This window comes from Argopecten irradians, chromosome 8, assembly GCF_041381155.1.
Source record: "Argopecten irradians isolate NY chromosome 8, Ai_NY, whole genome shotgun sequence".
Taxonomy (NCBI): domain Eukaryota; kingdom Metazoa; phylum Mollusca; class Bivalvia; order Pectinida; family Pectinidae; genus Argopecten; species Argopecten irradians.
The window spans coordinates 967,918-1,040,006 of NC_091141.1; the positions used below are offsets into that span (position 1 = coordinate 967,918).

At 36.6% G+C, this 72,089-nt stretch overlaps 2 protein-coding genes across 6 annotated transcripts; one reads left to right on the forward strand and one right to left on the reverse strand.

The window, feature by feature from the left end:
• Positions 1-4,042: 4,042 nt before the first annotated feature.
• On the reverse strand, positions 4,043-25,692 carry LOC138329049 (battenin-like). 5 transcript variants are annotated; one of them, XM_069275761.1, is made up of 15 exons: positions 25,578-25,692; positions 24,692-24,789; positions 24,321-24,400; positions 22,593-22,660; positions 19,496-19,570; positions 19,268-19,320; positions 18,877-18,911; positions 17,776-17,882; positions 13,463-13,517; positions 12,799-13,007; positions 12,496-12,584; positions 12,111-12,230; positions 7,491-7,601; positions 6,899-7,064; positions 4,043-6,089 (listed from the first exon to the last, which is right to left on the reverse strand). In XM_069275761.1, the coding sequence occupies exons 2-15, from the start codon at positions 24,713-24,715 to the stop codon at positions 6,028-6,030; spliced, it is 1,254 nt and encodes a 417-aa protein (XP_069131862.1). In that variant the 5' UTR covers positions 24,716-24,789; positions 25,578-25,692; the 3' UTR covers positions 4,043-6,027. The 5 variants fall into 5 exon arrangements, with proteins under 5 accessions (XP_069131862.1, XP_069131866.1, XP_069131863.1 ...); XM_069275765.1 differs by lacking the exon at positions 25,578-25,692 and adding an exon at positions 25,396-25,493; XM_069275762.1 differs by lacking the exon at positions 25,578-25,692 and adding an exon at positions 25,278-25,412.
• Positions 25,693-26,569: 877 nt separating this feature from the next.
• Positions 26,570-46,700, forward strand: LOC138329050 (uncharacterized). Its single transcript, XM_069275767.1, has 12 exons — positions 26,570-26,758; positions 26,840-26,946; positions 30,038-30,170; positions 31,600-31,726; positions 32,288-32,497; positions 36,323-36,441; positions 36,902-37,040; positions 37,315-37,460; positions 37,959-38,191; positions 42,797-42,985; positions 44,025-44,195; positions 46,118-46,700. Exons 1-12 carry the CDS (start codon positions 26,697-26,699, stop codon positions 46,276-46,278), a joined length of 1,797 nt encoding a protein of 598 aa, XP_069131868.1. The 5' UTR covers positions 26,570-26,696; the 3' UTR covers positions 46,279-46,700.
• The last annotated feature ends 25,389 nt before the right edge of the window (positions 46,701-72,089 follow it).

Below are 72,089 nucleotides of genomic sequence, written 5' to 3' on the forward strand. Positions count from 1 at the left end.
TGTCGTGTCAACATGGTGTCATTTATGGCTGCACGTGCCTGTCTTCAGACTCTAATGGACGCGCAGACTAATGCATGTCTGTGACAGCACGTGTAAACAATTCTTATCGAAACTAGGCGAGTTTCTGAGCTGTTCGTTCATTGCTCCTGATGACATTTTCCCTGCTACAATTTGTCGTTGGGTAGCTTTCCGGAGATCGTTATCCGTCCCCGTACGTCGTTTAGAATGTAGGTTGCAAAATTATTCATGAAGAAATGCAATCGTGTATCCCTACCAGATCACGGGGAATAGTCCCAGGAGAGATCCAGTTTTTTCTTTAGTTGATATCATATGAATATTTCAGCGTTAAAATATCACTGCTGGAAACAAGCAGATTTAGACCGGAATACATTTGATCAACCCCGTCAAGGTTATCACAAAACTACCGGCGCTAAATCTTAGGGATAAAATGCAAAACCTCTTTGTTCACATTCTACTTAATTTGTTACAGAGAAATCGGGAAATGATTAAGACATCTTATCTAAAATGGGAATTTTCTGGAGAAACCCGTCAGGCTGACATATCGCTGTAGACATTTCAGCGATCCCGTGTCCATTACAGGCAGTGGTATGACCGGTACGTCCCACGGGACACACGAGGCTATCAAAACATTAGGATTACGGAGGGAAATCCAAACTTCTTCAAACAAAATCTAAACTACGTATTTAGAAGGAATTCCGTATTACTAATGGGTGGTCGACGGGCGAATTAGAACACCGTGAAGGTTCGGTGGATCACATGGAATTCAGAAAATCGTGGCATCAATTCCAGCTCTATGTATACATGCACAATACACGCAAGGGAACATGTTGTTCGGGTATATTTCAAGCAATAGTAACGCTCAATTTAGATGATTTGATTTAAAAAAAAATAGATTTAAACGAACATAACAATAACTTCAAACGCCTATCCTCCACAGGTACATGTATGAGAGAATGAACCATTTGAAAACAACTTTAAAACGAATATCTATAACGTATTTTATATATATATATATATATATATTATCTTTTACACTGAAACCTTAACAGATTGCCTACAGCCTTGTAAATGCATATCTGTCAATTTTACAGAATGGGGATATCTAAATTGTTTTTATTTCGAAAAATGATAACACAAATGCATGCGTTTTTAGTAAAATAATTGATGGGTCGTTATAATTTAAGCTTGGAAAACAGATTCAAAAATTCAAATTGATGGACGTTTTCTCCGCCAGTAGTTAACTGATTGGCTAGCTATAGAGCCAATCAAACAATGTTTCGGGCCGAGTGTCGCGGAAGTGTGTAGGACATCGAAGGAATCAATATATATATATGGAAATGAGCCGTACCTATCTCAAACAACAAATTTTTGATATAATAAGAATCACACGGCAGATATGGATGGTGGGATATCAGGTAGAGAAACACGTCAGTCAAGTCAAACTTGTTTCTGAAAATACAGCCCGTGTTCAAAAGTACCGGTACCATACTTTCTACATTGACAGAATTTTAAGGTAGGAAATTATACCACAGCCTCCCAAAACATACTGACATCCATAATACAACAATGCATATGCCATTTTTCAAACGACTCCTGATTTTTTAACAGTAATGAAATACACAAAAATACTATTGTGATGAAAAACCTTCAACTGCTTACATACGCAGCTAAGATGGTTAGAATTCAGCGCTGATTAATTGTTCAATACAAACCTCATGAACATGCAGTCTTAAATAATGTAAGACTTAAATCAGTGAAGGGACCCATGTTGTATTATGAGTGTCAGTATGTTTTGGGAGGCTGTGGTATAATCGTGTTGTGGTGTTTCAATGTCTGTATGTTTTGGAAGGCTGTGGTATAATCGTGTTGTGGTGTGTCAATGTCTGTATGTTTTGGGAGGCTGTGGTATGTTTGTGTTGTGGTGTGTCAATGTCTGTATGTTTTGGGAGGCTGTGGTATAATCGTGTTGTGGTGTGTCAATGTCTGTATGTTTTGGGAGGCTGTGGTATAATCGTGTTGTGGTGTGTCAATGTCTGTATGTTTTGGGAGGCTGTGGTTTGTTTGTGTTGTGGTGTGTCAATGTCTGTAAGTTTTGGGAGACTGTGGTATGTTTGTGTTGTGGTGTGTCAATGTGTGTATGTTTTGGGAGGCTGTGGTATGTTTGTGTTGTGGTGTGTCAATGTGTGTATGTTTTGGGAGGCTGTGGTATATTTGTGTTGTGGTGTGTCAATGTCGGTATCTTTTGCTAGGCTGTGGTATGTTTGTGTTGTGGTGTGCCAGTGTCTGTATGTTTTGGGAGGCTGTGGTATGTTGTGTGTGTGTGGTGTGTCAATGTGTGTATGTTTTGGGAGGCTGTGGTATATTGGTCCTGGTATATTTGTGTTGTGTGTGTGTCAATGTGTGTATTTTTGGGAGGCTGTGGTATATTTGTGTTGTGGTGTGTCAATGTCTGTATCTTTTGCTAGGCTGTGGTATGTTTGTGTTGTGGTGTGCCAATGTCTGTATGTTTTGGGAGGCTGTGGTATGTTTGTGTTGTGGTGTGTCAATGTCTGTATGTTTTGGGAGGCTGTGGTATGTTTGTGTTGTGGTGTGCCAATGTCTGTATGTTTTGGGAGTTCGTGGTATAATCGTGTTGTGGTGTGTCAATATCTGTATGTTTTGGGAGGCTGTGGTATAATCGTGTATGTTTTGGGAGGCTGTGGTATGTTTGTGTTGTGGTGTGTCAATGTCTGTATGTTTTGGGAGGCTGTGGTATATTTGTGTTGTGGTGTGTCAATGTCTGTATGTTTTGGGAGGCTGTGGTATGTTTGTGTTGTGGTGTGTCAATGTCTGTATGTTTTGGAGGCTGTATGTTTGTATGTTGTATGGGAGGCTGTGGTATAATCGTGTTGTGGTGTGTCAATGTCTGTATGTTTTGGAGGCTGTGGTATGTTTGTGTTGTGGTGTGTCAATGTGTGCATGATTTGGGAGGCCGCGGTATGTTTGTGTTGTGGTGTGTCAATGTTTAAATGATTTGGGAGGCTGCGGTATGTTTGTGTTGTGTTGTGTTAATGTCTGTATGTTTTTGGAGGTTGCGGTATGTTTGTGTTGTGGTGTGTGTATGATTTGGGAGGCTGCAGTATGTTTGTGTTGTAGTGTGTCAATGTGTGTGTGATTTTGGAGGCTGCGGTATGTTTGTGGTGTGGTATGTCAATGTCTGTATGATTTGGGAGGCTGCGGTATGTTTGTGTTGTGGTGTGGCAATGTCTGTATGTTTGGGAGGCTGTGGTATAATCGTGTTGTGGTGTGGCAATGTCTGTGTGGTTTGGGAGGCTGTGGTGTCACAATCGTGTTGTGGTGTGTCAATGTCTGTATGTTTTGAGAGGCTGTGGTATAATCGTATTGTGGTGTGTCAATGTCTGTATGTTTTGGGAGGCTGTGGTGTAATCGTGTCGTGTCTCCTTGTAATAGTGGAACTCTTGCACTTTTATATTTCAATCTAACTGAAGCATACAGGGACACGTTTCATGAACATTCCCCAACTTTAAGGATTTTTCTAAATTAAAATTCTCCATAGGAAAACATTACAGATTTTAAGGAAGGTTCATTAAGGGGTTTTCCTTAATTTCCGTAATGCTTTCTTATGCAGAAAGGAATGTTCATGAAAATGAGCCCAGTATACTACCAAAGACACTGATCAGCACACCCCACTCCATCACATTATATTGACAACCGGAAAACTAGTAATTACATTGCAAGTCATATACAAACACTACTGTAACAATTTCTATTTATAAACCGATTAGAAATGACAGTTTGACAAACTCATACGGTTTCGCATATAGTGTAAATTAAGCGTAGAGTATTATGAACTATTGTGTGTCAGTTCTAATTATTAGTAATTAATGCAGATAATGTGAAGCTGAATAACAAATGTTTTATGAGTTTCCACTCGTACATGTCTATTATGTGATATTGGTTCTATAACTTCACAACTTCGCAGCACTCCAGGGAAAATGACAATAAGACAAACGAGACAAAACTTGATGTATCATTTTATACTTTCACAGTATTACATAACCAATATTAATTTGCAAATTGATGTTCGCGATTATATAACTAACAAGAACTGATATGTAACGTGGGGAGTTTTGATTCCGTTTCTCACGTCATAGAGGTGTCGCTATGCAGATGTTATATCGTCGACACCAGTACACACCATCAACACATACTCTAGGTGTCGCTTTACACGTCGATATCACAATGGAATATTGCATGAATCATTGGTTTCTTTTTAATAAAACAATAGAAAAAAATGTCTAAAAGCAATTGCTTCACAACTGATTCAATTGTGATATTTTACACTCTTCATTTCCAAGTTTATATAACGTGTGTAGCCGTCTGCAGACAACTCTCATCAATATATAAGAAAAATAAAACATTTCTTCCCGGTGAATGGCCTTGAAATAGAGGAGACTTAATAATATTGCACGGTCCCAGTAGAGAACGTCTGAACGTCAATCATTGACTCCAGCACAGACATGTAGAATACATCCTTTAACAGCGAGATGGAGGGGAGACAACGTCTACAATACCGTCAACCATTGACTCCAGCACAGACATGTAGAATACATCCTTTAACAGAGAGATGGAGGGGAGACAACGTCTACAATACCGTCAACCATTGACTCCAGCACAGACATGTAGAATACATCCTTTAACAGAGAGATGGAGGGGAGACAATGTCTACAATACCGTCAACCATTGACTCCAGCACAGACATGTAGAATACATCCTTTAACAGAGAGATGGAGGGGAGACAATGTCTACAATACCGTCAACCATTGACTCTAGCACAGACATGTAGAATACATCCTTTAACAGAGAGATGGAGGGGAGACAATGTCTACAATACCGTCAACCATTGACTCCAGCACAGACATGTAGAATACATCCTTTAACAGAGAGATGGAGGGGAGACAAAGTCTACAATACCGTCAACCATTGACTCTAGCACAGACATGTAGAATACATCCTTTAACAGAGAGATGGAGGGGAGACAACGTCTACAATACCGTCAACCAACTGATTTTCGTTTGTGATTTAAATTCTATAATTTTGCAGGCCGTAAGTATGCCATGAAAATGTATCATATAGTCAACTAAAGTACAAGTACATTTTACTTGTACAATGTAATCCGCGGAATTAAATTCCACAGTGAAAATGACATTGGACGTATGAACCTGAAATAAGGTCGCCGTGAGGAAGGGGGATCAACAGCACAATGACATATCACAGTTATATATATTTTACTCGCTCTGATTGGTAAATGACACACATACATAGCACAGACTACTAGTGGTGCCAGTTTCACGAACAATTCTTTAACCAATGAAAATTTCTTGACTTATAATTGCCCATAGGAAACCATTACAGACGTTCTTTTACTTTACTTTATTCTTATATTATATATGTTTGTAAGTTTATATATCAGTTTTCTTCATAATCCAGCTCCATGAACATTCCTTCAATATAAGAAGTTAATAGAAAAATTTCCATAGCAAAACATGTTTTACATACACGTATTTTAAGGAAGGTTTCTTAACTAAGGGGTTTTCCTTAACTTCTGCAATGCTATGAATTATTTAAGGAATATTCGTGAAACTTTGGACCCAGTTAGAGACTATTCATGAATGAAACTTTGGCCTCAAGTAATCACAAGTACTTGATTAAACCTTAAGTAATTAACATAAACTTAAGTACTAGATCTAACCTTAAAAACACGATATAAACTAATTGCATTCTATAATAAGCACATACCTATGTTAAGGTAAAAATATGTTCAGGTAAAATGTTATTGCACTTGTCCATCTCTACAGCTTAATTGTGTTAAAAATGTTCATGATTCCTGAAACATAGCTAAAAGTTCCAGTAAACTCATGGATATTCCATCACTGGACTATTAAGGAAGGTGGGTTCTATATATCACAGATACATTAAAGGTTTATAATTAAATAATCCTTCATTTTAGTCAGATTTGAGGACGGTGTTGAAAAGAATTGTTTCCGAAACAGTTCCTAATACGATACCTGTAAAATAAAAAAAAAACAGATTTTAATTTATGTATTCCGTTTTTGCATATTTCAGAGGTATCTCTATTGCGGGAAGGTATCAATTGTGACGTCATTTTTTGAGAGAGTAATAAACACGGTTTATGACATTATGCTCTCAAACCCATGACGTAACAATATATAGCTAAATACAAGGGCAGATAACTCTTTTCTATGCAAAGATGGAATAAACATAGAAACATGCTACTGAATAAAATGTTTTTTTTCCGATAAGACTCCCTCCTCCCTAGGTGGTAATAATACACAAAATGGATATTAATAGCACTTTTTCATTGTTGGTTTACGATCTTAAATATAATGATCCATTTATTATTCAAAGTCTAATGTGATCAGGATTATAACCATAGAGCATCTAGATTATTAGGGAAATTAACCACCTACCATAATGCTAGAATTTATACATTTCCCCCAACAATATTAGGATATTAAAACCAGAATACATATATGTAAACTCTATTGTTTCAATAAACTGGATCTTTTAAACAAGAATGATACATGTACGGAAGGACTGACGGATGACGGACCACGGACGAAAAGCGATTTGAATAGTCCACCATCTAATGGTGGTTGGCTAATAAACAGGATCTTTTAAACAAGAACGATACACGTTTCTAAAATAAATTAATAACTATAAAATTACTTATAATGATAAAAGAGATAAAAAGCAAAGACAAGTGTGAAATGTTGGGTGCTATTGAGGTAACACTATCAAGAACATAAATATCATCGTTACCACTATTTCGGCCAAATGTTATGTAGATACGTACCTAGCGTGATGAAGATAGCCACTATGTTTATACAGAGTTCTCTGTCCTTGTCTGGGTAGATGTCGTCGTGAAGTAATCGGTAAAATATATTTACATAGGAGGCGCCACCAAGCAGACCAACATATATCATTACAGCAGGCAAAATGGAGGTTGGCATGAACTTGTACTGAAAGAACAAAGAATACAACCAAATGAGAAAAAATGTCTGAGCTGATTTCACATACCTGTTAGGTAACCTAATAAGAATTAAGGTAGTTTAATAAGCCTTCCCTATATAAACGTGTTACATTTAATAAGTGTGAGTATGCTAATTATGCCCTTTGGTAAAAACTGGAACTCATGTTCCTTTTACAGTGTCAACTCAATGAAGCATGCTGTCAAAGGCACAAGCAAATATTACAAGGGAACTTACACATACATAAAAAACCATGACACCAAGCAAATATTGCAAAGGGAACTTACATGCACATCAAGAAACCGTAACACCAAGCAAATCTTACAGTGTACATGTATATCAAACAAATGTGACATTAAGCAAATATCGCCGGAGGGACAGCCGTGACACCAGGCAGGTATTGTAGGGAGTACTTACATGTACATCAAACAACCATATAAACATGTTAATTCCTTGTAGAATGGTCAGTACTTCTACTCTCTGTATGCGTAACAACTGGACAGATGATCTGGACACAAACACTCCAGCCTATAACAAATAAAATAAATTTGTATGTCGATAGTCTTGATAAGATGTACTGACACCTGTACATGTATATGGTCTATATAACATGTGAAATATACAAGAATTACAAAATACAATTTATGGCACAGACTGCACATCTAATTCAGCAAATAAAAAAGAAACCCAGATCATAATGTGAAAAAATAAAGAAAAAAGAATGTATAATCACCGACAATGTCAAAGGTCAAACAAAAGAATTATGGATTTTTTGTAGGTAAACGAGGTCACCATACCTACCTGCGTGAGTCAAACATTAGGCAATTCCTCCGGTTTACCAACCCTATTCGTTGGCTTACCGACGAGTATCGTGTGCTCTAGCCAGCTGTATGTGCCTCCCTTCTGTGGACTCGTAACAAAATCTCACAACTGAAACGATCCAACGAGTCCTTTGATGCATCCTTGTGGTTACCACATTGGTCTGTAAGGAAAAGACGTATCTTATCGCCTCTAATAGACTTTTACCTATTGAAAAAGTCTCAATGCCCGATATGGACACAACTTCAGATCTGCCTCCTCTGTCGCATAAGCTGTAAACTTTCGAAGTAAAAATACCTCCCATGGTTTCCAAGACTTCGATTCTTAGCCAAAATTTGTCTGTTAGACAACAAACGCACCTCCTTATGGATATGATTTCTCTCCGCTGATAACGTATTAACTCGCTAGCTCTAGGCGCAGAAGAAGCAACCGTAAACAGAAAAAACTGTTTTCAAAGTAAGCCATTTCAACGGGGCTTTTTCTAGAGGTTCAAATGGTGATTCTGTAAGTTTCAGCAAAACAAGTGGCAAACAAGAAAAAAATTGAAACAAGAATCGAGCCTCTGGTATGCTATAAAAAGATCCCTAAATCTCTATTTGTACCAATAGCTTCTATGTGAATAACTCCAACCGCTGATCTATAACCAGCTAATATAGAAACCTAATAAGCGTTCTTATGATGAAGGTGTAACAGAAATTCTGCTATATCACTTACAGTTGTGTTACGTGCATCAATCTGCCTTTCCTCAATTCAGCTGTTGTTGCATCTGATTCTGGCATTAAAGATTGCCTGTGTAGAAGTTCGTAGATGCAGAGATTGCTTGAAAAACCTCCTGCGAAAATATCTTTGTAGCATAAGCCTGCTTGACTCTTTCCATACGGTCAGTCGAAACATCCCCGGATCTGGATGTATTAGTCTAGCTGTTTGCTGTGTCAGCAGCAACTCGTGAAGAGGTAATCCCCTTGGATAATCCACTAGAAGTTCGAGAAGCTGTGGATACCGCGATTGATGTGGCCATCCCGGAGCTACTAGAAGGACCACATAATCCTCTTATGTTACCTTCCGCAGAACCTGGGGAATCAACCCTATTAGAGGGAATGCGTAAGCAAACATTCCTCCCCATGGAACTGACAGTGCATCCACCGTCCATGCTGCCTCATCTGGAAACGGGCAACAGAAAACTGGTCGCAACTTGTTCTCCTTTGTCGCAAAGAGATCGATATGAGGTTGTCCCAAAACATGAAACATGAGATTGCACACTTCCTGACATGGGGACCATTACGTGGCCTGAACCGTTCGTCCCTTGAAAAGCGAATCCGCCAAAACATTCTTTCTCCCCGGAATATGAGCTGCTTTTAATTGAAACTGATTCTCCTCGCACCATAAAAAAGAATATCCAATGTCAAGTAACAAAGATCTGGAGAATGAGTCCCCACTCCTGTTTGTTGATATAACTGACTACTGTTGAGTTGTCGCATCTCAGTCTGACAGACTGTCAAATCACATAGGAATGAAACCCTTTTAACGTTAGTAGGACGGCTTTCATTTCTAACCAATTAATGTGATGTCTGGCTTCCATCCGTATGGTCTCAATCAGTGGGGTCCGTAGGCTCATGCTCTTCAAAAGAATTGCCCGAGACTTCCGCCATCTTAAAGCTTCCTGCAATGGCTTCGTCACTGGAGGCATCCCATAGGAACCAGAAATATACATGCTGCCATCTGGCCCAGCAAGCGCAGCACTTCCTGTGCTGATACCAACTTTGCCTGCTCTATCTATCTGACCAGAGTATGGATAGTCTCAACTTTTTAAAGTTGGCCTGGTAATACCTTCTTAGCAAACGTCTACGCCAAGATGAGTTATAGTCTGGGTGGGATATAAAAGTAAGATGAGTTATAGTCTGGGTTGGATATAAAACTGACTTCTTCTGATTGATCAGAAGTCCTAACCTTTTTGACCAACATCACAGTAGCTCGCAGTGATCTTTTTACTATTTCTGGATTCCATCCCTTCACCAACTAGTCGCCTAGATATTGAAACTGAAACAAATGATACTGATCCTGGCGAAGTCATGCCGCAAAAACTCCCTTCAACTTGGTGAATACCTGTGGAGCTGAGCTGAGGCCGAACGGCATTGCAGCAAACTGTAGGTGTCTGCCGTCCACACAAAACTGAAGAAATCGGCGGAAGGCTGGGTGCACTGGAACAGAACATGCAGATATGCGTCTTGAAGATCGAGATAGGCGACCCCATCCCCTCTCTGCAACGCGCCAATCCCCTCTCTGCAACGCGTTGATTACTATCTGTAATATTTCCATCTTGAAAAGAACTTTCTCCAAAAACTGATTTAGGATGTTTATAATTGGCCGAAACGTGCCGTTTCGCTTTTGAACCACAAAAAACGTACTGTAAAACCAGGAACCGACCTCGTCCTCGGGAACATATCTATAGCACCTTTTTCTAAACGGCTTTCTACTTCCTGTAAAATCACTTGTTGTAAGGCTCCCTTGCCTTGAACGCTTGTCTGCTTGATGCCTGTATCTGCAGGAATCTTGATGAATTGGAGTTTCAATCCTACCTGGTTAGTGCTCCTCATTCACTTGTCGTCCGTAATCTGCCTCCATTTTCGACAAAACTGCTGGATTCTGGCGCCTACTTGCTGTGACAGAATCTTGGAAGCTATGGTCGAGACCGAAAGGAGTTTGGACCCTGGCCCTTTCCCGGCCTCAGAAAGGATCATCTGCCCTTTCCCTGGAAAGGTTCTTGCTGAGTGTCTCTCCTCCTGTTGCCTATTGAGTCCCTGTTGATGCTGTGGTACTCTAACTCGACTGACGCTGTCTAGGCACAGACTGTTTACTAACTTTCGTAGGTGGTGCTCCACTCCTAGACTTCTGATCCTCTCTTTGACGCTTGCCATGCTTCATAGCATTCTGTGTCTCCTTAGCGTCGAGTACATATATGTTCTCTGTGGCCGAGTGCAACACATCAAAATACTTCCCAGAAAATAACTCTGGATTTGTGGTAGGAAGAAACAAAAGACGGCTTTGTGTCGCCTTGTTGACAAAATTTACCTCATTCAGATAAAGTTTACGGCGACCCAGAGTCGAGTTTACCATTATGCGAGATGTAACATCAGCCATAGTCATAAAGACACTGGCTAGTGCCAGACAGCTGGCTTGTTGTACAGCACATTACCTCAAGACTTGTCCATGTACGATACAATCATGATGGAGTATGAAATGGCCTGCAGCAATGCCCTGGCTCCAGAATCATTACGTGTTAAGTCTTTATTAACTTCCCTCAAGAGCTTGGATTTGAGGCATATCTGACCTGACGGTAATTCCCACTCCGTAAGACTTGTACTGGGGTGCCCCACACCCTCCAAAGTCTCATTTGTAGGCTCTAGACCCTTGTTTGGGGGCTCATTCAACCCTGGGTCCTCGTAATTACTTTGGGAGGCCGGCTGCTACTCGATGATTTTTTTATCATCTTGTCATTTAGGAGAAAATGATGTCGACTGAGCTAAAAATAATGACATCATAATGGATACCTACCGGCGTGGGATCTAGCTCAGACAATAACTTAAAAGTTTGTAAGGTAATTTATTACAAGGTCAAATAGTGTAAGTTTGCAGATAACAAGGCCAATACAAAACATAAAAGGTAGCAATATAGCTACTTACAAGGTCAAAGGCTGCAGATAACAAAATTGACACTGCTAAGGTTTTTATTAGTTTAAAGTCCTATTAACAGCCAGGGTCATGTAAAGACGTGCCAGGTTTGATGGTGGAGGAAAGCCGCAGAACCTGGAGAAAAACCATCGACCAGCGGTCAGTACCAAGAAACTGCCCCACAAGGTATTCAAACCTGCATCCCAGAGGCGGAGGGCTTGTGGTAATATGTTGGGACATCTTAACCACTTGGCCCCATAAAAGTGTTAAAGTGTTCCTAGACATTCCAACTACAATGTATATGGTTGTAATAGTTGGACAGTGAAATACAGGAACAATGAATACCCCTAAGCCTGACCTGTCCTGAAATGACTGGTGCTGTTATTCAGCAATTAGTTAAATACAGTGTAATATGTCTAAACTGGATGTCACCAGTGTACTAATGGAGGAACAGTAAGGTCAAAGGGGTCACAGACAGATAAATCAAAAGATTATAAGGCCAAGGGTTGTAAAGATCAAAAAGATCTTATAGAAACAGAGGATAGCTTACCTGGTAACATAGAGATAGGGCTGCATACAGCTCAGGACAACCAATATTGTACTCCGATTTAGGTCTGACTTTTGCAGCACATCCCTGTACGATGTACTCAAACAGGTACACAGCACACAACTAGAAATAAATATCAATTTGTATGTAGTATCCTTTGTTTCTCAGTGGCTGAAAGCAACAAAAAGGAGTTAACTTTAGTTATCAGTTACTATCTGTCTGTTGGGAGTAAGAAAAGGAATATTTCATGTCATTAACGTCAGGACATAAGCAGACGGCTACCACATAAAGGAGGTGAGTGAAGGATAACATTGCTGTAAATGACCCATATACAGAAAATAACATATTATAAAACAAAATTAAAGAATAAAGTTAAGATGATACTAACATTAAAAGATAGCCAGGATGTTATCTTGAAGCACCTGAAGATTTTTCGACACATCGGCTCCTCATAGGTCTTCAGACGTTCTGCTGGAGCTGTCAGATTATACAAAGCCTCATTTATTTACTTAAAATAGTTTACAATATGAATCATGCCGATTTCCTAGGTAAGAAATAGATCTAGTTTAACAAGTAATCAACTTTTTGATAACACAAACCATAGAATTAACAGTAATTTAATCTAACACCAATTCTATGTAACTAAGCTTTGTTTAGGTTAAATAAGTGTTTCGTGGATATATTTACTGACCTTCAAACACCTGTTCATCTCCACTGACTGCGTCATGCATCAGTGGTCTTCGATCCTCTCCCGTTTCCCCTTCCTCCCCACTGTCCTGTACATTCCCTGACTGTGGTGGTACATCCTCGACTTCATCCTCTGAACGAGGAGGTTTAATGATGAAGAAATAACTGATCATGTATAGAACTACAAATGGGGTCGTCAACAGGAATGCATATCTGTGTGGAAAATAATGTATTGTATTGTTACCTGTTTATCTGTATATTTTTAGCTTTAAATCAAGCTAATTTTATATAAAAACAGTACATTTGATTTCATATTGTACATCCTCGATACTCCAGAGGTTCCGATCGCATACAATCTTTACACCCCTAGACTATCTAATAGGCAGCTCAGGGAAACAAATCTGAACCAATCACAGGCCTGAAAAATTTTCCTTTGAAGATTACAGAGAGAGCGACACCCAACTTCAAAGCTACACAGTCAACTATAGTGTACCATTATACGGCTGTGTTGATGTGCATCAAAAGACTAAATTACCTGTCCTGTTCTTTTAGCCTCAAGTTTTAAGTTTTACTATATATAGCTATGAGATAGTCCATGGGTGTAGAGATCGTAAGTGATTGGAACCCCTGGAGTATCGAGGATGCATATTGTATAGCCTCATACTTACTTTGTTAGACTTTTCAGTTTTTCTGTGTTTTCACCACCAGCTCCTACCACACAACCTGAAATGTTCGAATTCGGAAAAAAATAAACATTGTAGAAGCTTGTAGTAAAATTTTCTGTCTTCTTCCATTCTTCCAGAAGAAAATGGGCATTAGTGCAATTATCTCCCCTTCTTTAAAACAAGAGGCCCAGAGGGCCTGTATCGCTCACCTGGTTTGTAATGCCAAGTCATGTTCTGAATACAGGTTCATTGTTTCTTTTCTGAAGGAATTTGAATATTTACCTCCGATTTCCCATATTGGGCCACACCTCTACTGCCCCTGGGGGGTAAGAGCCAAAATTTATACAAGTTCTGTTTCCCTTCCAAAAAGGATGTTTGTGGCCAAATTTGGTTACAATCCATGCAGAACTCTAGGACAAGTGGCGATTTATAGGATTTAACCTCTATTTCCCCTATTGGGCCCTGCCCCTCCTGCCCCCAGGGGGTCAGAGCCAAAATTTATACAAGTTCTGTTCCCCTTTCCCCAAGGATGTTTGTGGCCAAATTTGGTTACAATCCATGCAAAACTCTAGGACAAGTAGCGATTTATAGGATTTACCTCTATTTCCCCTATTGGGCCCCGCCCCTCCTGCCCCCGGGGGGTCAGAGACAAAATTTATACAAGCTCTGTTCCCCTTCCCCCAAGGATGTTTGTGGCCAATTTTGGTTACAATCCATGCAGAACTCTAGGACAAGTAGCGATTTATAGGATTTACCTCTATTTCCCCTATTGGGCCCCGCCCCTCCTGCCCCCGGGGGGTCAGAGCCAAAATTTATACAAGTTCTGTTCCCCCTCCCCCAAGGATGTTTGTGGCCAAATTTGGTTACAATCCATGCAGAACTCTATGACTAGTAGCGATTTAAAGGATTTACCTCTATTTCCCCTATTGGGCCCCGCCCCTCCTGCCCCCGGGGGGTCAGAGCCAAAATTTATACAAGTTCTGTTCCCCCTTCCCCAAGGATGTTTGTGGCCAAATTTGGTTACAATCCATGCAGAACTCTATGACTAGTAGCGATTTAAAGGATTTACCTCTATTTCCCCTATTGGGCCCCGCCCCTCCTGCCCAGGGGGTCAGAGCCAAAATTTATACAAGTTCTGTTCCCCCTCCCCCAAGGATGTTTGTGGCCAAATTTGGTTACAATCCATGCAGAACTCTATGACTAGTAGCCATTTAAAGGAATTGTTGACGGACAGACGGACGACGGACGGACGGACGGACGGACGGACGACGGACGACGGACGACGGACGCCGCGCCATGACATAAGCTTAGTGCAATTATCTCCCCTTCTTTAAAAAAAAAACTAACTGTTAAGTGCAGAATCCTTCATTCTTTCAAAGAACAAGAGGCCCATGGGCATTAAAGGTCACCTGACATCCAATAGTAATTTGTCATTTAAGGGCCAACATAATAGCTATGAGGGACTTTAACACATGGTGTGTTAATGTTTTCCCTCCTGTATTCAACACAGAAGCTGAAGTAAATATGAACTGATGTTGATGAAACTCTGTATGCAATGAGATCTTGGATGAATTTGCATACTGAAACAATTTATCATAACTGACATATGGTTGTTATTTTTCTTTCTAATTTTATCATCCTATTGTCAGGTGACCTAAACATTTAAGCCATTTGGACCCCACTGGGCTGCACCCCTCAGCCTTTGGGGATGAGACAGGGTCAAAATGACATAATAGCAAAATGTCCTCTTGTGGTTATAATGTGAATCAAAAGTTTGAACAATTTCCAGTAGAAAATAAACAAAATATACCTAAGAAGTATTCAATGTAAACTATAGCAAACTTAGCCTCTTCCCCAGGGGCAAAACAAAGAGGCCAACGGTTATAAAGTTCACAATTCTGATAAAGCACCACAATATCTTTAGAACACAAGTTCCAATAATAGCATTATTACAAAGGACATGAACTCTTTAATATAGTTACCGTCAAAAAATTCCCTTTTTCAAACTCATCCTAGATCTTGTTGATATAAGGCTACATACAGAGTTTCATCAAATTCAGTTCAAATTTACCAAATTTATCTTGTTCACAAGCACAATGATAAAATTAGAACAAAGGGCAATAACTTGTACGTTACTGTCGAATAATTCCCATTTTTGAACTCGTACGAAATCTTGTTGATATAAGGCTACAGTGTACATACAAAGTTTCATCAACCTCGATTAACATTTACTCAAGTCATCATGGTCACAAAGTATTAAAGTAAAGTTAATGCACGATGGACAATAGACTATTGCAGTAGGTCACTGTGACGTATGGTCAGGTGACCTAAAAATAGTAACAGTGACCTTGACCTTGACCTGGCAATCCTGAAACTGTATCTTGTCAAAAGTATTATGGTCCTTTAAATTTGTGTTAAGTTTGATCAAAATCACTAAAGGAATGAAGCCACTAGAGCACTGAAACAGATTTTCTAAAAATAGTAACGGTGACCTTGACCTTGACCCTGCAACCTTGAAACTCAAACTTTTTCAGTCCTTTGTATTTGTGTCCGAGATTTATGATCCTTTGTCTATGTGTGAAGTGTGATCAAAATCACTCAAAGAATGAAGCTGCTAGAGTGCTGATAGGGATTTTCTAAAAATAGTAGCAGTGACCTTGAACTTGACCCAGCAAGCCTGAAACTCGAACTCGTCCGAGATCTTGTTCATATTAAGCTACATACAAAGTTTCATCAATCTCGGTTCAAATTTACTCAAGTTATCGTGTTTACAACAAAAAGTTAACGCACAACGAAGTGCTGACAAAGAAATTACCTAAAAATAGTAACAGTGACCTTGACCTTAGTCTGGCAATTTTCACACTCAAACTTGTCCGAGATAGTATGATCCTTTGTCTATGTGTGAAGTGTGATCAAAATCACTCAAGGAATGAAGCCGCTAGAGTGCTGATAGGGATTTTCTAAAAATAGTAGCAGTGACCTTGAACTTGACCCAGCAACCCTGAAACTCGAACTCGTCCGAGATCTTGTTAATATTAAGCTACATACAAAGTTTCATCAATCTCGGTTCAAATTTACTCAAGTTATCGTGTTCACAACAAAAAGTTAACGCACGACGGAGTGCTGACAAAGAAATTATCTAAAAATAGTAACAGTGACCTTGACTTTAGTCTGGCAATTTTCACACTCAAACTTGTCCGAGATATTATGATCCTTTGTCTATGTGTGAAGTGTGATCAAAATCACTCAAGGAATGAACCTGCTAGAGTGCTGATAGGGATTTTCTAAAAATAGTAACAGTGACCTTGAACTTGACCCAGCAACCCTGAAACTCGAACTCGTCCGAGATCTTGTTAATATTAAGCAACATACAAAGTTTCATCAATCTCGGTTCACATTTACTCAAGTTATCGTGTTCACAACAAAAAGTTAACGCACGACGGAGTGCTGACAAAGAAATTATCTAAAAATAGTAACAGTGACCTTGACTTTAGTCTGGCAATTTTCACACTCAAACTTGTCCGAGATATTATGATCCTTTGTCTATGTGTGAAGTGTGATCAAAATCACTCAAGGAATGAAGCCGCTAGAGTGCTGATAGGGATTTTCTAAAAATAGTAACAGTGACCTTGAACTTGACCCAGCAACCCTGAAACTCGAACTCGTCCGAGATCTTGTTAATATTAAGCAACATACAAAGTTTCATCAATCTCGGTTCACATTTACTCAAGTTATCGTGTTCACAACAAAAAGTTAACACACGACGGACGACGCACGTCGACGGACAAAAGGCTATCGCAATAGGTCACCGTGACCTATGGTCAGGTGACCTAAAAAAAACATGAAATTATCTCCCCTTCTTCAAGAGGTATTGCAGCTTATAATGCAGAAAATAACCCATACATGTAACTGCAGTTATTTCCCATTTTTCTAGATGTTCAGTTGAGTTATCTCCCCTCCTTCCAGTAAGAATGTACCAAATTAGCACTAATTGCCCCTCTTATTATTCATTTACATCTTCATCCATTTGTTTACACAGATCTGATATTTTAGTTATCCATTCTATATGGAATAAGAACTTTTTTTTTTAATAAGGAAGATGAATAGGAAATGCTGAAGAGGAGTTCACAATCTAAACACATTTTTTTATATTTCAAAATGACAGAAATATAGTATAGATAATGGAGCTAAAATTGAATATACAATGTATATGCATTAATAAACCATCTCTTGCTTGATTTATCCTGAACTTCACATCCTATTCGACTGAATTACAAGATGCTCATTTGATTATTACACTGAGGTGATTGACTTACCAAATATGATGTAAATACCAGCTCCAAGCACTCCGGCCATCCCAGTGCCACTCGACCAGGCATTCACTAACGTGCTGGGAAACAAGCGCAGGTATCCTAGGGCAACACTGTCAAAATAACATTTGTACTTTAGTACTTTTAAAATAAAGAATAAAAGTTTAGCTGTGAACTGATCTACACATATATGTGGACTTGGAGCCTTATCAATTATCACTTTGATTTAGGCATTTATTTAACAGAATATTCAACATAAAAGAATCAACAAAGTATTACTTTAGAAAAACAAGAGCTGTTGGAGAACAGCAAAGCTCGCCTATTCAGAAGAAGTTGATGTTCAAGTATTTACTATTTAAACATGGAAATATGACAAATTAACAGACTCAAAAAACCCCTAAAGGGCCCCAAATTGGTTGTATTATCACGTTCAGCATCCATACACATTAGGAAAATAAAATCATAAACATTTATGATGACTTATGCTTAAACAATTGACAAAATAGAAACTTGCTCAAAAACTTTAACATGGAAATATTACAAATTAACAGACTCAAAAAACCCCTAAAGGCCCCCAAATTGGTTGTATTATCACGTTCAGCATCCATAAACATTAGGAAAATAAAATCATAAATATTTATGATAACTTAAGCTTAAACAATAGACAAAATAGAAACTTGCTCAAAAACTTTAACATGGAAATATGACAAATTAACAGACTCAAAAAAACCCTAAAGCCAGTAAAGGGCCCCAAATTGGTTGTATTATCACGTTCAGCATCCATACACATTAGGAAAGTAAAATCATAAACATTTTTGATGACTTAAGCTTAAACAATTGACGAAACAGAAACTTGCTCAAAAACATTAACGTGAAATGGGACGCCAACGCTGACGCCGACGCCAGGGTGACAACATTAGCTCCCCCTATTCTTCGAATAGGCGAGCTAATGAAATGTGGGTACAAAATTAAACAGATAAACCATAATTTCTGAAAATAGCTGGTTCAGATATAAACTCAGTAAGAGGAGGTGACCTTGACATTGTCAATTTTTATCAACAGTCTTTTAGAATTTAAATGATAATCTGAGATAACTGACTAACTCACTTTTCTCCAAATGCTGCACTTGCACCAACGAATACCTGTGATGAGGAATAAACAAGGTATGGAAGTAAAATATACTACACAATAGTTTTTTTGTTTTGTTTTTTGCACATTCAATATTTGTATGGGTTGATATATAAAAACTTTTTTTTTCATGTTCTTTTAACTTTAAAGATAAAGGAGAAGCTGATTTTTTTCAATGGTGATTAATGTGTACAGTATGGTACTTTTGAAATTGAACAAATAAATATATGAATTTTTCTGCTCTTGGTTTTAATTAATAGAAAATACATGTAGTATTCTTCTACAAGATAAAATGTTTAATGGACGAAGTGGGAATATTTTTTTACACATTTTAGACAATGATAGGTAAAAGGAAATTGAATCTACTTACAATACAGACTAGAGCAAACCAAAAACTGAAGGCATAGGCCACTCCGAAAAGACCTTCAACAATACATAATATATGACAGTTTAGATATCTATAAAGTGACACAACTTGAATAGATTTGTTTTTAGTTATTAATAGTTAACCTCACAATCACATTTTCTCTTCCATTCACATTTTTTTTTTTTTACATTAATTTGAAATATTTTCTATAAAGAAGAGTGTTGTTCTTACCTATCAGCATAATAACAGCATTCAAAACATATCGGATCCAATATTTGGTCTTCAAACAGAAAAAAGTATTCCCAACTGAAAATATAAAAAGTACAACTTAATCTTATGAATCTATCAAAACATCAAATTACATGTAAGTACAGGAACAACTAATAACTAGACCATCATGAACTTGTATATATATAATTACACGTTCATTCTCCACTAATTTGCATATTTTCAGAAATGAAAACATAAAATATGAAAATTGAAAACAAAGTTCTTATGTATTGTCATTTGTTTGGCAAATATCTCTACTTTTTAAATCCAAAAGGGCTGGCTCCTATCTTTACTCAAAGAAAAGTTATAATTGTTACAGTCAGCCATCATAATTTGGTAAAGAACAGATACGTGACTTTGTTAAAATGAACTAAATTGAGGTTTGTCATTAGAAATGCCACAAAATATACACTTTAACTGAATTTTTGCTTTGGTTTTGGACTTTTCTTTCCATTCAAAGCCATTTGTCCGTCTCAAAAGCAACTTGTCTATATCTGCAATTGCAGTTATGAAAAGTTCATTTGTGAATATTGGTTTGTATGATTCATAAGTGTGTTCGAATAGTTTCATATAAAAATAGTACCAAAGTATTTTGTTTCTATATTTTTCCTTATTATCAAACTGTACCTTTATCTGCATCAGTACATGTCAGTAATTTTGTATTCGTATAAATCACAAATTACTGTATAGGACATTAAAATCCTGCTTTAAACAGTAACGTATATGTTACAACATACTTAATATATGACTGTAGAAATCTGACAGGATTATTATGTTTTTCTATTTCATAAATTCGTCAAAATGCATCAAAGAAAACGTACTTATCAGCGGTTTCACTTCTCTGCAATACTTTAGATGATTTTTGCCTAAATTAGCAGCGATAACGTATCTGTTCTCTTGGTATATGTCTTTATGAAGTATTAGAAAATAAATGAATTCAATAACACGAATCTGCTTCAAAACTTGTAGTCAAAACTACAACATCGAAATTATCAAACGATAGATCAAAACTATTGAAAGTGGCGTCGATGAAGGGATGATTATGTTTGTACCATATTGGTAACGTATCTGTCTACACCGATTCCCATTGACTGCGGATGGTTTCAGCGTTCTTGTCATTTAATTGGGAAAAAACGACCCGCACGGCTGACAGGTAGATGTGATAACTCAGGATAAACAGTTCGTCTGATATTATTGGCCAACGAAACCTCACTTGTCCTTTGTTGATGTTTTGTGACATGAGGAAAAGGAATAATTCATTCTCATTGTCCTCGCCTTTCTTCACCCGAGAAACGTATCAGTCTCCGTCATACTTGATTGCCACAAACAACCCTAAGCTTACATTTTCTGACCATATCTAGTCTGAAACAAATTGCTGTAAATGAAACCAAGTTCACTCAAATTAGGTTTACGTACAAAAGTACAGATCCGTTACCAAATATGACAGGTACGTTACCAAATAAACAGATACGTTATTTCATGTTTATATATCACAATACCGTATCATTAGTATAGCAAACATTCTAACAATATCTGGCTATAAAATGTATTTGAATTAGTCGATGTAACAGTATTTTTATTAGTTTTACATTAAATATTAGAGTTAACGGTACATTTTTCATCAAACAGATACATGATCTTTTATACCAGATACGTTACTATTTTGATGTGATTTATACATTTAACAATTAATTATATACCTAATAGCTTAATCAATACAGCTAACTAGTGTTAGAAATCATGTGATTATTATCAGAAATGTATATATATGTTACTATGTACAGGTATATACTACAGGAAAGTAAAGGTTTTTCTTATTTCGAGTTTCCCAACACTGGCAACACAACGAATCTTCCCGCTTGTAAACTATTGACAAACTCTCAGACACTTGCCACGTGGTTAAGCTAATTTCGAATGTTTTATGACAACATGAGAATTTCTGTCGATATGGGTATTTTTCCATAACGTATCTGTCGGAACGTACTGACCGACACTAACCCCTCTCATCATTTAAATGACACCGTGTGACTTGTCGACCAAACCACAAACATTGTAACACTTAGTATTATATACTTTTCAAACTGTGATGTGAATTTATCTCTGTGGGAAAGTGGCATCTTAGGTAATCAAGTACATAGTAGTAACGTATCTGTTGATGTCGTTGCGTAACATGTATATTTTCAAGATTAGATCGCACCTGTCCATTTAATTGTTAATGGATGTGTCCTTGTCATGAAGGTAAAAGTTAGTATACATATTAAAGTTCATTATCACGAAAAAAACGTGGACATTTAATAATACATTAATTGTGTACATGATTTTATTTGTTTGTAACGTATCTGCCAGCATAGTTTGTGACAATGATAAAATGAGTTATATAAAAAATATCTAAGCATTTTGTGTGCCAATACTTGTCTATTATCATTGCGTATGATAATATCTATGATATGATAGAAAAAAATGTAACATTTACCCATTTCCTTAGTCACAGTTGATTTATGAAATACATTATAGCTTAAGAGGACAGTCGAAATTCGTCACGAGAGCCATATTTAATGTGATGATGACAAAAATCTTAATTGGTCAGAGGAACAACACTTGATTATTTTCGAAGATCAATCAATATATTTTACGTGTGAAACAAACATGATATACAAACATGGTTTTTAAGTCCCGATATTGATAATGGAATTTGTACATTTAGTGGAGAATGAACGTACAACCCTAAATGATATACATATAATGAATGTTAAAAATATACAGTTAGAAACTCTTAAATATATACTTTATATAAATTTGTACTTTATAAAAATTGTCTGTGTATATTAGAGAGTTGTCTGCTCTTGAGTGTAGGTATAATATATATAAGTTTATATGCAAACAGACTATGCTATTTTGCAAAATATAATGCAAGGCTTACAAAGAGATGACAGAACAATCATGGTATTAGCTAAATTTTGTAAGGGTTAATTACCACAAATATTTGGCTATTAATATATATATATATATAAGACTTGCACTCACAAGATAATTTCTCTTGGAAAAAAAATCAACTTACATTTGACAACAACAGATAGTGCGACGTTGGCTCCAACTACAAGTCCAACTTGATTCCTCTCATCAAAACTGAAACAAACACCAGGATATATAGTCAAACTTGATTCCTCTCATCAAAATTGAAACAAACACCAGATATATTGTCAAAACAAACACCAGGATATATAGTCAAACATGATTCCTCTCATCAAAATTGAAACAAACACCAGATATATTGTCAAAACAAACACCAGGATATATAGTCAAACATGATTCCTCTCATCAAAATTGAAACAAACACCAGATATATTGTCAAAACAAATACCAGGATATATAGTCAAACATGATTCCTCTCATCAAAATTGAAACAAACACCAGAAATATTGTCAAAACAAATACCAGGATATATAGTCAAACATGATTCCTCTCATCAAAACTGAAACAAACACCAGATATATTGTCAAACATGATTCCTCTCATCAGAACTGAAACAAACACCAGATATATTGTCAAAACAAACACCAGGATATATAGTCAAACATGATTCCTCTCATCAAAACTGAAACAAACACCAGATATATTGTCAAACATGATTCCTCTCATCAAAACTGAAACAAACACCAGATATATTGTCAAAACATGATTCCTCTCATCAAAATTGAAACAAACACCAGATATATTGTCAAAACAAACACCAGATATATATCAACATGATTCCTCTCATCAAAACTGAAACAAACACCAGATATATTGTCAAACATGATTCCTCTCATCAAAACTGAAACAAACACCAGGATATATAGTCAAACATGATTCCTCTCATCAAAACTGAAACAAACACCAGGATATATATCAAAATGATTCCTCATCAAAACTGAAACAAACACCAGGATATATAGTCAAACATGATTCCTCTCATCAAAACTGAAACAAACACCAGATATATTGTCAAACATGATTCCTCTCATCAAAACTGAAACAAACACCAGGATATATAGTCAAACATGATTCCTCTCATCAAAACTGAAACAAACACCAGATATATTGTCAAACATGATTCCTCTCATCAAAACTGAAACAAACACCAGATATATTGTCAAATCAAACACCAGGATATATAGTCAAACACATTAATATCAGTTGATACCTTTGTATTTTATTTTATGAATATAATGTTTAGAAAGTTATCAATATAGTTTAAGACACAAGAGAATAGCAATAAGATATGATAACATGTGCCAATACAAACATCGGCAACTAGCAGTCAGCTTAATCAGTAGAGCATGCACATCAATCTGACTGGTGTTTAGAAGTCCAGGGTTTGAACCCGGCCAGAGTATTTTGAGAATATCCACACTTTGAGAAAGCAGGGAGTTGTGTGGCAGGATTGAGTCAATGACCAGGCCCCAAATTCTCGAAACAAACTTAAGTAAAAAATTGACTTAAGTCAAACTTTTTCATATAAGTTATACATGTATTCGAAAGAAAAAAAATTTGACTTAAAACTGAACTTTTGTTTCAAGGAATGGGAGTCAGGTATGACGGGACTGGTTTGAATGTTTAACAATGGTTCATATGGTTACTTAATTTTGTTATCTCTCAAGTTCCAATATCCTAATATATTAAAAGCAAGTAATCATATTAGGAAATTTGAGTTATTATATAAAGATATAGCATGGTAAGGGAGGTAATCATGATTACCACATGAAAACTTGCTTTGACAACAAGTAAGACATTAGTATACATTTACCTGTCAGCGATAGTTTTGGCAGCTGATACAACAATTACATATGGAAGATTGTTTATGGATCCCAAAATAAACAGACCAATCTGAAGTGAAAAAAATACATAACAAAAATCATCAACATGATATGAAGTAATTTGAAAAGTTAATTTTCTATAATTACAGATATTGTATATCATTGGGCTATCAATACAAATCAGTGATTTACGGGACTTTAAGCCTAAAGATGAGCCCTTGCTGTAATTATGATAATACCTGTGTGACTGATCAAAAGAAAACTAGTGTACTATATTTATTGTATCTGCATATATATATGGATCGGTCATCATGTTACGTACACGTATATGTATGATGTATATGTATTTTATGTGCCTTACCCAGTTTCTGATAAAGTTGTCCATGGCGAGCTTGATGTCCAGTGATGGGTTATTCCCCTTGTATCACAGAGTACAGCATCAGTGATATTGATGTGAACCTGGAATTAAATTATTTTTGTATTAGGTTTTCTTATAGGGTATATATACAATACACATTAACCAATGGTGGCAGTTTTATAGCTACATGTATATACATGTGTACATTGTATGTAGCCAATATGCAATGGTATTATTGTTTGCACATACCTGTACACATAATGACTTTAAAACTGACAACTTAATATAAATTTCGTGTCAACCTGTTTGGCATAGGATTTTGTACACTATGATGCAATTTACATTTAAGAATCATCAAGATTAAAAGTAAATGAAACTTTTGTAAATGTATAACTCATTGTTTCTTTTTTAAAATATATAATTAAAGATGTCATTTGTTGATATAAATGTATCTTACAAATCTTATAAATTTTTGTATAAGAGAGGATGATTCTTACCAGAAACATATATATGTACATGTATATATGTTTCTGTTCCTACTGATGCGGTATTATAAATTAATATCATTTCCACCAAAACTTTTACTCACATGTACCTTCCTTTGGAACCATCTACATTGTGCAATAAAACCTAATAAAGAATGTCACATTCTATACCCCGAATTATAATTCGGTCACATGCCCAATCATATCAAGAGTTATCATTACCGGTTATCACTGTCCGCTGTGATAAACTAATATGCACCGATTGATACCAGGAACCGTTCAGCAAACACATGTACAATACACATATACAATAATATAGGCCTATCCATTAGATTAACTATAAAAGAAAGAAAAAACATCAACCAGGATACAAAATACAATATACATTTTCAAACATGTCTTACCTATTTCAGGTGTTTGAGATAACGGTGTCCAACATCAATCCACACATCTGTAAACATAACCTATGAACTTGTGAACCGGATGCAGCCAAATGATAGTCAAGAAAGATAACTCAGCGCAAAATTTATAATTCTTTGGCGCGACAATTTAAATAAAAATGAAAACATTTACATTTTCACTTTTCACTTCGCCCCGTCTCATTAAAAACAGAAACATATATGTATGTATGTTTGTGTTAAAAATAGCAAACTATTCCAATCACTTTATATAAATGAAATGTAAACCTAATGGGTGCAATTTAACAGATAAAAGATACACATTAAATGATAAAGCTAAATACCATTCTATATCTTAGTATGTTAAAGGACAAGGGTCAAAGAAGTAATATCAACAGGATTTTTCAGATGACACGGAAATAATTAAAGGGGCAGATCGCCTAGAAAATTTGACAATTTTTTTGTCCACACGTGACCCAGATGTTAAAGGATAGGTATACATCAACCGCAGCGCTTTCATGCAGTAATAAAGTAAAATACATGTACATCATGGACATTTATGTAAAGCTTTCTCTCGATGCATTTATTTACAGTTCTGTGTTTGATTAGTTTAAGCACATTTTTAATTAATTAGTCTTTTTATCTAGACTGATTTGAGGACTGTTTTGCCTTTCAAAAGTTTTGATGAGAACTATTAATTATAAACATATAATATACGAACAGAACGCAACTAGAAATATAAAAATTAGGAAGACAAAAATGGTTTATGATTTCTACAGTATACATTTTAAAATTGAGATTGTAGGCCTATAGAGCTTTACAATACAATATAATTCAAGATAGTGAACACAAAACGTAAAGTTAGAGATGTGGCATGAATTACAATAGGCAATTACAATGTTACTGTAGGCCTATGATCGTTTCGCCGACGGTAAGAGGCCTGTACCTAACACGTGATTAAGTATTATGACGTCACAAGTCTCATTCTATTGCTCTATTATTGATGACGTCATGTGACTTCTCCGTAGTGACAGTGGATAAGTTTTCCGCCCGCGTCAGTAGCCTTTCTCTGATCCATATCTCAGAGCCGTTTACAGCCAGTGAGAGGTGTCTCCCCGGGAGACAATGGACGCCCTACCCTTCCTACTGGTAGAGGAGGCAGTCAAGAAAAACAAAGCTTCCATTAAGTACGTTGCTTGTTCATGGGATTTCTTTTCAGATGAGCAACTCATAAAGATGGAATCCATATAATTTTATTTTTGTTGCAGACTACAGGAATACGTGGCGCAAATGGTATGGGAGCGTGCGAGGGTTGAACAGACGTATATCAAAAACCTTACGGGATGGACGGAGAAAATCATAAAGGAAGGCAAAGGTAAGTGTTGGTATATCTAACAAAGTAATAAGTATTAACGAATTAAGTCATAACTAACAACTCCAGGGCTTCCGTATATATCAGTAAAAAGTAATGAGATATATTTGTGCACGGGTTTTGTATACCAAAAACGTTGAAAATTCTATCAATCTATTTTGTCCCTTTACTCGGAAAAGATTACTTCATTGTCCCTTATTATAAACCAAAACAATTAAATTAATTAAATACTATAGCTTTTATTATATACATACGTCTTAATTTTCACGGGAACAGTATTTCACGGTTTCCAATACCGGGTTAATATTCACGGGAACAGTATTTCACGGTTTCCAATGCTGGGTTAATATTCACGGGAACAGTATTTCACGGTTTCCAATACTAGGTTAATTTTCACGGGAACAGTATTTCACGGTTTCCAATACCGGGTTAATATTCACGGGAACAGTATTTCACGGTTTCCAATACCGGGTTAATATTCACGGGAACAGTATTTCACGGTTTCCAATACTGGGTTAATATTCACGGGAACAGTATTTCACGGTTTCCAATACTGGGTTAATATTCACGGGAACAGTATTTCACGGTTTCCAATACGGGTTAATTTCACGGAACAGTATTTCACGGTTTCCAATACTGGGTTAATATTCACGGGAACAGTATTTCACGATTTCCAATACTGGGTTAATATTCACGGGAACAATATTTCACGGTTCCCAATACCGGGTTAATATTCATGGGAACAATATTTCACGGTTCCCAATACCGGGTTAATATTCACGGGAACAATATTTCACGGTTCCCAGTACCGGGTTAATATTCACGGGAACAATATTTCACGGTTCCCAATACCGGCTTAATCTTCACGGGAACAATTTCACGGTTCCCAATACCGGGTTAATATTCACGGGAACAATATTTCACGGTTCCCAATACCGGGTTAATATTCACGGGAACAATATTTCACGGTTCCCAATACCGGGTTAATATTCACGGGAACAGTATTTCACGGTTTCCAATACCGGGTTAATATTCACGGGAACAGTATTTCACGGTTTCCAATACTGGGTTAATTTTCACGGGAACAGTATTTCACGGTTTCCAATACTGGGTTAATATTCACGGGAACAGTATTTCACGGTTTCCAATACTGGGTTAATATTCACGGGAACAGTATTTCACGGTTCCCAATACCGGGTTAATATTCACGGGAACAATATTTCACGGTTCCCAATACCGGGTTAATATTCACGGGAACAATATTTCACGGTTCCCAATACCGGGTTAATATTCACGGGAACAATATTTCACGGTTCCCAATACCGGCTTAATCTTCCCACCGGGAACAATTTCACGGTTCCCAATACCGGGTTAATATTCACGGGAACAATATTTCACGGTTCCCAATACCGGGTTAATATTCACGGGAACAATATTTCACGGTTCCCAATACCGGGTTAATTTTCACGGGAACAGTATTTCACGGTTTCCAATACAGGGTTAATATTCACGGGAACAATATCTCACGGTTCCTTATACCGGGTTAATATTCACGGGAACAATAATTCACGGTTTCCAATACCGGGTTAATTTTCACGGTTCCCAATATTTCACGGTTCCCAATATTTCACGGTTCCCAATACCGGGTTAATATTCATGTAGTCACGTTCACCGTTCCCATGATAAGATATTTAGACAGTATACTATTTAAATTTCTGATATAATTCATCATTTTATACAGGTTTCGGATTCAGATTTCTTTATTAAGCTCTGACACACTTACAATGTACGTGTGTAACTTGTAAAAGGTCAAATAAGTGTATATTGCATTTTGACATGACGGAACATAATCAACATAGCATTTTAGTACAATGCAATCAACACAACGTTAGTATAATACAGAATGTAATGAACTTAATTCATCTAATTATTACAAATAAATTTATCTATTTTTTCTATAAACCTGCTAAGTTACGAAAGAATACCTATGCTACACAGTGAGATTAGACCTTTTATTTTTGTTAGATTAGGGTTCGTAAATAATATTTTGGTATATGTATTTGCCGATTTGATGAACTGATATGTGAGTACAGGTAAATAAATAATGGAATTAGTCACCAATACGTCAAAACATTTACTCCTGGACTATATCATAGCAGAACTGAAGGTTCTGTCTGTGAAAACGGATGGATTGTTAATTTGTTCCTTTAATGTACATCAAGAATAGAATAAAGGTACATTGTTGTTTACTGCGTGGCTTTGAATTATGCGTCGCTCTAATAGGCCTATGAAGAGAGGTTAAACAACCTTACGTGTACGAGTAAGTCCGCTAAACCTGCCTATATTATTAGCTTTTTCTAAAGTAAAAAAAAAAAAAAATTGCCTATATATTAGGCAAAGAAAAAAAGAGTAAAAAAGGCCTAATAATATAGACAGGTTTAACGGACTAGGGTACGTGTAGTCCGCAGGTTTAGCGGACTAGGGTACGTGTAGTCCGCAGGTTTAGCGGACTAGGGTACGTGTAGTCCGCAGGTTTAGCGGACTAGGGTACGTGTAGTCCGCAGGTTTAGCGGACTAGGGTACGTGTAGTCCGCAGGTTTAGCGGACTAGGGTACGTGTAGTCCGCAGGTTTAGCGGACTAGGGTACGTGTAGTCCGCAGGTTTAGCGGACTAGGGTACGTGTAGTCCGCAGGTTTAGCGGACTAGGGTACGTGTAGTCCGCAGGTTTAGCGGACTAGGGTACGTGTAGTCCGCAGGTTTAGCGGACTAGGGTACGTGTAGTCCGCAGGTTTAGCGGACTAGGGTACGTGTAGTCCGCAGTTTAGCGGACTAGGGTACGTGTAGTCCGCAGGTTTAGCGGACTAGGGTACGTGTAGTCCGCAGGTTTAGCGGACTAGGGTACGTGTAGTCCGCAGGTTTAGCGGACTAGGGTACGTGTAGACTACACGTAGACGTACACGTTGACGTTATCTGCTAAGGTTAGGAAAACAACGTTTCATGACGTGTACGTGTATGTAGTTATGTTAGCTAGCTCTGTTCAGCTTTCGATTTTCATTTCCATTTTGTATCAGTAATACCATTGCTTATTTGTCAGAATTCCAGGATAATGAAGTATTCCAGGTGATAGCGGATATGTTACCTAGAGAGGCTGAGCTGACCGCCACGGCCCACCAACGTATCTATAACCAGCTCCTAGAGGACAGCGGACCTTACAACGTCTTGTACAGGTAAACGTATAATGTCGATACAGACTGAGGAAGGGAAAGATAACGTAAAGAATTAAATGTTCCCAATCATTAAGTAAATGTAACAAACACAGTTGCGAAAAAAACCACCTACACCCCCATTTATCACTCCAATTGGAGAGACCCCATATTTGTTTAGTAAAATCAACATAAATTAACCGGAATTCTTTATTGTAAATTATCTATAGGAAGCATTACAGAGATTAAGAAAAGCTCTTTGATTTTTCTTTTGAAAAGTCTCGCCTAGTTATGACTTTTCTATAACATCCAAATACTTTGTCCCATGCTATAACTTTTCTATAACATTTGTAATACTTTGTAGTTATGACACTTATAACTTTTCTATAACATTTGTAATACTTTGTCTCATGCTATAACTTTTCTATAACATTTGTAATACTTTGTCCCATTCTATAACTTTTCTATATCATTTGTAATAATTTGTCTCATGCTATAACTTTCTATGACATTTGTAATACTCTGTTCGATGCTATAACTTTTCATTTGTACTTTATAACATTTGTAATACTCTGTCCCATGCTATAACTTTTCTTTAACATTTGTAATACTCTGTCCCATACTATAACTTTTTCTATAACATTTGTAATACTTTGTAGTTATGGCACTTATAACTTTCTATAACATTTGTAATAACTGGTCCCATGCTATAAATTTTCTATAACATTTGTAATACTTTGTCTCATGCTATAACTTTTCTATAGCACTTGTAATACTTTGTCCCATGCTATAACTTTTCTATAGCATTTGTAATACTCTGTCCAATGCTATAACTTTTTCTATAACATTTGTTATACTTTGTCCCATGCTATATCCTTTCTATAACATTTGTAATACTCTGTCCTATGCTATAACTTTTCTATAACATTTGTAATACTCTGTCCAATGCTATTACTTTTCTATAACATTTGTAATACTCTGTCCCATGCTATAACTTTTCTATAACATTTGTAATACTCTGTCCCATGCTATAACTTTTCTATAACATTTGTAATACTCTGTCAAATGCTATAAATTTTATATAACATTTGTAATACTCTGTCCCATGCTATAAATTTTCTATAACATTTGTAATACTCTGTCCCATGCTATAACCTTTCTATAACATTTGTAATACTCTGTCCCATGCTATAACTTTTCTATAACATTTGTAATACTTTGTCCTATGCTATAACCTTTCTATAACATTTGTAATACTTTGTCCTATGCTATAACTTTTCTATAACATTTGTAATACTTTGTCCTATGCTATAACTTTTCTACAACATTTGTAATACTTTGTATGGACTGTTAATAGTACATGTCCAAGATAAACTAGGCACAAATTATTATTTGTTTTTATTGCATAATCTTTTCAAAATTAAAATAACATTTATTACTTTTCCCCTATAAGGGATATGGGTTTGAGGGAGGGGATTTATCATCGGAACAGCCGAGGCGTAGTTGATATAGAGGAAGAGTTCGTCAAGGACAACAGAAAGAGGGTTAATCTGGAGGCAGTTCACGCTCAGAGGAAGAAGGTAATCAGCTACACAAAGGCCTTGCAATGCAATGTCTGAACAAAATCCAAACTCCTGGTTTTAAGTAATATATTTCTTTTGAAATCTAATTCATAAATCAACTAGATATATTTCATGACATGAATCACTGTAATTTCATTAATTAATGTTTATTAATATCTTATTGGTTATGACCGTGGTGGCCTGGTGATTAATATGTCACGACATATTACCACGAGTCCTTTACTTCTGGGTTGCGGGTTCGAATGCCATGTGAACTACCGATGGTCGGTGGTTTTTCTCCACCATCTAAACCTAGCACGTCGTTAAATGACCCTGGCTGTTAATCTGACGTTTAACTAATCACACCAAACCAAAGTTTGGAATTAAGGTACATGTACTTACCATGGATGGGTGGAGAAATTATCTTTAATCCTGAATTTTTCATGTGGTATCGGTGAGTCGAACTCCGGTTGTATTAGTTAAATGTGATTGTGTTGCCATTGTGTTCAATGAAGGAAACTACTGATTGTCTATTATGCTACAGAATGCAAGCATATAGTTATTTTACTGGTATCGTAGGCAATGCAGGATTGTAAAAGCAAACTGGATACACTCGAGTCTCAGATGACCTGCAGAAGCCGTTTGGCTACTCGACGGTCAGCAAAGGGCCGGAGAGTGGACAACCTGATGAATAAGATGATCGAGCAGAAAAGGAGGTACGATATGGAAGTGGAAGGATCCGAGGTCGCGGAGCGGGAACTCGAGACACTGTGTCAGGGCAACAAGATGGTGAGAACTCGTGTATGATCTGTGTAATTCTACTCATTTATTGCATTTTATTTTCATCCAAGATACAATAATGTTAATCTTATTAGCACATTAAAAGATTCCATTGAATATCGTTCTTACTGACTTGCTTGTCATAGTCATAAACAGCCTAACATTTCCCAACTCGACTCTATGGTACATAAGTTGTGGGAGTTGTTTCTCTTTGAATGAGACGCCAAGCTGTCGATTATTAACACCCGTAACCTTTATCAATAATTTTGAAGTTGATGGCAATGGTTTCAAAACAATATTCATTAGTTGTTGCAACATCGGTATTATTATTTTTTAACGATTTTACTTAGTTCTGCTGAAATTTCTGAACACGTTCCTCTATATTTCTGAACACGTTCCTCTATATTTCTGAACACGTTCCTCTATATTTCTGAACACGTTCCTCTATATTTCTGAACACGTTCCTCTATATTTCTGAACACGTTCCTCTATATTTCTGAACACGTTCCTCTATATTTAGTCTAATAAGGGAAGCGGTTGTTCGGTATGCTGTCTGTTGAAATGCTCAACGACGACATCACTAGAAATACCATTGTAAACGATCTGATTGGTAATGTAGAAAATGAAATCAACATTTTAAAATTTCTTCAGCAAATGTAAGGAATGTATTAATTCCTTTATAAAATTTCTTATCGATTTGACGGGGGCATTATATTTTTTAAGCAAGACATCTAAAAATAATATTCAAAACACGAAAAGAAATTCTTTTACAATCAGTTTGGTGTTAACCCTAATTTTACCATAAAATGACTGCACTATTATCTATCTTACTATAGAGGTATCTCAGTGTGACTTTGCACTATTATCTATCTTACTATAGAAGTATCTCAGTGTAACTTTGCACTATTATCTATCTTACTATAGAAGTATCTCAGTGTGACTTTGCACTATTATCTATCTTACTATAGAAGTATCTCAGTGTGACTTTGCACTATTATCTATCTTACTATAGAAGTATCTCAGTGTGACTTTGCACTATTATCTATCTTACTATAGAAGTATCTCAGTGTGACTTTGCACTATTATCTATCTTACTATAGAGGTATCTCAGTGTGACTTTGCACTATTATCTATCTTACTATAGAAGTATCTCAGTGTGACTTTGCACTATTATCTATCTTACTATAGAGGTATCTCAGTGTGACTTTGCACTATTATCTATCTTACTATAGAGTATCTCAGTGTGACTTTGCACTATTATCTATCTTACTATAGAAGTATCTCAGTGTGACTTTGCCTAATCATCTACACTCATTACTATTATCTATCTTACTATAGAGTATCTCAGTGTGACTTTGCACTATTATCTATCTTACTATAGAAGTATCTCAGTGTGACTTTGCACTATTATCTATCTTACTATAGAGGTATCTCAGTGTGACTTTGCACTATTATCTATCTTACTATAGAGGTATCTCAGTGTGACTTTGCACTATTATCTATCTTACTATAGAGGTATCTCAGTGTGACTTTGCACTATTATCTATCTTACTATAGAAGTATCTCAGTGTGACTTTGCACTATTATCTATCTTACTATAGAGGTATCTCAGTGTGACTTTGCACTATTATCTATCTTACTATAGAAGTATCTCAGTGTGACTTTGCACTATTATCTATCTTACTATAGAAGTATCTCAGTGTGACTTTGCACTATTATCTATCTTACTATAGAAGTATCTCAGTGTGACTTTGCACTATTATCTATCTTACTATAGAAGTATCTCAGTGTGACTTTGCACTATTATCTATCTTACTATAGAAGTATCTCAGTGTGACTTTGCACTATTATCTATCTTACTATAGAAGTATCTCAGTGTGACTTTGCACTATTATCTATCTTACTATAGAAGTATCTCAGTGTGACTTTGCACTATTATCTATCTTACTATAGAAGTATCTCAGTGTGACTTTGCACTATTATCTATCTTACTATAGAAGTATCTCAGTGTGACTTTGCACTATTATCTATCTTACTATAGAAGTATCTCAGTGTGACTTTGCACTATTATCTATCTTACTATAGAAGTATCTCAGTGTGACTTTGCACTATTATCTATCTTACTATAGAAGTATCTCAGTGTGACTTTGCACTATTATCTATCTTACTATAGAAGTATCTCAGTGTGACTTTGCACTATTATCTATCTTACTATAGAAGTATCTCAGTGTGACTTTGCACTATTATCTATCTTACTATAGAGGTATCTCAGTGTGACTTTGCACTATTATCTATCTTACTATAGAAGTATCTCAGTGTGACTTTGCACTATTATCTATCTTACTATAGAAGTATCTCAGTGTGACTTTGCACTATTATCTATCTTACTATAGAAGTATCTCAGTGTGACTTTGCACTATTATCTATCTTACTATAGAAGTATCTCAGTGTGACTTTGCACTATTATCTATCTTACTATAGAGGTATCTCAGTGTGACTTTGCACTATTATCTATCTTACTATAGAAGTATCTCAGTGTGACTTTGCACTATTATCTATCTTACTATAGAAGTATCTCAGTGTGACTTTGCACTATTATCTATCTTACTATAGAAGTATCTCAGTGTGACTTTGCACTATTATCTATCTTACTATAGAGGTATCTCAGTGTGACTTTGCACTATTATCTATCTTACTATAGAGGTATCTCAGTGTGACTTTGCACTATTATCTATCTTACTATAGAAGTATCTCAGTGTGACTTTGCACTATTATCTATCTTACTATAGAAGTATCTCAGTGTGACTTTGCACTATTATCTATCTTACTATAGAAGTATCTCAGTGTGACTTTGCACTATTATCTATCTTACTATAGAAGTATCTCAGTGTGACTTTGCACTATTATCTATCTTACTATAGAGGTATCTCAGTGTGACTTTGCACTATTATCTATCTTACTATAGAGGTATCTCAGTGTGACTTTGCACTATTATCTATCTTACTATAGAGGTATCTCAGTGTGACTTTGCACTATTATCTATCTTACTATAGAAGTATCTCAGTGTGACTTTGCACTATTATCTATCTTACTATAGAAGTATCTCAGTGTGACTTTGCACTATTATCTATCTTACTATAGAAGTATCTCAGTGTGTGACTTTGCACTATTATCTATCTTACTATAGAGGTATCTCAGTGTGACTTTGCACTATTATCTATCTTACTATAGAAGGTATCTCAGTGTGACTTTGCACTATTATCTATCTTACTATAGAAGTATCTCAGTGTGACTTTGCACTATTATCTATCTTACTATAGAAGTATCTCAGTGTGACTTTGCACTATTATCTATCTTACTATAGAGGTATCTCAGTGTGACTTTGCACTATTATCTATCTTACTATAGAAGTATCTCAGTGTGACTTTGCACTATTATCTATCTTACTATAGAAGTATCTCAGTGTGACTTTGCACTATTATCTATCTTACTATAGAGGTATCTCAGTGTGACTTTGCACTATTATCTATCTTACTATAGAGGTATCTCAGTGTGACTTTGCACTATTATCTATCTTACTATAGAAGTATCTCAGTGTGACTTTGCACTATTATCTATCTTACTATAGAGGTATCTCAGTGTGACTTTGCACTATTATCTATCTTACTATAGAGGTATCTCAGTGTGACTTTGCACTATTATCTATCTTACTATAGAAGTATCTCAGTGTGACTTTGCACTATTATCTATCTTACTATAGAAGTATCTCAGTGTGACTTTGCACTATTATCTATCTTACTATAGAGGTATCTCAGTGTAACTTGACTGTTTCAGACACTGTTAGGGATGCTGAAGGATCTGAACGTGTTTGAGAAAGACAGAGCTCGCCTGATCGTCAGTCAGTTGATTGAGTTTATGTCCAGACTACGTCATACCGAAATGCCGGACGAGAGGTACACTGTCGATACTATAGACATATATACATAAAACTGTAGTTTGGTTGTGGGACTTAAGTAAGCGATATTAACATAAATAATTTATATCTAAATAATATACAATATGATAAGGTTACAATTCTTTAACTGTTACAAGAAAGACGAGCGTAACTGGGCTATTTTTGATAGGATACACTTCAGTTAACTAAGAGACAAAAATGAGCTCCAAACTACTTTTTGCACATACATTGTGTTGGTGGTACTGCTGTCGTTTTAAACCGAACGCTATGTACATGCTTTCGTTTTTTCGTATCAAATTCTATAAATAAAAGATTTGAAAATGTGTACTCTTTCATTCATAGATCTTACTATATAGCTATTCATAAAGTTAAAGTAAATATACTTGACATGTCACTTCTGCATGAAAAAGAAACAAAGAGTAAGTACATCATCTTCCATTTACTTTATTTACCCGCAGCGCCACCAGGCGGCGAGCGATGGATGGGATGTTGAGGGCGCTTTCCAATGTGGATGTAATCAGTATTGCCGAGGCTTCATGGCATAAGATGGAGAGAGTTGCCAAGGCTCGGAAGGTCGGAGCGGTTTTCTCTCTTCGGGTTAGTTCTACGTTTTTATGTAGAGAAGATGACATCGATGATGGATGCCCCTTCAAACACCATTATCTGAATGCCCTCATAATTGATGTGCCCTTTATATCTCATAATGCCACCCTGTCGTCCGTCGGCATTAGAAATATAGTTTATAATTTGAAAAAAAACCAACCCAAACAGTTTTATTGCACTATTCCAAAAGTCAATATTGCTGCCGAAGTGTCATCTCTCAATTTCTATTTACTTGAAACTTTTATCAAAATCCCTCCATTTTATACAGGAAATGGTATCACCGAATGACGCTCCAGGCCCTTTCAGACCTGTAGACGCAGTATCTGTTGCCGTCCGATCACCCGTCGGACCTCCTGGGGCTAAAGCACCGGCAGCATATGGAAACCCAATGCCTTTTATAGACACAAGACACAGGTACCTGTACCTACATGTACCATTCTGGATTACAAACGTTCGAATTTCACTTTTGTGGAAACGCATAGCTTTATAAATGGATGATTTGACAATTTGGAGATGGACCCAACATTGCAATGATGTTAGATATAAAGAATAACTCAATAACTCAAAAGAAGTTACAAAGGAGACGTACATACATTTCAAAAATAGTGGTCGTTGCTCGCATCAGCACGAAACCATATATTTGTATCATTCATTGATCGCTTTCGTATTTTCAGTTAAAAATACAGTTTTCTAAGAAATATAGAAAATAAGAAGCATAGAAAATGTTGAGTAATATAAGCAGTAACGTAACCCTGTATACAATGGTGCGGTTTAAACAAAATACAGAAGAACCTTTTATCCACTTCCGAATAATTTCCACTGAAAATAGATATGTCGATGCTTACGACCAACGCTGTCAAAAGGAAAAATACTTTCATGTTAACAAAAATATTCCATTTTATACATCAACAGCCGACCATTTGAAGGAAGATTCCGTCCTCGAGATCGAGAGAAACGTAAAAAGCCCAAGAAAAACAAGAGCCCGGTCATTACCACGAGTGTGCACGTGTTCGAACCGCCTCCCCCTTCGTCCTCAGACGAGGCTGTTTCAGAGGATATCCTGAGGAGACGAGAAGCGATCCGGAACCCACCGGAGCCTGAACGTGTCCTGCTGTTTACCAGGCCAGCCATCTCGGATACATCGGGTACGTACTGTAGGCTGCTGGAATGTGCCTGCTGCACCATTGCACAATCATAAAAGGCGACTTTGTTTAGTATTCAATCTTTTCTCCTCTACCAAAATGAGGTTTTTCTTTCTAACGCCTGTCTTGACACCGCTGAATATTTAACCTATGAATGGACTTCGATCTTGTGATGAAACCTCTGCGTTAAGTCCCCTGGTCGAGACATACCATAGTCTGTTAAAGTGGTAGTTTCTACTGTATAATAATGCTTAGCTTATTGGGGCTTTTATTTGCATTATCAACTCATTTTGGGGTCTTTGCATTAAAATTGTTTAAGCTAGACCAAGAAAACCGATTATCAACCGACGATTTAATCCACAAGACGGAACAGCCATTTTGACGGTGATCAGTTGGTCATCACGTTAACATTAGTGACATTTTAGTAGTCACTTTTTGGGTGTCAGTTATACCGTCATATACTTCACTTTGCCTCAGTTATGCAGTAGAATGACAGGTAAATGTAAATATATATAAATATTTACAGTTTGCACTGACATGGACTAAATAACCACGCTTTCTAGTATTATCATTATCAGTGTATAATGATAGTACAACACGTGCGGCGATTCTATTGTTACGGGAAAAGTCGCTGGCGTAGCAACGTGGGGTCATGACCCCATTTTTGGTGGGAACATATGAATGACTCTATTCCGATCATCTGTTCAATCGAATTCGTTGACGATGACGGGAGAGAAAAAAATATGGGTATTTTGATAAAAAGAACGCGAGAATAAATAATATCAATTTGCGTGAAAAACTGTAAATATAAGGAATATATTTTGACTTTGTTGAAGTTATGAGGGTATAATTAATTTTTATTTGTTTTCATACTATATCCGACTTTCTGATTGGCAGATCCTTTTTTTGGCCCTGCAGGTAGGGCGTTAGAATTGTACCTGCTGCCCCTATTGCATGATCGTAAAAGGCGACTAAATTTAGGATCTTATCTTTTCTCTTCTTCCTAACTGACTTTATCTTTCCTAATGCCTCCCTTGGTACCGCCTCACTTTTGGCCTTGAGTTGAGCGTTCGCCCCTGTGAGGAAGGCTCTGGGTTCTATCCCCTGGTCGAGACACACCAAAGTCTATAAAAGTGGTAGTTTCTGCTCCTGCTTAGCGCTCAACATACAGGGAGTGGGACGACTGGTTCGCCCGTTATCAGTATAATGTGACCGGATGGGGTGTGTTGCTTGGTGTCTTCGGCGGCATGCTTCAGTGATATAACACTATAAAAAGGGCAACAGTTCCACTATACAAGAAGACACAACATGAATATACCGCAGTCTCCGAAACACGCACCTTGCACAACATACACGAAACACACCGCATACATGGGAGGCCGTCCTTACATGGCCATAGCTGTTAATAGGACGTTAATTAATCAAACAAACAAACAAACAAACAAACAGATCCTTTTTCTTCGTAGACTATGAAGAAAAACTCAGAGAATGGAGAGAAAACCCGACGTTATCATGACGTCACAATAGAGAAATTTTGTTTGCAAACTGTGTGAATCCGTAGCGGATTTTGCAAACACAATTTCTTTCATAACCCGATGAAGTTAAAAATAGTAACATCAATGCTTAAATAATGATAATGGATCCCGTGTAAATTTTATGTAACCCGATTTCGCCGGGGTAACATAATTTACGCGTGCTCCATTATCATGATACCCTCAACAAAAGCTCAACAAAATCAAAATATAGTCCTTAAATAAACATGCTTGTAACACGTTATGCGAGAGAAACTCTCCTGAGATAATATGATCATGGTTGTTTTTCCTTGTTCGGACGTGTAAAGTTGTCGGATCACCTGTTTTCTCCCGATAGTTATTTCTGTACTAGAATCTTTGCACACCACCGTTCTGACAAAAAAGCTACTGCAATAGATAAGAATACACTTTTTATTCGATATCTTACTACATCGATGTTTCCGTTACGCGCCAATGAATCAATTGTATTTTTATTTGGGATTCAACGATACAATAGCATACCTCGGTAACTTCTTATCAACCCACGAAGCATTGACATAACAACTTTCAAAAACATGAGGCATAAGCATTGTTTGATTTTATGGTTTCTATCGTTATATATTGTGTGCAAAGAGAGTTCAAGGCCAACTTCCTATGTAATGTCGAGACAGGAAGGAAGATTGCGCCGGAATTCACACAATGAAAACAAAAATCGAATAAAAGAAGTGGGAAACTAAACTTCAGTGTTGTTTTATCAGCAAACATTTCCTTAGCTACTTGCCTTTAACACATTGGGACAACTATAACGGGCACTTTTATGCAGTATATCTTTCTACCTGAGATTTGTAACTTTGTGTGAAAACAGCTAAATTCCTTAACTTGTTCGTTGTATACACAAATATAAAATACCTACGATGTACCCACCTTTTTGACTGCATTAATATATATAGTCTACATAATGCTTATGGGCCATTTTGGACTGGTGTTTTATTATAGATAGTTTGTATATATTGTAAACTGGTGCATCAAACCAAAATGAGTTAAGCGTTACTTTTATATTGTTTTAATTTAGACATGATGTACACACATCGTTTAATAAAACCTTGCTGAGAAGCGATTTGTGCAAATCGATATATTAAAAAAAATCGTCTCGTTGAAATTGATTGTACAGACTGAATATGTTGGTACAAATCCATATGTATTTATAAAAGTAGTCTTAAGAGTCCCACATGGTACCAAGTACAAACCTGCACTGGTTTCCATCGGACTCAAGGGTAGCGTAGTGCAGTGAATACACCACATTAATTACCCTTGTTCACATAACGTGCACCTTGTAATTATCTGGTCGTTAAGTAGGCTTCTATACTATACGTCTGGGTACAGTCGGGTTTATACTGGGATAACAAGGCATGGGGTTATTACATAACCCCAACTTAACTCCAACAATGATGTCCTGTCTGAATTATATTTACCGATAGCCTTCACAGGCCAAATATACAAGGACACCTAACAAAGCGCTTCACTAGCTACCGGCATGTGGTACGTAAATAGTTTTGTCCGTCCTCCACCTTGTCATTATAAACAACAAAAAACTGACTTGTGTGAAGTGGCTACCGTATGGGGGATATTTTATTTATACATAAAACATGTTATTGAAAACCCCCCCAAATAAAACACCATACAGATAATGGCATAGCATTATACATTTTTTGTACTTCAAACAAAGAGACGTTTTGTAAGATAAAAGAAAAGCATGAGTGGGGGTTACCAAAACTCTGCCACTCTGACACGTCAGAATAAGTTAAACGATTTAAAAAGTATATATGCAAAACGAGACAATGGCTATCGATGGAAGACAGAAAATAAAACAAAATTTTCTATGACAAATATTTCAAAGTCTATCTCAGATTTTTATGAATCAGTTCCACAAAACGGAGCCCTGTTGACTGTGTCTAAATCAGATCAGCATGTTGGTAATGAAACTGTAACAATATAGTCAAATGTTCTGTGAAAGTAGCAACTGTGTAATTTTACAGTTAGAATACGAATGTACATGTTATATTATTATAGAATAATAGTAGGAGTTACGTCCCTTCATCCGAGACACCGCCATCGTAACGTACTTTGACCGCGATTCTGATACAAGAAGAGGATGCGTATTGAAATATCTTATACTAAGGTTAAGTTAGGTACCCATGAGTATGATGGGTTTTGGGAGAAATTAACACAAACTGATAATTATATGCTTTAGACGTGTTTTGATCCAATATAATTATGAATAAATAATGCATGATTATTGATTAGAATTAAAAGGCAGCTGTTCATACATTATATTACCGTGTATTGTTTGCATCTAGACGATGGAACGAATCGAATACGATGTAAACATTACTAGTGTTACAAAAGAGTTTAAGACTTTAACATATACCATTTACTGATGACTTCAATTTGTTTTCATTCAGTCCTGTCGATCTACCTTCAAGACGAAATACGTCTGGTATTTATTGTTGCACTGCAACGTATGGTACTTTAGTAAATGTACTAATAACAATCAGTTATGGGAGGAGTATTCTCGTGGTTTGGCCATCATTTATAACACTAATTAACTTAAATATTTTCATGAATCAGAAATAATTCCCCAAATATATAAAGGTGATGTACCTATTTCATTATTTGCATATAATTAAATAACAATTACATTAAGTAGCTTTATAATTTTACGAGGAAGTGGACACCGTCAAATCAATATGATCTACCTCCTAGATAATATATCTATGTTATCTGTAAAATCGTAGTAATAGTTTTACTTAGATTTTGCAATTTGGTCATCTAATAATTGATGTTACAATTTTTCAAAAAATCATAGGGGTATGATGCTTTTGTTTCTTAAAGCGGTGAAATCATATCAAAGTGACATCAATGCTTACTAAGTACAAATGTATATTGTTTTCCAGACTACGCTGACGTTTTGGTGTACAATTATGTTGATTTATCATAGCAATGTTTCTGGTATTATTTTCCTCTACTTTGTAGATATCCTCATATTTATATGAACTAATTTTCATGCTGATGTACCTAACGTTTTGTTGTTGTGTAGTAAACGAAGATGATATTGAGACCATCTACCTGACAGAAGAAATCCCTGCCTTCCGACCACCCGCCCCCTTCCCGCCTCGAATTTTCTGTCCTAGTCCTAGTATATCAGATGAGGACGAAGAAAGGGATGATGAATATGCTGATGAACCCATCCTCGAAAACGCCAGTCCTATCCTGAAGTATGCATTTGGTAGGTTACAAACAAAACTCATATACATGTATATGTACAGATAATAGGTAAGAAGCAAGCTTTTGGTAAGTTACATACAAAACTGTTACAAACAAAATCACATATACATATATATGCAAAGAATAGGTAAGATGTATGCTTTTGGAAAGTTACAAACAAAATCCCATACATATACCTGTACATAGAATAGGTAAGATGTATGCTTTTGGTAGGTTACAAATAAAACTTATATGCATACCTATTCAAGGAATAATGAAGAAGTGTGTTTTTGGTAAGTTACTAACAAAAATTAAATACATATCTATACAAAGAATAGGTAAGAAGTGTTTTTTTTGTAAGTTACTAACAAAAATTAAATACATATCTATACAAAGAATAGGTAAGAAGTGTGTTTTTTGTAAGTTACAAACAAAAATTAAATACATATCTATACAAAGAATAGGTAAGAAGTGTTTTTTTTGTAAGTTACAAACAAAACTTAAATACATATCTATACAAAGAATAGGTACGATGCCGAGATGCCTTTACAGTTTATATATAGTGTATGTTGCATTGATATCGTTTAGATTAATGTTGCAATGCAAATATGGTTATTAATCCTCTTGCCGAAGATGCGTCAAAAATAAGACCCAATAATTATGTGATAAAGACGTATATCGAACATTTATGTTGATATCTATCACAAATCTTCATTATGTGTACTGAAACAGGACACTTAATAACCTCCTGTTATTTTATATCATTTAAATGTATGTCTTTTTTGTTGACATTAACTAATTAATCCCAGCTTCATTTTTTGAATATTGGGGTTGATTTATTCCTTATCTTTTGCTCTGTTCGTTTATTCTCTCTCTGAAATATTTGTAATAATGAAGCTATAGTTATCGATCTCCAACCGTCACTTTTGACTCAATAAAGCATGATAGTGTGGTATTGATGATGCATTTATTGTGTTTACCGAGAGACCATGTTGTTTTTCAATGTTTTGCGCATTTAGTGTATATATTCCCTTAAATGTTTCGGGTTTTGTTTGCTCTAGATGCCAGCAATGTTCGTCTGTATGCTAAACCTATAGACAGCGAGTCAGAGGAGGAAGGGACAAAGGAAGATGTGTCAGAAGAGGGTAACATCGCCCTGCTGCGTGGTGTGAGAGTCATTGCGCTCCATCCATATACTGCTAGGACGACTGATCAACTCTCCTTCAAACAAAGTGAGTCCGACCTAGTCATACTTTCTATCGTGAAGACATTATCATAGTTAAATACTCGCGTGGTGTGAGAGTTATTGCGCTCCATCCATATACTGCTAGGACGACTGATCAACTCTCCTTCAAACAAAGTGAGTCCGACAGAGTCGTACTTTCTATCGTGAAGACATTATCATAGTTAAATACTCGCGTGGTGTGAGAGTCATTGCGCTCCATCCATATACTGCTAGGACGACTGATCAACTCTCCTTCAAACAAAGTGAGTCCGACCTAGTCATACTTTCTATCGTGAAGACATTATCATAGTTAAATACTCGCGTGGTGTGAGAGTTATTGCGCTCCATCCATATACTGCTAGGACGACTGATCAACTCTCCTTCAAACAAAGTGAGTCCGACACAGTCGTACTTTCTATCGTGAAGACATTATCATAGTTAAATACTCGCGTGGTGTGAGAGTTATTGCGCTCCATCCATATACTGCTAGGACGACTGATCAACTCTCCTTCAAACAAAGTGAGCCGACAGAGTCATACTTTCTATCGTGAAGGCATTATCATAGTTAAATACTCGCGTGGTGTGAGAGTCATTGCGCTCCATCCATATACTGCTAGGACGACTGATCAACTCTCCTTCAAACAAAGTGAGTCCGACAGAGTCATACTTTCTATCGTGAAGACATTATCATAGTTAAATACTCGCGTGGTGTGAGAGTCATTGCGCTCCATCCATATACTGCTAGAACGACTGATCAACTCTCCTTCAAACAAAGTGAGTCCGACAGAGTCAATGACTCCATCCATATACCGCTAGGAAGACTGATCAACTCTCCTTCAAACAAAGTGAGTCCGACAGAGTCATACTTTCTATCGTGAAGGCATTATCATAGTTAAATACTCGCGTGGTGTGAGAGTCATTACGCTCCATCCATATACTGCTAGGACGACTGATCAACTCTCCTTCAAACAAAGTGAGTCCGACAGAGTCATACTTTCTATCGTGAAGACATTATCATAGTTAAATACTCGCGTGGTGTGAGAGTCATTGCGCTCCATCCATATACTGCTAGAACGACTGATCAACTCTCCTTCAAACAAAGTGAGTCCGACAGAGTCAATGACTCCATCCATATACTGCTAGGACGACTGATCAACTCTCCTTCAAACAAAGTGAGTCCGACAGAGTCATACTTTCTATCGTGAAGACATTATCATAGTTAAATACTCGCGTGGTGTGAGAGTCATTGCGCTCCATCCATATACTGCTAGAACGACTGATCAACTCTCCTTCAAACAAAGTGAGTCCGACAGAGTCAATGACTCCATCCATATACTGCTAGGACGACTGATCAACTCTCCTTCAAACAAAGTGAGTCCGACAGAGTCATACTTTCTATCGTGAAGACATTATCATAGTTAAATACTCGCGTGGTGTGAGAGTCATTGCGCTCCATCCATATACTGCTAGGACGACTGATCAACTCTCCTTCAAACAAAGTGAGTCTGACAGAGTCATACTTTCTATCATGAAGGCATTATCATAGTTAAATACTCGCGTGGTGTGAGAGTCATTGCGCTCCATCCATATACTGCTAGGACGACTGATCAACTCTCCTTCAAACAAAGTGAGCCGACAGAGTCATACTTTCTATCGTGAAGACATTATCATAGTTAAATACTCTTGTTTACTTTAATATGGACAATTAAATTCCTTTTCATAGAGGCTTGTTTGTGTAGTTATTCAAGATTCGTTCTTCAAATCTCCAATTTCCAATCCCGATTCAACGCCTAATAACTAGAAGTACACGTTATAGATTTTTGCAACATGTGACTTTTAAAGAAATATTATAAGAGTCTTCTGTAGTATGTGTGTATAATGAATTCAAATTAAAAAAAAAAAATAACTTAATGCAATTTCCATTTCCAGATCAAGTCATCAAGCAGAAATTAGGAGCAAACGATGAAGGTTTTGCTTATGGCTGGACTAGAGAGACAAAACTGAGTCAAAAACAGCATGGTTGGTATCCACAGGCGCTGGTCAAGCTGATGGTCCCACAGCCCAAACGGTCAAATAAACGGTCAGAATAGGCTACAAATATAGTTACTTTGGTCAGTAAATATTATGGTAATATAAGAAGGTAGAATATTTCTTATTGAGTTGCAATTCGTAAGCTGTTAAATATCGTTACACATTTTTACAAATATGTAATATAAAATATACTTTTAGTTATTTGACAAGTATGTGAATTTACAATTTTGAAACATAATAATTTGTTAACTTTTTTTGTAAAAAGTACTTTTTTATAATTGTTATTTAATGAACAATGTACATGGAAGCATTTAGTCTTATACTTTTTTACATTTTCATATTCATATTGAAATGCCCATAATAAGGCTTGTTTCTTATGATAAAATCTGTGATATACGATTTGGTTTATTATAAAAATACAATACTATTGTAATGTTCAGCCAATTTACAGCTGAGCAAAAATACAAAATTAAAACAATTACGCTACATAAATTTCTTTGTTTTCTTTGTTTTAATTTCAAATGTTTTCTGTCAAACAGCATATTCATACGACAAATTAAATGAAATATTTACTTATTTATTTCATTTTCTGGCGTCTGGTTTTACTTCCGGCAAAATATTTTGAATTATCAACGGATATAATTATGCAACTCAGCATTGATTTTGACGATATCTGTTGATACTGCTATGAACGTGCGGTGTATTTATTGACTTATTACAGTAAGTCTTTTACATACAGTAGACTATATTACAATAAACAAGATGTCTGCGTTATCTCGTTGTCAGAAAAATAATATCACAAATCACATTTTTTGCACCTTCCAATTGTGCTGACCAAAACACAGTTTGCTATCATATATAACGTTGTTTTTGTTGTTCAGGTGCAAGCTTCAGTCTGAGATTGTTAACAGTTTTGGCAGGTTAATGATGAAGGGCGTTATAGGACCACGGCGAAGGTTTTTAAATAGCCACGAACTCTCGCGATATCTATGTCAGGGTGACTTTAGTATTAACAAGTAATACATGCTGATCCAGCCATGGATTATAATTAAATCCCTATTATATGTGGTTGTACATGCATGAAAACGTGCACCATGTTTATGCGCTTAATAAGGATTATTTGGCAAGGACACAATATCAAACTTAGCTCTGATATGTGATAACTTATTTATACCCAATACATACTGCAAATTATAGACCCTGTGGCCTCTAAATTAGTAATAATATCACACCGCATGGGAAAGATTTCATATCACTGTGTTTAAAGAAGGTACAATGCAAGTGCGGTATGATTTAAATAGTTCTTTGCTGCAAATGGATGATACAAAATAAGGAATCAAGTTATTCCTGATTAATGTGCTTTAATGTATGTAAGCATATAAAGTCTAGAGTTTGGAAGACAATGGAGCAGTTATGTATCATTATGGCTGTGAAAAAACAGCGGCACACTATTGTTATTGTTAGTTAAAGCTCCCTACTATTAGTATACAAACATAACTATCAGGAAAACTAATGCTAAGATTTAACAATCAACACCAAATAAATAATGTAAGTAAAACAAACATTACGAATGGATACATGCATGTAATAAGTTATATGTAATGCATTTGTAATGAATGTAAACGTGTGATAAATATAGAAGTGCGTGTTAAAGTCAGAGTATAATGTGTGTGTGTTTGTGTTGGATAAATAAATCCATTTCTTGTTATTATGTAACAAGGAAGACTAAGTAGATTAATAATTTCCAAGGCAAAGATGTAATATATGCAATCAGTGCCATTATCAAAATGTACAGGATGCTCAATAATTATTGGTCGATATAATAACAAATGCTTCACATGTTAAAGAACCACTGTCGTATAATCTGAGTCAGAAAAACTTCCAAATACAACAGGTCTTCCTTCTAAGTAATGTGTTAGGAGACGCTACCATTTGTCAACTTAAAATAAGGAAAGATCACGAAAAGATATGTAACCACGTAATTGTTCCTGTGAGCATGTGAGGTTACATCACAATGTATTAGGTTTTTGACAGATCTATAAAGTTGGTTGTATAAAGAACCAATGGTATATTTTTGTCGGGTTGAGAAATCCGCGTGTCACACTTATCGGGGAGGGGGTAAAGTTAAACTTAGCTGGAATGTATGCGAACGTGACCGACGTACCTGGTGTAACACGATCTACCTGCCAAGTCTAGATCTAAAACTAGAGGGAAACCACCGACTTGTGAATCTATACACTAATATCGCATATAAAAGGTCTATCAGCCAATCAGATTCGTCGTAGGCCGGGAAATCACCCTTCGCCACTGATAATTAAGGTATGCACTTATCTATAATATTTTTTTTCACGGCATTATTTTTACAATATATTATCGTTCATATATTTAAATACCGGAGAAGGCCAAGGCCGGATGTTATCTTTGAAGTCGGCAATAAAACACATGTGTTTTATACATTTAACCACACAATATACAATGACATGTACTTTACAAAATAAATATAAGTTATCTATTGATACATAGATTTTATTTTCAGTTGAACGCTAACCGCATGAGCTCACATGTTTATGGAATAGCAATGCAGGTAAACAAGAAATCAACTTGTGTTATCGATTAATAATCAGTACACTGACTCCAGCTCTGTTTACAGTACCTGAACCGTTTAACGTTCCCAAATTTGCGTTTCGTTTGCGTTTGCATTATTTCCGTTAGCAATCGTTAGCGTTAGCAATCGTTTATCGTTAATCGTTATCGTTTGCGTTAGCAATCGTTAATCGTTAGTTGCGTTTACAATCGTTTGCGTTAGAAATCGTTTGCGTTAATCGTTAGCAGGACCGACTTCCGCTAACGTTAACCACTAAAAATAGAACCAAATGCCGGTGATATGCTTTGACGATCCGGATATAATGTTCATTTTTATCTACTATGATATTACAGTACGTTTACCGCTTCGTGTATCCACGACGACTGATAGATTACACAAGAAAATAGCTAAAACAGATAATAAAAATATAAAAATGTTATTACAGACACGCTGCATAATATTGTTCTTGTTATGTTAAATATTATCAATGTACGAAGAACGCATAAATTCATGAAATTTAAAAATCATTAATATGACGAGTTTGAACACGAGGAATAGGTGAGATTTGTCATTTACATGTACATACTTTTAAACGGAATTTATTAGTATTTTTATTTATATGAAAATGGAATAAAATGATGTAAATGTTTGCAATCCTACAACTACATGTAGACTTCTAGAACACGTGTAGATAATTCGAACTGTGCAGGGGTACGTTACATTGTAAGCCTTCACACATACTGAACGCGTGTCAAATCAGCTCATATCAATAAAAACTGGACAGTCACGGGCACCCGTTGTTATTTGTAACTGGAATCTCTTCAATTCCCAGCGTGACGCGCACGGGTATTTTACCTGTACAGGTATATAGGTCACGACTGGTGTTACCTTGTGTCGACCCCCTGTAGCTTGCCACGGGCGGAGTTCACCTGTAATTAACACCTTCTTGGGAGGGAGATTAACTTTATACCCAACTTACCTGTGCCCCGTACACTGTGACAGTACATTTCACGTCCATATATGTACTGTCGTATTTCAAAGTTTTGATGTGTGCAATATGCTTTCCTATAGTATAGATTACGTTGGAAAGAATTAACTTACACTTATACATTGTATGAATAATTAATTTGTTTAAACTGTAAATTGAAGAGTTGCTTGATGTGAAATGTGATCAAATAACTATATTTCTTACACCAGTTACAAATATACGTAGAAAATTGTCGCAATGCAATTTTACAGTATATAATATTCAGTGTACATACATGTATGCATGTGCATCACTATCTTCATCGTCGTTGTTATTAATGATTATGCATAATTGACTTAATTTGAATATATAAATAACTGGAAGTGAAATATTTTCATTCTTTATATCTTTATTATATGCATGAACTATAAAATGAGAGAACTGCAAATGGTGAAACACGAATTCAAATGTTCAATCTTTATTACAGTAGCTGTGGCGTATGTACGTGCATTTGTAAATGTACATGTACGACCCTAAAATCGAGATGCCTAGTCAATTGTAAGCAATGGGCTTTTATGAATGCACACCCTAGTAATATACAGCGTGTAATCCGTTATGAAACAAATATTCCGAGAATACAATTTTCCATGGTAAGCGGAAGAGCCTTTCGACAATCTACAAAAACCCTGAAACTTGTGATTGATGCGGGAAACACTATAAGATGTTAATTATTACAATTGTTGAGTTATGAAACATCGATAATAGAAATCAAACATATAGATGGAAATTTGATTTACTGCATTTTAAATGTGTTTGTGTGAAAATGTTTTATTCGTCATTTCAATACCATGATACTATTTAAAGTACCAGTATGTGACGGTAATATTATCAATAAAGTGTTGTTGTAACAATTTGTTTATTATTTCTTAAAATGTCGGACAAATATGACACTTAGAATAATACAATTCTCTCTTAATACATACGGCTGTACACGTAATTTGTAAACGTACGTGTACGTGTGAAGTGGAAACTTTGTATCGAGTACAGTCGTGTTTGACTTCATTGTGTTATTATCAGCAAGGACGTATATGAGGATAGGTCACACTGGGTTTTGGGCAAAGACAGCGCAGGCGCTTTTGTGTATGTGCACTGACCGTGACGTTGGACGACGACTGATTTCCTTTGATATCCGCCGCCGCAGCCTTTGATGTAGCATGGGGGGTGCGAGGGTTACCGTCTTACTTTCTGAAGCGTGCTGCCATTTCATGAGCGGTCGTATTTTTTTAACGATCGTTTAAGACATTTCTTCTAAATCTTCCATCTTTAAAGCAAGTTATAAACGTTGTGAAATTTAATTTACTTTACATTGGTGTTTCGTTTGACTCGATGAGACAAGTATTTGTTGAGAAAAACGGTTTTTATTCCCGGTTCATAAGCGTCTCGCGTGGTGTTTAGTAGTGTAAAGAGACAGACACGAATCCTTCTCACTTATAAATCCTTGTTATCAGTAAAGAGATATTGTAATAATTTGTTATTTCTTAAAATATCGGGTAAAATGACACTTTAGAATAATACCATTCTTTCTCCATACACACAGTTGCATATGTAATTCATTTTGTAAACGTACATTCTGTACATGTAAAGTGGAAACTTTGCATTGAGTACTGTCGTCTTTGACTTCATCGTGTCCATATAGTTTTCATAGGCAAATGTTTATATGATATACAGAAACTTTAATCCCGAACATACTCCAGTTTTTCTTGTACTTTCGTTTGTATTTCAGAACGTCAAGATCCGTAATTTATTTACCGTCAAGCCGTGTCCGTGATTATAACAATGGTATTTCCGGTTTATCATAGCCGATCGTTTTGCGTTTTGCGTTAATCGTTAATCGTTAGCCGGTATTGCGTTAATCGTTTATCGTTAATCGTTAATCGTTAGCGTTAGCAATCGTTAGCGTTAGCTAACGGACGATTTTTTTGCGTTGCGTTTGCGTTAGGCTGGGAACGTTAAACGGTTCAGGTACTGTATACCTACATTAGGCCATACACCTTCGACGTGAGTCAACCCTCAATTAGTCCGCGGCCGACGTGCGTCTAACCTCAATAAGTTCGCGGCCGACGTGCGTCTAACCTCAATAAGTCCGCAGCCGACGTGCGTCTAACCTCAATAAGTCCGCGGCCGACGTGCGTCTAACCTCAATAAGTCCACGGCCGACGTGAGTCTAACTTCAATGCGTTCGCGGTCGACGTGAGTCCACCCTCAATCAGTTCATGGCCGACGTGAGTCCACCCTCAATCAGTTCATGGCCGACGTGAGTCTAACCTCAATCAGTCCGCGGCAGACGTGAGTCTAACCTCAATAAAACCGCGGCCAACGTGCGTCTAACCTCAATAAGTCCGCGGCCGACGTGCGTCTAACCTCAATAAGTCCGCGGCCGACGTGAATCTAACTTCAATGCGTTCGCGGTCGACGTGAGTCCACCCTCAATCAGTTCATGGCCGACGTGAGTCTTACCTCAATTAATCCGCTGCCGAGGTGAGTCTAACCTCAACGAGTTCGCAGCCGGCGTGAGTCTAACTTCAATCAGTTCGTGGCCGACGTGAGTCTACCCTCAATCAGTCCGCGGCCGACGTGAGTTTAACCTCAATGAGTTCGCCGCCGACGTGAGTCCACCCTCAATCAGTTCATGGCCGACGTGAGTCTAACCTCAATGAGTCCGCGGTCGACGTGAGTCTACCCTCAATCAGTTCCCGGCTGAATTCAGTCTACCCGCAATCAGTCCCCGGCCGACGTGAGATTACCCGCAATCAGTTCTCGGCCGACGTGAGTCTAGCCTCCGTCAGTCCGCGGTCGACGGGTATGCTACAGCTGCTGGTCTACTCTCCGTCGATAGGCCGAAGTGTGTATTGCTGCCACAGACTCGTGGTCTGTTAAGCGCTGATGTAAAGTATAGCTCCAAGCCGACGCGAAAATAACACAGAACCACTCTCTGTTTAGCAGTATGACGTACATATCAAAGTAACACCACATTGAGCATTATGCCGAAGTGTAAAGTGTAACGCTTTAGCAAAATAAAGAAGGCCGTCGTGTACAACAACACCGTCTTTACAAGTAGCAGTAAGTACCAGTAGGTCGACCTGTAAAGTTAGCATAAGACCAACAGCAACGTGTTTGGCAGTAAGCTGACTTGTAAAGAAACACCACATCTAGAAGTAAGTCAACATGTAGCGAAACACCGTCTGTAGAAGTAAGTCGACGTTTAAATAATTACCGTCATTATCAGTTAGTCGACATATAAATAAACGCCGCCTTTAGCAATGCTTAGGGGTATGAATAAACTTATTACAGTCATGCCATACGGCCGTGCCATAAATATCGTGAGACACATGTGTAATAATACTATTGTGACGTAACAGGTAACTTTTATGTTATAATCTACTTATGACGTCGCATGATTGTCTCAGTAGATGGAAACGTCAAATCCGAGCTAGATTTCTACTTTTTTATATAGAGACAAAATCACAAGTTAACTCTATTTTAAAAAGTTATATAATGAATAGAATCTTACACACGTGACAATGTGACATGAAATTTATAAAACTCGTTTAATAGTTTGATATGTCACTCGCCTAAAGGCTCTTGGCATATCAAATTATTGAACTCGTTTGATAAATTTCATATCACATAGCCTCTAATATAAGATCTTTAATGTCAGCGGAAGACCGACGTACACAAATATAATGAAACATCGTCATTAGTAGTAAGTCGACGTGTGCAATCAAAACGTCTTAAGTGGTAAGGCGACGTGTACAATAATAACGTCTTTAGTAGTAGTAAGGCGACGTGTACAATAATAACGTCTTTAGTAGTAAGGCGACGTGTACAATAATAACGTCTTTAGTAGTAAGGCGACGTGTACAATAATAACGTCTTTAGTAGTAAGGCGACGTGTACAATAATAACGTCTTTAGTAGTAAGGCGACGTGTACAATAATAACGTCTTTAGTAGTAGTAAGGCGACGTGTACAATAATAACGTCTTTAGTAGTAGTAAGGCGACGTGTACAATAATAACGTCTTTAGTAGTAGTAAGGCGACGTGTACAATAATAACGTCTTTAGTAGTAGTAAGGCGACGTGTACAATAATAACGTCTTTTAGTAGTAGTAAGGCGACGTGTACAATAATAACGTCTTTAGTAGTAAGGCGACGTGTACAATAATAACGTATTTAAGTAATAAGTTCGACGTGTACAATAATAACGTCTTTAGTAGTAAGGCGACGTGTACAATAATAACGTCTTTAGTAGTAGTAAGGCGACGTGTACAATAATAACGTCTTTAGTAGTAAGGCGACGTGTACAATAATAACGTCTTTAGTAGTAAGGCGACGTGTACAATAATAACGTCTTTTAGTAGTAAGTGCGACGTGTACAATAATAACGTCTTTAGTAGTAAGGCGACGTGTACAATAATAACGTCTTTAGTAGTAGTAAGGCGACGTGTACAATAATAACGTCTTTAGTAGTAAGGCGACGTGTACAATAATAACGTCTTTAGTAGTAAAGGCGACGTGTACAATAATAACGTCTTTAGTAGTAGTAAGGCGACGTGTACAATAATAACGTCTTTAGTAGTAGTAAGGCGACGTGTACAATAATAACGTCTTTAGTAGTAAGGCGACGTGTACAATAATAACGTCTTTAGTAGTAAGGCGACGTGTACAATAATAACGTCTTTAGTAGTAAGGCGACGTGTACAATAATAACGTCTTTAGTAGTAGTAAGGCGACGTGTACAATAATAACGTCTTTAGTAGTAAGGCGACGTGTACAATAATAACGTCTTATAGTAGTAAGGCGACGTGTACAATAATAACGTCTTTAGTAGTAAGGTCGACGTGTACAATAATAACGTCTTTAGTAGTAAGGCGACGTGTACAATAATAACGTCTTTAGTAGTAAGGCGACGTGTACAATAATAACGTCTTTAGTAGTAAGGCGACGTGTACAATAATAACGTCTTTAGTAGTAGTAAGGCGACGTGTACAATAATAACGTCTTTAGTAGTAAGGCGACGTGTACAATAATAACGTCTTTAGTAGTAAGGCGACGTGTAAAGCGACGTGTACAATAATAACGTCTTTAGTAGTAAGGCGACGTGTACAATAATAACGTCTTTAGTAGTAAGGCGACGTGTACAATAATAACGTCTTTAGTAGTAAGTCGACGTGTACAATAATATAACGTCTTTAGTAGTAAGGCGACGTGTACAATAATAACGTCTTTAGTATTAGTAAGTCGACGTGTACAATAATAACGTCTTTAGTAGTAGTAAGGCGACGTGTACAATAATAACGTCTTTAGTAGTAAGGCGACGTGTACAATAATAACGTCTTTAGTAGTAAGGCGACGTGTACAATAATAACGTCTTTAGTAGTAGTAAGGCGACGTGTACAATAATAACGTCTTTAGTAGTAAGGCGACGTGTACAATAATAACGTCTTTAGTAGTAAGGCGACGTGTACAATAATAACGTCTTTAGTAGTAGTAAGTCGACGTGTACAATAATAACGTCTTAGTAGTAGTAAGGCGACGTGTACAATAATAACGTCTTTAGTAGTAAGGCGACGTGTACAATAATAACGTCTTTAGTAGTAGTAAGTCGACGTGTACAATAATAACGTCTTTAGTAGTAAGGCGACGTGTACAATAATAACGTCTTTAGTAGTAAGGCGACGTGTACAATAATAACGTCTTTAGTAGTAGTAACAATAATAACGTCTAGTAGTAGTAAGTCGACGTGTACAATAATAACGTCTTTAGTAGTAAGGCGACGTGTACAATAATAACGTCTTTAGTAGTAAGGCGACGTGTACAATAATAACGTCTTTAGTAGTAGTAAGTCGACGTGTACAATAATAACGTCGACGTGTACAATAATAACGTCTTTAGTAGTAGTAAGGCGACGTGTACAATAATAACGTCTTTAGTAGTAAGTCGACGTGTACAATAATAACGTCTTTAGTAGTAGTAAGTCGACGTGTACAATAATAACGTCTTTAGTAGTAAGTCGACGTGTACAATAATAACGTCTTTAGTAGTAAGGCGACGTGTACAATAATAACGTCTTTAGTAGTAAGGCGACGTGTACAATAATAACGTCTTTAGTAGTAAGGCGACGTGTACAATAATAACGTCTTTAGTAGTAAGGCGACGTGTACAATAATAGTAGTAGTAAGGCGACGTGTACAATAATAACGTCTTTAGTAGTAGTAAGTCGACGTGTACAATAATAACGTCTTTAGTAGTAAGTCGACGTGTACAATAATAACGTCTTTAGTAGTAGTAAGTCGACGTGTACAATAATAACGTCTTTAGTAGTAAGTCGACGACGTGTACAATAATAACGTCTTTTAGTAGTAAGGCGACGTGTACAATAATAACGTCTTTAGTAGTAAGGCGACGTGTACAATAATAACGTCTTTAGTAGTAAGTCGACGTGTACAATAATAACGTTTAGTAGTAAGGCGACGTGTACAATAATAACGTCTTTAGTAGTAAGGCGACGTGTACAATAATAACGTCTTTAGTAGTAGTAAGGCGACGTGTACAATAATAACGTCTTTAGTAGTAGTAAGGCGACGTGTACAATAATAACGTCTTTAGTAGTAGTAAGTCGACGTGTACAATAATAACGTCTTTAGTAGTAGTAAGGCGACGTGTACAATAATAACGTCTTTAGTAGTAAGTCGACGTGTACAATAATAACGTCTTTAGTAGTAAGTCGACGTGTACAATAATAACGTCTTTAGTAGTAGCGACGTGTACAATATAACGTCTTTAGTAGTAAGCGACGTGTACAATAATAACGTCTTTTAGTAGTAAGGCGACGTGTACAATAATAACGTCTTTAGTAGTAAGGCGACGTGTACAATAATAACGTCTTTAGTAGTAAGGCGACGTGTACAATAATAACGTCTTTAGTAGTAAGCGACGTGTACAATAATAACGTCTTTAGTAGTAAGGCGACGTGTACAATAATAACGTCTTTAGTAGTAAGGCGACGTGTACAATAATAACGTCTTTAGTAGTAGTAAGGCGACGTGTACAATAATAACGTCTTTAGTAGTAAGGCGACGTGTACAATAATAACGTCTTTAGTAGTAAGGCGACGTGTACAATAATAACGTCTTTAGTAGTAGTAAGTCGACGTGTACAATAATAACGTTTTAGTAGTAGTAAGGCGACGTGTACAATAACAACGTTTTAGTAGTAGTAAGGCGACGTGTACAATAATAACGTCTTTAGTAGTAAGGCGACGTGTACAATAATAACGTCTTTAGTAGTAAGGCGACGTGTACAATAATAACGTCTTTAGTAGTAAGGCGACGTGTACAATAATAACGTCTTTAGTAGTAAGGCGACGTGTACAATAATAACGTCTTTAGTAGTAAGTCGACGTGTACAATAATAACGTCTTTAGTAGTAGTAAGGCGACGTGTACAATAATAACGTCTTTAGTAGTAGTAAGGCGACGTGTACAATAATAACGTCTTTAGTAGTAGTAAGTCGACGTGTACAATAATAACGTCTTTAGTAGTAGTAAGGCGACGTGTACAATAATAACGTCTTTAGTAGTAGTAAGGCGACGTGAACAATAATAACGGCTTTAGTAGTAAGGCGACGTGTACAATAATAACGTCTTTAGTAGTAAAGCGACGTGTACAATAATAACGTCTTTAGTAGTAAGGCGACGTGTACAATAATAACGTCTTTAGTAGTAAGGCGACGTGTACAATAATAACGTCTTTAGTAGTAAGGCGACGTGTACAATAATAACGTCTTTAGTAGTAAGGCGACGTGTACAATAATAACGTTCTTTAGTAGTAAGGCGACGTGTACAATAATAACGTCTTTAGTAGTAAGGCGACGTGTACAATAATAACGTCTTTAGTAGTAAGGCGACGTGTACAATAATAACGTCTTTAGTAGTAAGCGACGTGTACAATAATAAGTCTTAGTAGTAGTAAGCGACGTGTACAATAATAACGTCTTTAGTAGTAAGGCGACGTGTACAATAATAACGTCTTTAGTAGTAAGGCGACGTGTACAATATAACGTCTTTAGTAGTAAGGCGACGTGTACAATAATAACGTCTTTAGTAGTAAGTCGACGTGTACAATAATAACGTCTTTAGTAGTAAGTCGACGTGTACAATAATAACGTCTTTAGTAGTAGTAAGTGGACGTGTACAATAATAACGTCTTTAGTAGTAAGTCGACGTGTACAATAATAACGTCTTTAGTAGTAGTAAGGCGACGTGTACAATAATAACGTCTTTAGTAGTAGTAAGGCGACGTGTACAATAATAACGTCTTTAGTAGTAAGTCGACGTGTACAATAATAACGTCTTTAGTAGTAAGGCGACGTGTACAATAATAACGTCTTTAGTAGTAAGTCGACGTGTACAATAATAACGTCTTTAGTAGTAAGGCGACGTGTACAATAATAACGTCTTTAGTAGTAAGGCGACGTGTACAATAATAACGTCTTTAGTAGTAAGGCGACGTGTACAATAATAACGTCTTTAGTAGTAGTAAGGCGACGTGTACAATAATAACGTCTTTAGTAGTAGTAAGTCGACGTGTACAATAATAACGTCTTTAGTAGTAAGGCGACGTGTACAATAATAACGTCTTTAGTAGTAAGGCGACGTGTACAATAATAACGTCTTTTAGTAGTAAGGCGACGTGTACAATAATAACGTCTTTAGTAGTAAGGCGACGTGTACAATAATAACGTCTTAGTAGTAAGCGACGTGTACAATAATAACGTCTTTAGTAGTAAGGCGACGTGTACAATAATAACGTTTTAGTAGTAAGTCGACGTGTACAATAATAACGTTTTTAGTAGTAAGCGACGTGTACAATAATAACGTCTTTAGTAGTAGTAAGCGACGTGTACAAGTTTAATAAACGTCTTTAGTAGTAGTAAGGCGACGTGTACAATAATAACGTCTTTAGTAGTAAGGCGACGTGTACAATAATAACGTCTTTAGTAGTAAGGCGACGTGTACAATAATAACGTCTTTAGTAGTAGTAAGCGACGTGTACAATAATAACGTCTTTAGTAGTAAGGCGACGTGTACAATAATAACGTCTTTAGTAGTAAGGCGACGTGTACAATAATAACGTCTTTAGTAGTAGTAAGGCGACGTGTACAATAATAACGTCTTTAGTAGTAAGGCGACGTGTACAATAATAACGTCTTTAGTAGTAGTAAGGCGACGTGTACAATAATAACGTCTTTAGTAGTAGTAAGGCGACGTGTACAATAATAACGTCTTTTTAGTAGTAAGCGACGTGTACAATAATAACGTCTTTAAGACGTAATAACTTAGTAGTACGTGTACAATAATAACGTCTTTAGTAGTAGTAAGGCGACGTGTACAATAATAACGTCTTTAGTAGTAAGGCGACGTGTACAATAATAACGTCTTTAGTAGTAAGGCGACGTGTACAATAATAACGTCTTTAGTAGTAAGGCGACGTGTACAATAATAACGTCTTTAGTAGTAAGGCGACGTGTACAATAATAACGTCTTTAGTAGTAAGGCGACGTGTACAATAATAACGTCTTTAGTAGTAGTAAGGCGACGTGTACAATAATAACGTCTTTAGTAGTAAGGCGACGTGTACAATAATAACGTCTTTAGTAGTAAGTCGACGTGTACAATAATAACGTCTTTAGTAGTAAGGCGACGTGTACAATAATAACGTCTTTAGTAGTAAGGCGACGTGTACAATAATAACGTCTTTAGTAGTAGTAAGGCGACGTGTACAATAATAACGTCTTTAGTAGTAAGGCGACGTGTACAATAATAACGTCTTTAGTAGTAAGTCGACGTGTACAATAATAACGTCTTTAGTAGTAAGTCGACGTGTACAATAATAACGTCTTTAGTAGTAAGTCGACGTGTACAATAATAACGTCTTTAGTAGTAAGTCGACGTGTACAATAATAACGTCTTTAGTAGTAAGGCGACGTGTACAATAATAACGTCTTTAGTAGTAAGGCGACGTGTACAATAATAACGTCTTTAGTAGTAAAGCGACGTGTACAATAATAACGTCTTTAGTAGTAGTAAGTCGACGTGTACAATAATAACGTCTTTAGTAGTAGTAAGTCGACGTGTACAATAATAACGTCTTTAGTAGTAAGGCGACGTGTACAATAATAACGTCTTTAGTAGTAAGTCGACGTGTACAATAATAACGTCTTTAGTAGTAAGTCGACGTGTACAATAATAACGTCTTTAGTAGTAAGTTGACGTGTACAATAATAACGTCTTTAGTAGTAGTAAGTCGACGTGTACAATAATAACGTCTTTAGTAGTAGTAAGTCGACGTGTACAATAATAACGTCTTTAGTAGTAAGGCGACGTGTACAATAATAACGTCTTTAGTAGTAGTAAGTCGACGTGTACAATAATAACGTCTTTAGTAGTAAGTCGACGTGTACAATAATAACGTCTTTAGTAGTAAGGCGACGTGTACAATAATAACGTCTTTAGTAGTAAGGCGACGTGTACAATAATAACGTCTTTAGTAGTAGTAAGGCGACGTGTACAATAATAACGTCTTTAGTAGTAAGGCGACGTGTACAATAATAACGTCTTTAGTAGTAAGGCGACGTGTACAATAATAACGTCTTTAGTAGTAAGGCGACGTGTACAATAATAACGTCTTTAGAAGTGAAGTAAGGCGACGTGTACAATAATAACGTCTTTAGTAGTAAGGCGACGTGTACAATAATAACGTCTTTAGTAGTAGTAAGGCGACGTGTACAATAATAACGTCTTTAGTAGTAAAGCGACGTGTACAATAATAACGTCTTTAGTAGTAAGGCGACGTGTACAATAATAACGTCTTTAGTAGTAAGGCGACGTGTACAATAATAACGTCTTTAGTAGTAAGTCGACGTGTACAATAATAACGTCTTTAGTAGTAAGGCGACGTGTACAATAATAACGACTCTAGAAGCAGGATGACTTGAACTTTCGTTCTATCAATATGAACGACTTGCATGTTACCATGACATTGATTATTAATATCAATTATTTCTATTGTATTCATTAATATTTCAACAACTGCAACCTAAAATTAGATTTTATATCCTTGATAGATAAATGTAATTGCTTGTATTGAATGGCTAAAAAATGTTGGATAATAATGTACTGTTTCGAGAACCTACTTGAAGAGGATAAACTGTTCATTATAAATGAAAGTCGTTTACCAGATTTAAAGCCGTGTTTTACAAAAAAGGGACAAATTATAAGTTACTGTATCTTTACTTATATCGTTCGTATGGTCATATCTGTAATAAAATTTTTCTGCCTATTTCACCATGGCAGTGGAACATGTAATGATATCCATCAGGATAGATTCCAAAAGAAAAGATCCCACATGACGCAAAACATTCTTTGGTAATTATCAGCATATTCTGGACATATTATTTTTGCCTGTTTGAAAACCCAACTTCCTGATGCGATTTAACCAATCCATATGGACTACTTTTGTCACATGAATTTAGGTTTGGCTCGTTGTTTGAATATTTTTCTCACTGCGTTCTGATGTAAAGGGAAACGTTGCACACCAAGTTTTATTGGAACATCGCCCTATGACATCACCATGGCACCACTAGGGATGGACTACTTGTTAGTAGTTATACAGATTAGAGACTCATGTAATCACGTGACATTAGACTGCCTATCCGATTGGTGGGACTTGTATATAAAGTACAAAATGAAGGATTAAACACATGACAATTGTTTTATGCATGCAATTCAAATATTGATATAGATGTCACATGTGATACACTACAGAAATATTTCTAAATCTGATAGTTACTTAAAGCTATCCATAGAACATGGACAGGCACGGCACGTCTCCCATCCTCCGCCTACAGCACAGTTTACTTGTCATTTGTCTCCAAGACCAGAACTGCTTTTAAACACCCACAAATACGTAAATTCCTAATTACATAGATCAGGCCAGGGTTTGGGAATTTTTCCCATAAAAAGAATTTTCATTGTTTTTTATAGCATGTCACCATCATGATTATTTTTTTTAACAATTGTCATTTTTTTTCTCAAGGAATGTAGAAAAAAACCCCAAATAAATCATATTAGAAATTTAACAAAGTAAAATTAATAAGATCACTTTTGTGTATTGGAGAGCCTTATAGAAATGAATAAAGTACCACAGAAACACTTTACACTACCCTTTAGATAACATCCACCTCTCATTATAGGCGTTGCCTCTAAAACTTTCACTAAAACCCTACAGATACATTTCAGCTTTTATAATCCGCGCGAAGTCTTACAAACTCCTCATATTTACTTTATAAAAATACCAAACGTTTGTTGTTAGGTTTATTATCGGTTCTAACTTTAATACTGCATTTTGTCGTACAAATGAATAGATTTAAAAATAACAGAAAAGAGTTAAAACAAAAGTAGATAAGGCATTTATTTGTTTTCTAAATACACATACCACTCCTTTGTGTAACACTGTTACACATTATCACACCTTTTATGGGTGGTCGACAAAACGACTCCATAAATAAACAAACTTCTATATCCAGTTGGACCTACTCCCAGATAACGACGCACCGATTGTTCATAATACTTTGAACTTTCGCTCTGGAGCTTGAACAACGTTTAACATTTCACTATATGTGTACTTTCAACGATAGAAGCAAAGCTACGAAATATTGACAATTTAACAAGTTGACCTAAAAAAGACCAATACAATATGCGCACCAGGCACCTAAAACAAATGAATGTCAAGAGAATTAAAAATGTATCATGTTACAAAACACAGGACACAGGAACTTACAACACATGTTGTGTTTGCATGCTCTTAACAATTGCAGAATAAGTTTCAATGCAAAACATAGATAAAGGAAACAAAATATAAAACAGTTTTTGACTCCTGACAACATATATAAATTACAGAACCAGACGTTCAAGAAGAATAATATTCGCTTCTTCATTGGTTATAAGCGCCGAGTTATTGTAAGTGAAATTTGTGATAACTCCGAACTTCAGATGACAGTGTTATTCTTTATATAGTAAAGTGAGGGTGGTGTCATGAGAGGATTGCGATACTTATTAAATACATTCATAGTGTCTGTTTATAAACCTGGACATTTTGTAATTATTCAACAGTGGATATTCATTACGAAAACACATATAAAATGATATTTAGATCATTAAAAGGAAAATATTTGTAAACAAAACTGAGAATGAATTGATATCAAACACTATATAACGACCAACCCGTACATAAAGCATGACTTGGGATTGACGCCTATCAAACCTTAATAATTTTTCTATAACATCATATTTCTCTTAGAAGATCTAACTTGAAAAAATTTGAAATAAAATAAAATAAAATATTCTTCACTGAGTTAACCACCGAATTTCCAAAGTCGTTGTTCCTATCAGATTGGGACCAGATTCCATTAAGTTTTAATGTGTCATATAATACACACAGACGTTATAACAGGACAAAGAATGATGAACAGATCAATCCACACTTCCCTTGTTGGTTAGTGAACATACTAGTTAGAATGCACTACGTTATAGAGTGGCGAGGTTTAAACTGGCTCCTTATGGTGCCACTTCAGTCTTAAGTGACATAAGTAAAACATACATACACCTCCTCTACGTGTTGACAAGATAACGGGAGGATAAACAATGAAGGGAACTTCCGCTCATTGTTTAGACAAGTGTGCTGTCACAAGCGAATCTCACTAGGTACAAGCGACAGTCAGCTTTCTCATCCTTATAATCTATTAGCATGCTTATTTGTTTTTTTCGGGAAATTTCGCATGGATGTGTAAATACAACATTTCGGGCATTGTCTAGCATATAACAAAACTAGGATATAAACTATTGTTATAACATCCAAGACCATGAGCCGATATGAAAACAATCACTTTACCCCCCATAACGTTTATATCATATATCACAGTATGATGTTAGCGGACCTAAGTATCATGTCCAATACAACAAAGTAGATTGACAGCTGTTGGCGGACCTAAGTATCATGTCCAATACAACAAAGTAGATTGACAGACTTTAGCGGGACCTAAGTATCATGTCCAATAATACAACAAAGTAGATTGACAGACTTTAGCGGACCTAAGTATCATGTCCAATACAACAAAGTAGATTGACAGACTTTAGCGGACCTAAGTATCATGTCCAATACAACAAAGTAGATTGACAGACGTTAGCGGACCTAAGTATCATGTCCAATACAACAAAGTAGATTGACAGACGTTAGCGGACCTAAGTATCATGTCCAATACAACAAAGTAGATTGACAGACTTTAGCGGACCTAAGTATCATGTCCAATACAACAAAGTAGATTGACAGACTTTAGCGGACCTAATTAAGTATCATGTCCAATACTACAAAGTAGATTGACAGACTTTAGTGGACCTAAGTATCATGTCCAATACAACAAAGTAGATTGACAGACTTTAGCGGACCTAAGTATCATGTCCAATACAACAAAGTAGATTGACAGACTTTAGCGGACCTAAGTATCATGTCCAATACAACAAAGTAGATTGACAGACTTTAGCGGACCTAAGTATCATGTCCAATACAACAAAGTAGATTGACAGACGTTAGCGGACCTAAGTATCATGTCCAATACAACAAAGTAGATTGACAGACTTTAGCGGACCTAAGTATCATGTCCAATACAACAAAGTAGATTGACAGACTTTAGCGGACCTAAGTATCATGTCCAATACAACAAAGTAGATTGACAGACTTTAGCGGACCTAAGTATCATGTCCAATACAACAAAGTAGATTGACAGACTTTAGCGGACCTAAGTATCATGTCCAATACAACAAAGTAGATTGACAGACTTTAGCGGACCTAAGTATCATGTCCAATACAACAAAGTAGATTGACAGACTTTAGCGGACCTAAGTATCATGTCCAATACAACAAAGTAGATTGACAGACTTTAGCGGACCTAAGTATCATGTCCAATACAACAAAGTAGATTGACAGACTTTAGCGGACCTAAGTATCATGTCCAATACAACAAAGTAGATTGACAGACTTTAGCGGACCTAAGTATCATGTCCAATACAACAAAGTAGATTGACAGACTTTAGCGGACCTAAGTATCATGTCCAATACAACAAAGTAGATTGACAGACTTTAGCGGACCTAAGTATCATGTCCAATACAACAAAGTAGATTGACAGACTTTAGCGGACCTAAGTATCATGTCCAATACAACAAAGTAGATTGACAGACTTTAGCGGACCTAAGTATCATGTCCAATACAACAAAGTAGATTGACAGACTTTAGCGGACCTAAGTATCATGTCCAATACAACAAAGTAGATTGACAGACTTTAGCGGACCTAAGTATCATGTCCAATACAACAAAGTAGATTGACAGACTTTAGCGGACCTAAGTATCATGTCCAATACAACAAAGTAGATTGACAGACTTTAGCGGACCTAAGTATCATGTCCAATACAACAAAGTAGATTGACAGACTTTAGCGGACCTAAGTATCATGTCCAATACAACAAAGTAGATTGACAGACTTTAGCGGACCTAAGTATCATGTCCAATACAACAAAGTAGATTGACAGACTTTAGCGGACCTAAGTATCATGTCCAATACAACAAAGTAGATTGACAGACTTTAGCGGACCTAAGTATCATGTCCAATACAACAAAGTAGATTGACAGACTTTAGCGGACCTAAGTATCATGTCCAATACAACAAAGTAGATTGACAGACTTTAGCGGACCTAAGTATCATGTCCAATACAACAAAGTAGATTGACAGACTTTAGCGGACCTAAGTATCATGTCCAATACAACAAAGTAGATTGACAGACGTTAGCGGACCTAAGTATCATGTCCAATACAACAAAGTAGATTGACAGACTTTAGCGGACCTAAGTATCATGTCCAATACAACAAAGTAGATTGACAGACTTTAGCGGACCTAAGTATCATGTCCAATACTACAAAGTAGATTGACAGACTTTAGCGGACCTAAGTATCATGTTCAATACAACAAAGTAGATTGACAGACATTAGCGGACCTAAGTATCATGTCCAATACAACAAAGTAGATTGACAGACATTAGCGGACCTAAGTATCATGTCCAATACAACAAAGTAGATTGACAGACTTTAGCGGACCTAAGTATCATGTCCAATACAACAAAGTAGATTGACAGACTTTAGCGGACCTAAGTATCATGTCCAATACAACAAAGTAGATTGACAGACTTTAGCGGACCTAAGTATCATGTCCAATACAACAAAGTAGATTGACAGACTTTAGCGGACCTAAGTATCATGTCCAATACAACAAAGTAGATTGACAGACTTTAGCGGACCTAAGTATCATGTCCAATACAACAAAGTAGATTGACAGACTTTAGCGGACCTAAGTATCATGTCCAATACAACAAAGTAGATTGACAGACTTTAGCGGACCTAAGTATCATGTCCAATACAACAAAGTAGATTGACAGACTTAGCGGACCTAAGTATCATGTCCAATACAACAAAGTAGATTGACAGACTTTAGCGGACCTAAGTATCATGTCCAATACAACAAAGTAGATTGACAGACTTTAGCGGACCTAAGTATCATGTCCAATACAACAAAGTAGATTGACAGACTTTAGCGGACCTAAGTATCATGTCCAATACAACAAAGTAGATTGACAGACTTTAGCGGACCTAAGTATCATGTCCAATACAACAAAGTAGATTGACAGACTTTAGCGGACCTAAGTATCATGTCCAATACAACAAAGTAGATTGACAGACTTTAGCGGACCTAAGTATCATGTCCAATACAACAAAGTAGATTGACAGACTTTAGCGGACCTAAGTATCATGTCCAAACAACAAAGTAGATTGACAGACTTTAGCGGACCTAAGTATCATGTCCAATACAACAAAGTAGATTGACAGACTTTAGCGGACCTAAGTATCATGTCCAATACAACAAAGTAGATTGACAGACTTTAGCGGACCTAAGTATCATGTCCAATACAACAAAGTAGATTGACAGACTTTAGCGGACCTAAGTATCATGTCCAATACAACAAAGTAGATTGATAGACTTTAGCGGACCTAAGTATCATGTCCAATACAACAAAGTAGATTGACAGCTGTTAGCGGACCTAAGTATCATGTCCAATACAACAAAGTAGATTGACAGACTTTAGCGGACCTAAGTATCATGTCCAATACAACAAAGTAGATTGACAGACGTTAGCGGACCTAAGTATCATGTCCAATACAACAAAGTAGATTGACAGACGTTAGCGGACCTAAGTATCATGTCCAATACAACAAAGTAGATTGACAGACTTTAGCGGACCTAAGTATCATGTCCAATACAACAAAGTAGATTGACAGACTTTAGCGGACCTAAGTATCATGTCCAATACAACAAAGTAGATTGACAGACTTTAGCGGACCTAAGTATCATGTCCAATACAACAAAGTAGATTGACAGACTTTAGCGGACCTAAGTATCATGTCCAATACAACAAAGTAGATTGACAGACTTTAGCGGACCTAAGTATCATGTCCAATACAACAAAGTAGATTGACAGACTTTAGCGGACCTAAGTATCATGTCCAATACAACAAAGTAGATTGACAGACGTTAGCGGACCTAAGTATCATGTCCAATACAACAAAGTAGATTGACAGACTTTAGCGGACCTAAGTATCATGTCCAATACAACAAAGTAGATTGACAGACTTTAGCGGACCTAAGTATCATGTCCAATACAACAAAGTAGATTGACAGACTGACTTTAGCGGACCTAAGTATCATGTCCAATACAACAAAGTAGATTGACAGACTTTAGCGGACCTAAGTATCATGTCCAATACAACAAAGTAGATTGACAGACTTTAGCGGACCTAAGTATCATGTCCAATACAACAAAGTAGATTGACAGACTTTAGCGGACCTAAGTATCATGTCCAATACAACAAAGTAGATTGACAGACTTTAGCGGACCTAAGTATCATGTCCAATACAACAAAGTAGATTGACAGACTTTAGCGGACCTAAGTATCATGTCCAATACAACAAAGTAGATTGACAGACTTTAGCGGACCTAAGTATCATGTCCAATACAACAAAGTAGATTGACAGACTTTAGCGGACCTAAGTATCATGTCCAATACAACAAAGTAGATTGACAGACTTTAGCGGACCTAAGTATCATGTCCAATACAACAAAGTAGATTGACAGACTTTAGCGGACCTAAGTATCATGTCCAATACAACAAAGTAGATTGACAGACTTTAGCGGACCTAAGTATCATGTCCAATACAACAAAGTAGATTGACAGACTTTAGCGGACCTAAGTATCATGTCCAATACAACAAAGTAGATTGACAGACTTTAGCGGACCTAAGTATCATGTCCAATACAACAAAGTAGATTGACAGACTTTAGCGGACCTAAGTATCATGTCCAATACAACAAAGTAGATTGACAGACTTTAGCGGACCTAAGTATCATGTCCAATACAACAAAGTAGATTGACAGACTTTAGCGGACCTAAGTATCATGTCCAATACAACAAAGTAGATTGACAGACGTTAGCGGACCTAAGTATCATGTCCAATACAACAAAGTAGATTGACAGACTTTAGCGGACCTAAGTATCATGTCCAATACAACAAAGTAGATTGACAGACTTTAGCGGACCTAATTAAGTATCATGTCCAATACAACAAAGTAGATTGACAGACGTTAGCGGACCTAAGTATCATGTCCAATACAACAAAGTAGATTGACAGACTTTAGCGGACCTAAGTATCATGTCCAATACAACAAAGTAGATTGACAGACTTTAGCGGACCTAAGTATCATGTCCAATACAACAAAGTAGATTGACAGACTTTAGCGGACCTAAGTATCATGTCCAATACAACAAAGTAGATTGACAGACTTTAGCGGACCTAAGTATCATGTCCAATACAACAAAGTAGATTGACAGACTTTAGCGGACCTAAGTATCATGTCCAATACAACAAAGTAGATTGACAGACTTTAGCGGACCTAAGTATCATGTCCAATACAACAAAGTAGATTGACAGACTTTAGCGGACCTAAGTATCATGTCCAATACAACAAAGTAGATTGACAGACTTTAGCGGACCTAAGTATCATGTCCAATACAACAAAGTAGATTGACAGACTTTAGCGGACCTAAGTATCATGTCCAATACAACAAAGTAGATTGACAGACTTTAGCGGACCTAAGTATCATGTCCAATACAACAAAGTAGATTGACAGACTTTAGCGGACCTAAGTATCATGTCCAATACAACAAAGTAGATTGACAGACTTTAGCGGACCTAAGTATCATGTCCAATACAACAAAGTAGATTGACAGACTTTAGCGGACCTAAGTATCATGTCCAATACAACAAAGTAGATTGACAGACTTTAGCGGACCTAAGTATCATGTCCAATACAACAAAGTAGATTGACAGACTTTAGCGGACCTAAGTATCATGTCCAATACAACAAAGTAGATTGACAGACTTTAGCGGACCTAAGTATCATGTCCAATACAACAAAGTAGATTGACAGACTTTAGCGGACCTAAGTATCATGTCCAATACAACAAAGTAGATTGACAGACTTTAGCGGACCTAAGTATCATGTCCAATACAACAAAGTAGATTGACAGACTTAGCGGACCTAAGTATCATGTCCAATACAACAAAGTAGATTGACAGACTTAGCGGACCTAAGTATCATGTCCAATACAACAAAGTAGATTGACAGACTTTAGCGGACCTAAGTATCATGTCCAATACAACAAAGTAGATTGACAGACTTTAGCGGACCTAAGTATCATGTCCAATACAACAAAGTAGATTGACAGACTTTAGCGGACCTAAGTATCATGTCCAATACAACAAAGTAGATTGACAGACTTTAGCGGACCTAAGTATCATGTCCAATACAACAAAGTAGATTGACAGACTTTAGCGGACCTAAGTATCATGTCCAATACAACAAAGTAGATTGACAGACTTTAGCGGACCTAAGTATCATGTCCAATACAACAAAGTAGATTGACAGACTTTAGCGGACCTAAGTATCATGTCCAATTACAACAAAGTAGATTGACAGACTTTAGCGGACCTAAGTATCATGTCCAATACAACAAAGTAGATTGACAGACTTTAGCGGACCTAAGTATCATGTCCAATACAACAAAGTAGATTGACAGACTTTAGCGGACCTAAGTATCATGTCCAATACAACAAAGTAGATTGACAGACTTTAGCGGACCTAAGTATCATGTCCAATACAACAAAGTAGATTGACAGACTTTAGCGGACCTAAGTATCATGTCCAATACAACAGAGTAGATTGACAGACTTTAGCGGACCTAAGTATCATGTCCAATACAACAAAGTAGATTGACAGACTTTAGCGGACCTAAGTATCATGTCCAATACAACAAAGTAGATTGACAGACGTTAGCGGACCTAAGTATCATGTCCAATACAACAAAGTAGATTGACAGACTTTAGCGGACCTAAGTATCATGTCCAATACAACAAAGTAGATTGACAGACTTTAGCGGACCTAAGTATCATGTCCAATACAACAAAGTAGATTGACAGACTTTAGCGGACCTAAGTATCATGTCCAATACAACAAAGTAGATTGACAGACTTTAGCGGACCTAAGTATCATGTCCAATACAACAAAGTAGATTGACAGACTTTAGCGGACCTAAGTATCATGTCCAATACAACAAAGTAGATTGACAGACTTTAGCGGACCTAAGTATCATGTCCAATACAACAAAGTAGATTGACAGACTTTAGCGGACCTAAGTATCATGTCCAATACAACAAAGTAGATTGACAGACTTTAGCGGACCTAAGTATCATGTCCAATACAACAAAGTAGATTGACAGACTTTAGTGGACCTAAGATGTATATATAACATGACAGACAACTAACAACAATACACAAAGTAGATTGACAGACTTTAGTGGACCTAAGTATCATGTCCAATACAACAAAGTAGATTGACAGACGGACCTAAGTATCATGTCCAATACAACAAAGTAGATTGACAGACGTTAGCGGACCTAATATCATGTCCAACAACAACAGAGTAGATTGACAGATGATTGGCGGACCTAAATATCATGTCCAATACAACAGATTAGATTGACAGACGTTTTAAGGCACATCTAACATGATATGTGGAATTGGTTAAAAGGTTTATGATATTTACCAATATACTGTTTAATATCTACATAAATCGTCATTAATGCTGGCGAATACTATAAGGAATTTTAAATTGGCGTTGTCATGGTCCAAATTTCCATAGCAACGTTGATTAATAGTGGCCTTTACCGTGTTCTATTAAAACCTTCTTTCTTTTTCCATTCAGTCGACTATTTAGGCGTGCTACTACGATTATTACTAAAAACAAGAAAATGAAATTTTAGCTGTTTTCACTTGTCGCGATCTGACTTTCAGGGTACAAGGTACCTTTGACTCTTGAGACCGCGAAAATATCGTCCCCTTGAAAATGACCGGACGTACAATATTATAGATGTCGTCTGTGAAGCAGTGCCTTTATTTCTCTCAAGTGGCATTTTTTACAGAATTTTGAGAAATTTGACGTAGAACGAAGACTTTGCCTGCCGATGGAAATAAAGGTTATGAGGACGATGATGATGAGTACTCATGTACTGGATACGTGTCAGATAAATGGGGCGAACACGAGTATACAGAGTGCTAAGAGGTTAAAGAGCCAAGGACACAGTAGGATGTCAATGTCTGTACGAAAAACATTTCAATAGAGATCTTGTCGGGTTATTGGAAGAAAATATGCCTCTGTTATGTCATTGTGTATCTCAACGTCTCTATTTAGTAATAAAACACGCCGTGAAACCGATTTAGCATCGTACATTGTACAGATAGAACATAAGTACTAGAGAAATAGAAATTGACGACATTGATCTATTACTCCTGGACGACGGAGCCTGATAAGTGTTTTCTTTATAAACAAAATAAGGTTAACTCTTTATTAACAAAATAAGGTTAACAAAACACTATATTGACGTTTTCATTGAATATTTAGTTAACATTTCATAATTTTTATTCGTTATTAAGCAATTTAAAACATGCATATTGAAGAATATAACACATTGAAAATAAGCTT

Bases quoted from the DNA above. Each gene is read 5' to 3' on its own strand.
- LOC138329049 (XM_069275761.1), bottom strand. From the start codon at position 24,715: ATGGACAACTTTATCAGAAACTGG. The intron at 24,401-24,691 runs GTAAGGCACATA...TTTTCACTTCAG, and splicing joins ACAACTTTATCAGAAACTGG to ATTGGTCTGTTTATTTTGGG. The intron at 13,518-17,775 runs GTAAGTCAATCA...CGAACATTTCAG, and splicing joins TGGTATTTACATCATATTTG to GTTGTGTGGTAGGAGCTGGT.
- LOC138329050 (XM_069275767.1), top strand. From the start codon at position 26,697: ATGGACGCCCTACCCTTCCTACTGGTAGAGGAGGCAGTCAAGAAAAAC. The intron at 37,461-37,958 runs GTACCTGTACCT...ATACATCAACAG, and splicing joins TTTATAGACACAAGACACAG to CCGACCATTTGAAGGAAGAT. The intron at 38,192-42,796 runs GTACGTACTGTA...GTTGTTGTGTAG, and splicing joins AGCCATCTCGGATACATCGG to TAAACGAAGATGATATTGAG.